At 41.2% G+C, this 72,089-nt stretch overlaps 2 protein-coding genes and 1 pseudogene across 2 annotated transcripts; all 3 read left to right on the forward strand.

Moving 5' to 3' along the window:
• The first annotated feature begins 1,680 nt into the window (after positions 1 to 1,680).
• LOC133927679 (spermidine synthase 2-like) lies at positions 1,681 to 15,031 on the forward strand (annotated as a pseudogene).
• Positions 15,032 to 16,552: 1,521 nt separating this feature from the next.
• Positions 16,553 to 22,989, forward strand: LOC133926837 (uncharacterized). Its single transcript, XM_062372974.1, has 5 exons — positions 16,553 to 16,780; positions 16,870 to 17,028; positions 20,175 to 20,435; positions 21,033 to 21,662; positions 22,469 to 22,989. The coding sequence occupies exons 1-5, from the start codon at positions 16,688 to 16,690 to the stop codon at positions 22,556 to 22,558; spliced, it is 1,233 nt and encodes a 410-aa protein (XP_062228958.1). The 5' UTR covers positions 16,553 to 16,687; the 3' UTR covers positions 22,559 to 22,989.
• A 10,208-nt stretch (positions 22,990 to 33,197) lies between these two features.
• LOC133925900 (uncharacterized) lies at positions 33,198 to 34,069 on the forward strand. The gene has a single exon (XM_062371644.1). The coding sequence runs from the start codon at positions 33,240 to 33,242 to the stop codon at positions 33,618 to 33,620; it is 381 nt and encodes a 126-aa protein (XP_062227628.1). The 5' UTR covers positions 33,198 to 33,239; the 3' UTR covers positions 33,621 to 34,069.
• The last annotated feature ends 38,020 nt before the right edge of the window (positions 34,070 to 72,089 follow it).

Raw genomic sequence — 72,089 nt, forward strand, 5'->3', positions numbered from 1 at the left:
GATTTAGTATGATGGTAAAACATGGGTAAGGAAGGATAAGGAGGGGTCTGCACTTTTCTTTGACGATCGAGGAAGGAGGATTTGCGGAGACGACGACGTAGTGCATCACGGGCGGCGGCGACGACAACACTAGCAAACGGTGGCACACAAACAGGGCAGCTGTGGCGTCTAGGGCATGGAGGGATGTAAAAGGGGTAGGGGAGGACGTTCAACACCTATTTATAGGGCTAGGGACGGCTGGTTGAGGTGGAGTCCAAGCCGGATACGATTCGGATTCGAGTTCAAGTTGGTTAGAATTTTCTATTTCGAGAATGATATCTCCACCGTTAGGACCCCAAATTGAACGTTTATGGATTCTAAATTGTAGTGATCGAAAGGATATACAATGTTGGTATTCATTGGAACTTCTGAAAACACTATTTTGATTTCCAAAAAATGCATCACAAGATAAACTATTTGAACTGAGACTAATCTACGCAGCACTGATTTCAGGGACCATAACTCCTAGCTCTATTATCCAAAAGGGGACTTCTATAGGTTCAAATTGAAGCCCTCGATGAAACCTACAACTTTGCTATTGTCGAGATTTGCATTTGAGGGCATATTGAACTCCGAAACTATATGCGAAGATGAGACTGTCCAGGATTCCGCAAATATCCACAAATTTCGTGCATCCTTTGTGTTGGACCTTTTAGATGACTTGTGTGCAAGCCAAGAGTTTGGGCTTAGATAGGATTGAGTCCAATGACATCTTAGGTATATCTAGAGTTTAAAAAAAAACTTTTGCAGAGAAATTTAAATAGGGTTTGAATTTGAATTGAGCTTGAGGTGAATTTAAGATAAACGAAAAAATGAGGTTGAACAAGAATGGGAGTAGATAAGGAATTTGAATTTGGATTTGGGTAGAATTTGAGACATAATGGTTGCTTCTTTTGTTCCTTCTCATTTATGGGGCGAAGCGGTTTCCACTGTTGTTTATCTCATAAATCAACAATCATCATCCAAATTGTTTGGCAAGTGCCCTGGTGAAGTACTTTTTGGTACTCCTCTTAGTTATGATCATCTTCGGGTGTTTAGGTGTATGTGCTATGTTCTGCTTGCACCTCGTGAGCGAACTATGATCATCTTTGGGTGTTTAGGCATACGTGCTATGTTCCTTCTCATTTCTGGGGTGAAGCTGTTTCCACTGCTGTTTATCTCATAAATCGACAACCATCATCCAAACTGTCTGGCAAGTGCCCTAGTGAAGTACTTTTTGGTACTCCTCTTAGCTATGATCATCTTCGGGTGTTTAGATGTACATGCTATGTTCTGCTTGGACCTCTTGAGCAAACTAAGTTGACTACCTAGTCGTTTGAGTGTGTTTTTCTAGGATATAGTCCTGAGCACAAGGGTTATCATTGTTATGATCATTCCTCTTGTCACATACGCATCTCTCGTGATGTGACCTTTGTTGAGGACTGTCCTTTCTTTTATAACCCATCTACTCAGCCATCATATTCTCCCACAGAGTCCACATCATTTCTATGTCTCCCTTTTATTTCATCCAGTGATGATGTTTCTATACCGTCCCCATCCGTTCCACTAATTCTTGCTAAGCCTCCTCCACCCACTTTTGCTCCACCTCCACCATCTAAACCACCCATCATACATGCATACACTCATCGTCCCACAGATCTCATGGAGCTTCCGCCTAGTCCTATCTCCTCAGCTCGTCCTGATGCTCTTATTTTTGATGAATCTGACAATTTTGATAAGCCACATGCTATTTCTGATGAGTCCCAGGTTGGTCCATGATATAATCTATGAGATCGTATTACTATTGAGCCTCCTGACAGGTTGTGATTTCCACGTGTGAGTGCTATTACTGATGAGCCATCCACTTATCAGGAAGCTTCTAGTATTCTGGAATGGCAGCTTGCTATGTCTGAGGAGCTTGCTGCCCTTGATTGTACTACCACTTGGGATATTGTTCCATTACCGTCACATGTAGTATCTATTACATGTAAATGGGTGTTCAAAATTAAGACCAAGTCAAATGGTTCTATTGAGAGATATAAAGCTCATCTTGTTGCCAAAGGTTTTCATAAGACTTAGGGACGAGATTACGATGATACATTTTCTCATATTGCTCATATGACTACTGTCCATACTCTGATTGCAGTAGCTGCTACTTGTGCTTGGACTATCTCTCAGATGGATGTTAAGATTGCTTTTCTTCATGGTGATTTGCACGAGGAAGTTTATATGCAGCCACCCCCATGTGTTGAAGCTCCTTCTGGACATGTTTGTCATCTTTGTCATGCTTTATATGGTCTTACTCAGTCTCCTCGTGCTTAGTTTGAGCGCTTTGTCTTTGTGATACGAGTTGCTGGTTTTTCGCCTAGTGATCATGATCGTGCTTTATTTATTCATCTCTCTTCATATGGATGTACTTTGTTTCTTTGATTACGGGTGATGATGTGGACCATATTTCTCATGTGAAGAAGCAACTTAGTGAGCAATTTATAATGTCTGACTTGGGTCCTCTCAGTTATTTCTTAGGGATTGAGGTTTAAAATTCTATCTCAGGCTATTATCTTTCTTAGTCCAAATATATACAAGATCTTATTTCTCATTTTGGTATTACTGATAACTGGACAGCTGCAACACCTATGGATCTTCATTTGCAGCTTCGTCATACTGATGGTATACCTCTTGAGGATCCCTCTTGATATAGGCATGTTGTGGGCAGCCTTGTTTATTTCACTGTTACCAGACCTGACATTACCCATGCCGTTCATATTGTGAGTCAGTTAGTGAGTGCTCCTACTTCGGTTCATTTTGGACATTTATTTCGTTTGCAGCGATACTTAAGGGGGACATCATCTCAGTGTTTGTTTTATGCTCGTGATAGTCCACTTTAGCTTCATGCTTACTTGGACTCCACTTGGGTGAGTGATCCGACAGATCGTCGTTCTGTCACTAGTTATTGCATTCTTCTTGGTTTTTCTCCTCATGCATGGAAGTCTAAGATGCACATAGCGGTATCTTCGTCTAGTACGGAGGCAGAACTTCGAGCACTTGCCACTACCACTTTTGAGATTGTATGGCTTTGATGATTGCTGGCTGATTTAGGTATTTCTTGTGGTGATCCCACTCCTCTTCTCTGTGATAATACTGGAGCCATACAGATTGCAACTAATCATGTGAAGTATGAACTTACAAAGCATATTGGTGTTGATTCCTCCTTTACCTAGTCTCATTGTCATCAGAAAATAATTGCTCTTTAGTATGTGCCATCCAAACTGCAAGTTGCAGATATCTTCACTAAAGCACAAACTCGAGAGCAACATCGACTTCATTTTCTCAAACTCAATGCTTCAGATCCGCCTTGAGTTTGAGTGGGGGTGTTAAGGCCCATATATTACCTAGGCCCATATTGGCCCATATCATGGCTATATATCCACATCGACCCTAATGACGTGACCATTTTCTCAAATCCCCAAGGTTAGTACCAGAAACACCTTGCATCTCCATTCTAACATTACTTCCAGCTCTTTTTATTGCCCATTAGATGGCATGACTATAATGCTCTTATTTTTTCCACTGTAACCTTTTCTCAGGCAAGACTATCACTGCTTTTTTTTTTAACATTCTAGGTAGGACTGTCATTGCTTTCTATTTTTCTTAACATTTCAGATTTTAATTTTAGATGTAGCATAATTTATGTGGATATGGTGCTCACAGAAATTTGTGTCCATTTTTAGATGAAGCTTTATTTCGAAATGAAATAGATTTTAATTTTTAGATGAAGCACAAACAAAGTATTTCTTGTTGACCGCTATTTCCATTGCCCACATAGGGATGGAAATACCAGCACCTATTATCTTGCACCACGCATTGAGATGAAGCTTTATTTTGAGATGAAATAGATTTTAATTTTTAGATGAAGCACAAACAAAGTATTTATTGTTGGCCGCTATTTCCATTGCCCACATAGGGATGGAAATACGAGCACCTATTATCTTACACCACAGATTGAGAGGATTTCAAAGACTCTCCAAACTCTAACATACTCGAATATGAGGCAATAAACAGGGACACCTAAAGCAGCACTCAAGCATCCATAGCCATCCTAGCCTCCGCGACCAGTCAAAACTTGGTCCTCAAAGCCACACGCAGCCGACCGCCACCATCAAACTTTTTTAATGTGACTGCAAAGGGCAGGGGCGGCAGGTTATTTGGCTAGCGGTTTGGTCGCCCCTCCTGTCGCCCCGAGAGACCTGTTTGGAGTTCAGACTAAGAGATTAGTCTGTTTCCGCATAGTTTTGCCAAAATTTGTGTCATATAGGTGTTTAATGGAGTATGTCCTAAGCTGGTCTGAGTTTTCACCAAATTTATTTTTTAATACAGGAGAGGCACATTCATTGACAGTGGAGAAGATCTTGTACCAAGGGAAATCACCTTACCAAGAAATTTTAGTCTTTCAGGTTATTCGTCGGCTGGTAAATTTGTACATGAAGGACTGAGATTGAACACTGTAGTGAGCAACGTGTTAATTTCTATATGCAGTCTGCAACCTATGGAAATGTTCTTGTTCTTGATGGTATTGTTCAGTTCACTGACAAGGACGAATGCGCATACCAGAAAATGTTTACTCACCTTCCACTATGCTCAATTCCATCCCCTAAAAATGTATGTTTCCCGATCCTGGCCATTTTTTTCTTCTGAAAACTATGAAAATACGGGGTGAACTTACTGGAATAATCGGTAAATCTAATTGGAAGATGTTCCTTCCGCTTATGATATAAACTTCACTAATTTATGCAGGTTTTGGTTGTTGGAGGTGGTGTACTGCGAGAAATAGCCAGACATGATTCAGTGGAGACTATTGATATATGCGAGATTGATCAGCTTGTTATTGATGTAAGAATGATCATTTAACCTATGCGTGAAGTTGAAAATATAGTCTCGATATTCTTTTCTGATTTATTTCTTCAAACTATGTAGGTTTGTAAAGATTTCTTTCCAAATTTATCCATTGGATTTAAAGATCCTCGCGTCCAAATTCATGTTGGTGATGGTATGTTGAGAAGCTTGTACCCGGTGGCATTTTCTATGATCATGATAGGGTTATAGGATGTACCACTATTTTTATGGCCCCCCAAACCTTGCATCATCTCTGTCGGTCTTGATTTCATAAAGTTCATAGTAGACTTGCTTTTGTTTTGCAGCTGTGGATTTCTTGAGGGATGCTCCTGAAGGGAAATATGATCCTATTATTGTTGATTCATCAGATCCAATTGGTAGGTTCTTGCAATTACTACATCATATTCAATAATACAACCCCCCTGGAATTATGTTGTTTATCATTTCGTCTACTGCCATGCTGGATCGGGTTGCTTCTTGATGCTTTTTTCTTGTGTCCCTTATTGCTACTTGCTAGTTTAGTATGTATTGGGCTCATTTGGAACATAGTAATTTCATAGGTAATAGTTCAGTTTTGGTAGGAATCTAGGAAAATTCATGTGTTCATTCCCAACAGAGCCACCATATACTTATGGATTAATATCTGTTGCCATTTAATTTTTATTGAGAAAACTAAAATGAATTTTTAAGGTTCACCTAGTTAGTGCTTTTATTTGTACACTGCTTTTAATTCCTTTCACATTAATTATTACAATTTACAGGACATGCTCAGGCACTTGTGGAGAAACCATTTATTCAGACAATTGCTAGAGCTTTAAGGCATGGTGTAGTGTTCTTTGTAATCTAGCTGAGAGTAAGTGGTCGCGCACACATCTAATCCAGGATATGCTCTCTATCTGTTGTGCGATGTTCAAGGGTGTTGTGCACTATGCCTGGGCAAGTGTTCCAACATTAGGGCTGAAAATAAAACTCGAGACTCACAAGCTAACTTGGGCTCAAAAAGGTTTGGCTTAGCTCAGCCAGGAGGCCAAACGAGCTGAGCCTGAGCCGCCTCGCTAGCTCGGTGTCAAAATGAGCCAAGCCCGAGCCGGCTCACGAGCGACTCATTGACTCACTCGTTGGCCCAGCCCAACAGCCTAGCCACCATGTCTCCACGCGTGGCCTATGGCCCTTGCATCTCTGCCTGTGGCCGCCTGCCCGATGTGACGCCTCTTCGCCCATGGTCGTCGTCCACTTGCCGTGTCTTCGTCTGGCGCCGCCTACCCATGGCCACTAGCTGCCCCACGTGTCTCCGCCTGCCTGCGTGAGTCTCCGCTCGTGGCTACACGCCCGCCCGCGCACGTCTCCGCCCTTGGCCGTCGCCTACCTAGTGCCGCCGCTCGCCCCTGTGTCTTTGCCTGGCGCCACCCGCTCGTGCATATCTTCGCCCGTGGCCACCCACCTAATGCATATCTACCCTTGGCCATTGCCTGCTCAGTGCCTCTCCACCCTTGGTTGTTGCCTACCCGGCAGCGCCGCTTGCCAGTGGCCTCTCCGCCCGATGCCGCCGCCCACCCATGGCCGCCACCTGTCATGCCACCTCTTCGTTGTGTTGTTTTGATTTGGCTTGCGAGCCAGCTAAGCCAACTCGAGCCAACAATGAGCCCGAGCTATGCCCATGTTTATGTTGGATGAGGCTCGGACTAGTACAATTAGTTCATGTTCATGTTTTAAGACAATTAGGCTCGGATTAATATATATGATGATGTTTTGGAATTTTTTTATGCTTCGGTTTAATGCTTTTCATGATTACATGTTCATGAATTAGTTCAATTTAGGCTCAGATTAGTTGATTTCATGCATAAATGTATGTGTTCGTGTGCTTTTGTGCTCGGGATGGGGAAATTAGAGCTCGGGAAAAGCATTTAAAAGGTGGAGAATTGGGAATCCAAGAAACTCTAATGCAAATCCTAAATAAATTCTCAATTTCCTAATCCAAAACCCTAAATTCCCAATTCAAATCCCTAATCCCCAAATCCAAGGCCCTTTTTCCGAAATTGGGAACCCTAAATTCCATTACCCCAAACCAAAACCCTAAAATACTAAGAAGGGAGAGGCAGATCTTACGTGTTTATGAGCTCCTTATCACTGTCAAGGCCGCCGGAGGCCCCGAACCTTTTCTTCCTTCGGCGGATCCGCTTCCTCCACCTTGGGTGCGTGCAGGATTCCTGAGCCACCGGTGTCTTTAGCACTGGCCACACTTACTCGCCGTGCACGTCTTTAGCCTGGGCACCACCACAGCATCACCGTCGAAGACGCGCGCAGCCTTGGCCACACGCACATCCAGCTAGTAGGCTCGCAATAGCGCCGCTCTTGTTTCCTTCTTCACATCTCTCTCTCTCTCTCTCTCTCTCTCTCTCTCTCTCTCTCTCTCTCTCTCTCTCTCTCCTACCAGCAATGCCGAATTGCCGTTTCGCTCTCTCTCAGCCACCATGGAGGAGATAGAGGGGTATGCAAGAGTAGTTATGGTTAGGATTTCTGGGGATCAACTGGTTTTGATCTGGCGATTTTGACGCGAAGTTGTCGGATTGAATCCGGCGGTTGATAGCGTGCATGAGTGGTGGCTCGGGCTAGCGTTTCCCTAATGGGTTGGAACTATTTTGGGCCGACGCCGCACTGCAGGATGGGGTGATGTCGTGTTGCTTGGTCGCACTATTGGGGCCATTTCAACCCTACTGGGTTAGGGCGTGCACCGCCGCGTGCGTTTTGAAGTTGGGCCACGCACAGTTATTATGCCAGCTGGGCCAATTTTGTTAATGCTTCTGGGTCTTTTCTATTTATGGATTTTTTTTCCAGTGAACTTAATATTTTTGTTTTATGTGCTGGTTTAATTAACTAATGAGGCTCAAATAATTATATTTTATGCACAAAAAGTTACAAACTTTTCACTAAGTAAATTGGAACCAACGGAAAAATTTATTTAGAGAATTTTGATGTTATTTTTGGCTGTGGTTGCATATTGACCAACGTTGTTTGCAATAATGTGCTAAATTTTATGATTAATTTTAGGTAGGTTCATAATTACTTTTTGACCAACGTTGATTGTAATTATATGCCAGTTATGTGTTTATTAAAAATTGTTTTCTATTTTCTGTTCAACGGTGATACCGACTGAAATTAAACTTTTGTGAGATTTGCATGATTTTAATCAGAACAACATAGGGTTAATTTCGTGCAAATATTACCTCGTGATAATGTTCTAATCTGGCCCAATCTTTCCCCTTCAGCTCTTAACGCTTTCTCTATTACCGTCACAATTGACGGCATAGAGCATTTGACGGGAAATAATTTTTTCGCTTGGAAAGATATAGTAATCGTTGTCCTTAGTGTTCTAGACCTTGATTATGCACTAAGGGTTACGCTCACACTACTCCCGCCGTTGGGGTGGAGAATTACGATGAACTTTAAGACAACTTATGATGGTATTGCTGAGAAGTGGGAACGGTCGAACCTTTTGTCTCTGATGGTTATGAATAATTCTATCTCAGTTACAATAAGGGGAGCAATCCCTTACTCAGATATTGCTAAAACATACTTGGCATCTGTGGAGGAGCAATTAAAAGGCACCTCCAAAGTTTATGCCATAACGCTCATTCAGACTTTTAAACACTTAGTATGATGGGTTTGTCAGCTTTAGAAAGCACATTATGATAATAACAAACATGACTGTCAAGCTCAAAGGCATGGATATGGAGATATTTGAGGGTTTCCTTGTCCATTTCATTATGCCCTCTCTCCCTTATAAGTTTTCTCCTTTAAAATCAACTACAACACTTAGAAGGAGAAGTGGACCATGAGCAACTTGATCGCGATGTGTGTCCAAGAGGAGGAGAGGCTAAGGGTTGAAAATAATGATTATGTGCATAACGTTAGCGGCCCCAGCAAGATAAAATTTCAAGGGGACCATACATTTAAAAGAAGCTTCATTAATAATGTTTTCATGTTCCTTCCATCAAGAGGAATCTTACTTTAGTTTCTTCATTGGACGATTATGGTTATTAATGTAATTTTGGAGACAATAGTTGTATCATTAAGTTCAAATTCAGAAATTATTTTTCTTGCTTCCTCTGAATGAATTGTTGATATATCTAAATGTATGTATTGAGATTTATTCGAAACCGTGGCATTGTTTTTTAGGCCATGTTTCGAGAGAGAGAATAGAGCGTCTTATTAAGAAAGTGATTCTTCACCCTTTAGACTTATCTAATTCTATTGCATAAATTGAGGGGGAGCTGTTGAGGTGCCTGAAATTCATAATGAAGCACTTAACGATGAGTCTCAGCAGTTCCAGAAGATCTCAACTCGTATAAAGAGTATTCTTCTGAATGGCTTAACTTCATGAAGGTTTAATTAAAGTCTCTAAGCAATAAAGATGAATAGGATGAACGAGACTTAGTAGAAATTCCCGATAGAGCCAAAATAGTAGGTTGTAAATGGGTCTATAAACAAACGTGACTCTAAGGGAAACATCAAAAAGTTCAAAGCAAGACTCAAAGAGAAGGGATTGACCATAATAAAACTCAACTAATGATTCTTTTCATTTTGGTTCAAATCGTAAGGAAATTGATAACTGCATTTAAGTAATGTTTAGAATGGAAAAATTCACCATCTTAGTCATAAGAAGGATCTCGGTGGAGCTTCTCTACGTGAAAAGGCCTTTAGTGATAGGTGATAACCGTCATTAGTGATGGATTCTGCACCCATCACCTCGAATGCATCACTAATGAGAGATCATTAGTGACAGACTGTAACCGTAACCTATCACTAATGACCGATGAACGCTTTTTGTGTTCTTTGGATACGAAAAAAGTTGAAAAAAATATTTTTTTCACCCGAGCCTTCCCCAAGTAGGCCCATCGCATATGCCCCACAAGCCACATTATTTTTCATAGCGTCTTATCAGTTTGCATTCCGTAGGAATCGAACCCGCAACCTCCCCATCGCGCGTGTAAACCCCTTACCACCTCACCTATAACGTAGTTGTGATGAAAATTGGATATGTTATCATTTTAACCTTCTTCGCCGAAGATCATTAGTGACAGTAATAACCGTGACCCATCATTAATAACTGAACATTAGTGATGGATCATAATATTAACCTGTTACTAATGACTTTTGCATACATGCTCTTATTTTTTTTCTCACCTTCGGTAAAATAGGTATAACTTTTGCATACGGACTCCGATTTTGATATCTTTTAACTCTACGGACACATACAGAAAAAGTTACATCTATTTCTCCCTGACTATGTCTAGTTTGACAAATTTTTCGAGGCCAAATTTGGCCTGAAATATTGAGTTATCGCCCCCATAAAGTTTCTGCACCATTTTCGGAACACATGTTTATGTCCATAGCCGTCACCTCTTACATCAAACTTAAGCAGAAATGTACAATGATTCCTATTCTAGTGCTGCTGAGGTGAGAAAAATAAAATAAAATAAAAAATATTTGTGAATTCTGTCATTAGTGACTGGAGTTGGTCATTAGTGACAGGTGACCCGTTACTAATGACTGGACTAGAATGACCCGTCACTGATGAGTTGGTCATTAGTGACAGGTCATAACTTGACCCGTCACTAATGACTGATTTAAGGATGACCCGTCACTAATGAGTTGATCGTAGTGATGGGTCACAATTTAACCTGTCACTAATGACTGGCCTAAGACGATCCGCCACTGATGAGTTGGTCATTAGTGACATGTCATAACTTGACCCGTCACTAATGACTGACTTAGGATGACCCGTCACTAATGAGTTGATCGTAGTGATGGGTCTATGTCAGGTCCCGATCAGATGATAAATTAGTGACAGGTCATAGTGGGACCCATCACTAATGACCCGCCACTAATTTCGTATCTCATTTGTCTGTTTTCATATAGTGTTACATCCTTTATAATGATATTCACCAAGATAGATCTAAAGACATATATTGACAGAGTACTAAAAAAATATAATATGCATAAGTGCTCTATCTCGCCTACTCCTATTGTAAAGGGCAATAAGTTTGGGACATTTTAATATGCAATGTCCGAGGAACCTTTATGAAACTAATCAGATTAAGCTAATTCCTTATGTTTCAGCTGTTAGAAGCATCATGTGCACTCCCTATTTTTTAGTTTTTGCAACTGGGATGCTTGGTAGAAATTAGTCAAATCTAGAACCGGACCACTGGAAAGCTGTTAAGAGAGTCCTTCGCTGTTTGCAAGGCACTAAGTACTACATGCTCATGTTTAAGAATCCGTTTACAAGGTGTGTGGATATAAAAAAAATCCACGACATGTTATATCCTCACCCTCGCCAAAGGAGCTATCTCATGGAAAAGCTCCAAACAAACACTTACGACATCCTCGTCGATGTAAACTAAGTTTTGTAGCATGTTATGAGGCTACCGGACAGGTTGTATGACTAAATAACTTATATTATCCTGGAATTAAGAATGTAAGACGGCATTACGAAATCACTTATGTTATACTCAGTTTTCTATATGAGTAACAACAAGTCGAGTGATATTGCCAAATACATTGACATTAAATATTTTGTTGTGAAAAGTAGAATTCAGGATCAAATTATCAGTGACAAGCATATAAGTATTAAGACAATGCTTGCGGCGCCGCTCACTAAAGGCTTACCACCCCATAATTTTCGTGATTATGTTGTCGACATGGAGTTATTGGACAGTCTATGATTCTGGATTAAGAGAACTATAAAGCAAAACAACTCCCATTAAGTATAACAAATTTTTATTTCAAGATGGAGTGGTACACTATAGGTATTTGGGTTTCAGTAGCATTTCATTAGCCACTGTAATGCTTTGCCTTGGTATGCTGTTTCATTGAGAGTGTGTTTATGATGTTAGCCTTACGATTAAGGGGGAAAATCTTGGTGTTTGATCTTGGCTCCATCATAGACCATCAGAAGATCGAGTCCTAAGGAGGAGCTCATTCCTCATGTACGTGCCTTGATCGGGGGCACAACCAACACGTTGGTTGCGGTTCCACCCCGTGCAACATCATATAAATAGACAAGAGAAGGGGCCGGCATGATCACGATCAATACACGCAAGTCTAAGCCACCTCTCCTCATTCATAAAACCCTAATCTGATCCTTAAGTGTGCTGCTAACAGGGTGAAGGCCACCACCGCTACCGTCATTATCCTTGATGTCATCTACACCAATACGCCAGCGACAACTCCTACACCTACGCCTCTACTCCGAGCACCTCACCAAGTGGCGATCTCTTCGCCCACAACACTGTATCGACCTTCATCAAGCCCTATGGCCTCATCAAGATCAAGTCAGACCTTCACGCTTCCGCTTTAGGTGTTCATGTGTTTAGGGCTAACGGTTTGATGATTAGATCAAAGTATTATGCCCACAGAGCCTGCCTCAGTTCGTTTCCACCCCTATCCAACATATCCTAGGTATTCTACACTATCTTTTTTCTCTATATATTTTATGTGTTCATTCATTCCTATGCTATGCATGTGCCTTTTTGTCTTTTTTTGCATTTTCCTCTGAAGCCTCAAATCCTAGAAACTAGTTAGTTTTTGGGCATTATATTTCTCAATATGTATTGTAGGGCAAAAAGTGAAGCAGTTAGCTGTGTCTAAAGATGTCTAAATAGGACATGCCTACTAGGCCAGCCCGAAGCACGATACTATAGGCACGGCCTAGGCACGGCACAGCCCGAGCCCAGACGGGCCGGGCCGGCACGTCACGAGAATACGGGCCGTGCCTGGGCTGAGCGCGTGGCGCAGCGTGTCGGCACGGCATGGCCCAGCTGAGTCAGGCCGGCACGGGCACAACCCAGCTAAGCTCGATCCGGCTCGATACGCATGGGCCCGATTATTTTCTATTTTCTATATTTTTTAATTTTATAGCTATTTTTTTATCTATTATCTATATTTTTATCATATTTTTATCTATTTTCTATATATTTTTAATTTTATAGCTATTTTTTTTTATTTTGTCGGGCTGGTTGTGCTGATGGGCCACCCGTGTGCCGTTGGGCCACCCGTGCCTATCGTGCCCGCCGTGCTTGTCATGCCCGTCGAGCTGGCCATGCCGTCGAGCCGTAATCATGCCCAGGCCAGCCTAGCACGACACAGTGACCGACGGGCTATACCGTGGGCCGAGGGGGAGGCACACGGGCCTGCACGGCACGGCCTGTTACAGTAGCCGGGCCGTTCGGGCAGTGCCGTACCGAGCTGGACCCGTGCCGGGCCTGCCCGAGTAGCCTATTTGGCCATCTCTAGCTATGTCTGCTCTATGTTTAGAGTTATTTTTGCATCATGTTTTATATATCTTAACCTAACCATATAATTATATGAATTTGCAGTGGTGTCTGTTATGTTCTGAAAATACTGTTCATGGGCAACATGTATGGCACTGTAGCACGGCGGCACTGTATCATCATGGGGACTATAGCATCATGTTAGAGATAAGATAAGTTATTAGGGGTCGTATTAGATTTGTTAGAGATAGGATCTATTTGTTAGTCTTGGAGATAACATTGATTAGTTTAGATTATTAGGGCCGACTCCTATATAAAAGAGGCTACATCATCCATTGTAATTAAGTAAGAGAAATCAATCAAGCTCTCACTCCTATTCTTCTAAGTCTCCTTAATATTCCATCTCTCCAATCTATAATCTAATCCCTCCCCTAACAGCCGATGCCACCCACCTATCCTCTCGGCGAATATTTACCCTAATAGTGTAATTGGATTTTTGCTTTGTGCGAAAGAAGGTCCACCAGTGAACTTCTTAACTCCTGTGAATCCAATTGATAATTTTTTATTTTTTTAAAAAAGTGGGACCCATTTCCACGGCCTTCATTGGAGGCAGGGTCGAGCGGGCCGCTCCATCCGAGCCCGCCGAAAATCGGGTGCATACCGCGCGAGCGCTGGCGCTCGAACCGCGGCTGGCTCGGGCGAGCACTCCTTACGCCTCCGTCATTGCCAACCCAGCTACGGCTCGGATGCTTCCAATTGAGACTAAAGCTCGAAAGAAACTCAGAATTTACAATTCAGAGGTTTGTGCAATGTATTTCTGTGTGCTAGCTGCATATGTCTAACAACATCTTAGTCCAGGATAATCCTGGGAAAACAGCCCACAATATTTATTTCCCATGCCTCACCTTCATACTTTTGGGTATGTCGTAACTCACATTCAAAATGACCTATTGACCCTCCATTTCTCTGCCACTAGAAACCCTTGGCATAGTGGAGTATTTTTTTATCACACTTTTCCTACATCCGGTTCTTTATCTTCAAAGATGTCTTTGTTACCACCTAATATGATATTTCCAATACGATTGTTCGTGTGAAATAGTCATCAATAAATTTTCTTGTTTAATAGATTTATAGGGCTGATTGTATCACCTTGACGTAATTGACTGAGTTCGATAAAAGCTTCCTTTATTGAAAAACAGATTCATAGGGCTGCTTTTGGTCTGCCATAAGAAGAGAACTGGAATCATATATTACTTATACAGAAACGGTAAGTCTTCTTAATTACACCATTCTTGGTTTTGTGTATTTTGGTGCATCTTAGATCTTGAAAAGCTTTTGAAAATTGAAATGTCCGGTATCATTCTTATGTCGTGTGTTTAACTTATTTAATCTTTCACGAGAAGGGAGAGTCAAAGCTACCACAGTTTGGTTTAGTGTCTGATCGAAGCTTTCATTTACGATCATGACAACTGCTGGATTACAAATTAAATCATAACACTCTGCGCCACCATTTTCTTCAATTTAGTTGTTCAGATGTGATGTTGAGTATTATATTATTGAACTGGTAATTCTGAATGTTTTGTGTTCTCATGCTTTGGTACCTCGTATAGTGTGAATCCATGGCAGCACAGTTCAACAATCTGGTAGCACCGGTTATTCTGACTGCCAACAGCAGACTCACTGGTCCCTCTATTTTCATATTATGACAGGCAAACCCAGAAAAATCAGTCGCCAAACCGCAGAAGATGAAGATACTGCCATTCTTACAGCTTCTTAGGCTTGGGGGCATACGCTGTCTTCCTCGGCCAACCCTGCTGCATCTCTCGAGGTCCTGTATTCAGCAATGACCTGCTTCTGTGGGCTGTACCATAGTGCGTTGTGAAGGATGATTGAATAAAGGGGGAATTAAAATGACGAGATGCGTACCAGAATAATGTGTTTCCTCTCAGCTGTTAGCACTGTTGTTTGTTGCGCATAATATCCATGTTGAGTTAATATAGTCTTGCTTTTGCATTTGTTCTGAGAAATCATCTTTCCTTTTTTTACTTTCTGAAATGCCTCAAGACTTAAGCAGCACATGTGAATTCGAGTTCTGAAGGAAAAAAATGGTAATTGATCTACATTTTTGAAGTGCTTGAAATGGAGGTGCTGCAGCACTTTGTCCCCAACCCCAAAGTTAGTATCACATTTTTTTTTACTTTGTTCAATTTTCTCTTGTGATAGCAGCATGTTTAGGAAATTATTATGCCGTGTGTTTTTTTTTCTCCCTGGGTGATGCCTGGTTATGGCATTCTCATCCTAATTGCTGAATTATGTTGCTTTTAATGTACCTCAGAATTGGTTATAGAAAAAACTCAACCACATGAAAGACGTGCTCTTGTCTATCTTAAGAGATGGGAGTACCAAATTCTTTAGAAAGATACTCTTGGGTTTAAGTTCTGGTGGACGGTGTCTCAACTGGAGCCTATACCACCGAGCTATCGCTCGGTTCTCCTCGGAATTGGATATTACCTCTTAAAAAGGAAAATATGGTTTTATATGGTTATGAACATTCTAACTTATGCTGGGGAATATTGTGATCATGGTCAAGACAAGTGGGCACCATGGTTCAATTTACCAGATTCTATCAACCTCGTGCACCCCTACTACTACGAGAAGATGTAACTTGCAAGTAATTAACTGCCTCGCTCACTGATCCTGATGGATTTTCGACAAGGTGTTTTTTTTGCATTTAATATTTTTTTCTTTGAAATTTACCTTTTTTAGGTTTTGAGGTAGTATGCATTCGTGAATTCTCCCTAAGTAAAAGTTTGATCCAATCTGCTGACGTCTGTAGGGAAATTGCTTCATTTCACCTCTCAATCCGCATGGATTGTGCCTAATCCCTCACCACCCAAACAAGCTCTAAAATAATGCCTAATATCACGAAACAGGCCGGAATTCTCAATAATCGACGGGTTTGATATTTTCTGGAAAAGTAAAAGGATTTGTCACGAAATATAAGAGGTATATTCCTAAAGTTCCCAATGCAAGAGGTTAAGCACGAACAAGACGAGGGTGCAAGAACCATCTCCTTGCATGCGCTGCGTTGCGGCAGTTCTCCGGCGAGGCCACCGTGGCCTGGTCTCCAATCGCATGGCCGTGGCGGGAAACCCAAAGTGGCAACCTCCCGCCCCCCAGTCACCGACCCACCCAAGTAAGGCCCCACATCTCGATCTCCGATCCCAACCCCACGTCTCAGCCACGCCACGCCACGCCACGCTACGCCTAGCTAGCCGTCCCCACCCAAAAAAGTCCCCCCTTTCTCTCCCTCCCTCTCTTTCTCTACCCGCACCACCTTCGCTTCCACTCCGCCCCCCCCCCCCCCCCCAAATAATCTCTTCCTCTCTCTCAGCTCTCAAACATCCCCTCTCTCGCCCCAATCCAATCGCGCGGGCGCGACGCCTCTCCTCCTCACCAAAACCTAACCCTGACCTAGGGTTCCATCGGCGGCTGCGGGAACCATGGCGGGCGACGGCAGCGATGCCTTCGCGGACGAGGCGGAGTCCACGGTCACCATCGGCGAGTACATCGAGGGCATCGAGGCCGAGGAGCTGGTACCTCATCTCGAACACCCCCTCTCCTGTGCCCGCTGCATTCGATTTGAGGTGGATTTGGTCACGCTCAGCTTACTGTTAAACCCTAGGAGGCGGATTTGGTGCTGGGCGGGGACGACGGCAAGGAGTGCACCTACGGCGACGGCTACCTCAAACGCCAGGCCGTCTTCTCATGCCTCACCTGCGTGCCCGATGGTGTCGCTGGGGTCTGCACCGCCTGTAGCCTCGCCTGCCACGACGGACATGAGGTGATCCAGCTCACTCTTCCGGTACATTTTGTTCCTGAATAAAAGAGAGGAAATATTACTTTTTTTTTGTTCTGCTTAGTAGGTTACTTCACGTTGCGGCTGCATTAGTTCTTCGTGGAGGGTGGGAACCGAGAAGGGAGCAGGTCAATGGATTTGTTTTTTTTTTGGGGGGGGGGGGGGCAGCTTTGAATCCAGAGCTGCTTTAGATCCAGATCGACTGAGTAATTTGGATCCAGCAGTGGTTATGTGCACTATAATAGTGTATTACGCTGTGACTGCTGTTCTCTACAATGTTCATGTTCTTTTGTGTTTGCATACCAGCAGCCATCTGTGTTCACATCAACTGAATGTTCAACTCTTGCGGCACAATGTCTCAAATGTTTTGTATATAAGTGCTATTGTCTAATAGACAACTATTATGGATAAGGTAAACTGGGCCTTAGGTGTTGTAGGGTAGAGTGGCATTTTGCTACTACTATTGTGATTGCGTTATAGGGAAAATGCCACAACAACTAGAGGTGGGATTGATTTGGGAGAGCTATTACATCAGGAAAATATAGCCTATTTTGGGAATGGTTTTGTGGTTGCTGGCGTGTTAACGCGAAACACCCCATTGGTGACACATTTCTTCAAACAACAGTTAGGAATAGGGGGGTTTCATAGTATAGGTTGATGTAGTTGTCTGGGACAAATCTGAAGCAATCACATTTCACCATAACTATAGATTGTTTGCTGTCTATAAAATGCATGCATGTGTACCTAAGGATTCGTGAACTGGTGTCATGCATTAGTGGTAGCCAAATTATCTGTGGCCGTCTTCTGGGTTAGGCATTTCAGAGAAAAAAAACTGTGAAATAGCTTGTGACTAATCAATGATCATTCTTTTGTGAGTCGAGTTTACCCATGCTTAGTAAGTCATCAATGTATACACATATACTTACGGAAAACAACAGCTTCAATATTCTGGTATTAGCAATATTGATTATCCTATGGCATGTGGGGCTTTCAAGGTACTACTTTGCTTTTGATATGATGCTTGATTAATATTAAGCTGGCGCTTGTAAACTTCTGGAAAGATGTCTATCAAACTGGCACGGTGGTTGATGATTTAAGATGCTTGTGCCAGCTATTTGTAGGACCATTTTGTTAGACTAGACTGAGTAAGTTGATCCATTCAATAAAAAGTGCAATGTTGGTATGTCGCATGGGATTAGGACGCTACTGGATTCACATGTTTTGGGGTTAACAAATCATTTTGTTTTCATGATGAGTATTGACTTGTATATTGTTGCTCCGTGCTTTCTTCTCAAATTAAAAAAAAACACCATCCCAAGATCACTAAGTAACCTTCTCTATTAATTGATTACTCTAATAAAGGCCTCGTGTTAGGGAGTAAGGTGATTTGCAGACATTACCTTAGTTGTCCTAAACTGACGCCTATTCAGGAACATGACTACTTGCTTACCAGTAATTGTCCACATGCAATGCATTTTTTGTGCATTATATATTGCGTAAAAATTAATTGATCCAAATTAAGAAATTATATTTACTGTAACATATTATGACCTGACACCAATTTAAAACTTCACTGTCATAAACTTATTACTATGTTGGTTTTAGACTATTAATTGCTGGAGGGAAAAATACAATTGATGCTTTTATATTAGTATAGATATTCAAGGAAGATCATACAACAATCAATAATATTGTTGGACGGAACATGGCTGGATGCTGTAGCAAAGTCGCAAAGATAGTGGAACATTTGCTTGTGTGAAGGATTCTATTTGCTAAGGGTCAGCAGTAAGACACATGCATTCATGTGTAAAAGATTCTTTGTATGGGATGTTGTTGATCACTTGTAGTTAAACACAAGGCTTTTCTTGCAAATTCAAACTAATTTGCAAGTAGTTGCACTGTAATTTGGGATAATCATATGATTATTTGGTATGCTAGTTTTTATCTTGTTTATACTTGATTACATATTTGTGGTTTCACGGCAAATGCATGCATGTTCCATGTCTATCTAGGAATTACATGTATGCATCAAACCCTTTATAACTGCAACTTAGAAAGCAGCTAGAAAAAGGTAACGCTTTTAGTCATCTGATTTAATTTTCTATATACATTTTATGTTAGCCTGGAGTAGCTAGTTAGAGCTTTGCTGTCAGAGTCGATCCTTAACAGTGAACTGCTTGTCCATGACTCTTGCCTCCAAAGGGATTATGGGTGCACTGTAGAAAACCTACATGTAGAATCATATTAAAATGGTCAACTATTAGGTCAAGAATTTCAATGCTTGAACAGAAAGCCTTCTTTGATATGATTTGCTTTATTAATTGTTCAAAAGTTCAATAATTTTTTTGCAATGGGAATGATGAGACTAGAGCAATCATATAGAAGGAATACATTGCCTTCTTTTGGATATATATTTAGTTAGATCTGCACAATCAGAACCTGGGAAATAAGTTCTATCGATTAATGTGCATGGGTGGAGTTGATTGTTCTTCTTACATTTCTGTGACTTAACTCTGTTGGAGCTTGTTTGGAGGATTGAAGAATAAACACTACTGCTACACTTCAGCAAAGTTCTGTGTCGATTGCACATTCATAATTCTGCAGTGTACACACAACTCACTCTAGATGGTAGATAATGTAGCGCAATTGATTTGTATCATTATGATGGGATTTAGGCATCTCATGTTAGGATAGTGACTCGCATGTTTACCCATACTTCTCAACTCTAGTAATGGTGCTTTACATAATTGGAATATTGATTTAAGAGTGGTGATATATGTTGGTAGATAATTTGTTCAGTAGCATGATTGCAAAGCCATGACTCCTCTTGGTGATATGGTAGATTGTAGTTAGTGCGGTATATATATAGTTGCTGAATTGTGCTGTACCTGGGAGTCGAAAGTTCCTTAGTATGCTGTCATTTATAGCAAAAAGTGATTCAAATGCATGTTGAAAGTAATGTATGGGATTACTTATCACTATTTTTTTTTCACATTTTCTCCAGGTCAGTTTGGTTACCTCACTTACATCAAAAGAATGAAAATGAATATTATGCTTACTCATCAGCTATATTCTGTAGTTCTTTGTTTTCTTATCACTATTATACTTAGATTCATTTTACTCTTCTAAAGGTTGTTGAACTTTGGACAAAGCGAAAGTTTCGTTGTGACTGTGGCAACTCTAAGTTTGGTGGTCACCTTTGCAAACTTTGCCCTGAGAAAGATTCTGAGAATCCAGCGAATTCTTATAACCATAACTTCAAAGGTTCCTACTGCACATGTGGTAGGCCTTATCCTGATCCAGAAGCCAAGGAGCAAATTGAAATGATGCAATGCTGTCTTTGTGAGGACTGGTTTCATGAGAATCACATTGGTCTAAACTCTGTTGAAGAGGTTTTCTACTTTCCATGATCTTCTTTAACAATATCATATTTGCCAACTGCTTTCCATGATCGGATTCTTGTGTGAAAATGTGCATGTTGTTCACCTGTATCTGCAATAGTGCCATTCTATCCTAGTATTGCTCATGTTTTTTTCCTTGAACTTCATTTCATCTTGATGTATTATTTTGACGTTAGACTTTAAGGAAACAGTCATTAGGATGCAATGTGCTATTTCTCAGGCCCGTATTAACCCATCCATTTGCTGGGTGAAACTAGAAAACTAATGCATTGCTCCATTAATCTTTCAATTGTTGGATTGTTTGGTCTTCTAACTTTACTTTCCCAGCAGAACAATTGCTGATGAGCTATGCTGTTTTGGACTAAGAACCACTCATTGATCAGCCGTACAACTAGCTTACACATTGATTTAACAGTTTTTCTTATACTTTATCAGGTGCTGCAAACTTCATGCATGTTTGTTAACTCATTTCGTTTGATCATTAGAGGTCTTTTCATATATTCATAGGATAAATGTAGCATATTCTATTTAAGTTCTATGGTACTTCGCTAAACATAATGTGTGATCAAGGACTTTCTTGTGTTGCAGATACCACGAGATGAGGAAGGAGAGCCGCTCTACGAGGATTTTATATGCCATAAATGCTCACCTGTTTGCTATTTCTTGAAATTGTATCCAGATACTATTTGGGCTTCAAGTACGCAGAATTCTACATCACAAGCTGATAAAAATGATTCAAATGTGACAGAAGGACCTTTGGGTCATTCTAATGTTGAGAAACATGAAAATGGTGCCATTCTTGATCATATGGGTATTGAAAAGACCACTATAGAGGATAATTGCACAAAGGATGTCACTGTTCCTGAGAAGGCCAATTTGGACAGTTCTGGTAGAGACTGCAAGATAGGAATGGATATAAATACGAAGTCAGTTGACTCTGAGAAAAGTATGCCCTTTTTCATGTCTAAAGGCTGGAGAGATACTCTATGTAGATGCAAAACATGCACCAACTTCTACACAGAACAAGGTATTGCATATCTTATTGACAAGGAGGACTCTATTGATGAATATGAGAAGATTGCCAAACAGAAGAGGGAGAAGAAATTGGAGCAACAGGAAGGAGCTGAAACAAACTTTCTCAATTCACTTAACCATGTTCAGAAAATAGAGATCTTGAGTGGCATTAATGACATGAAGAATGAGTTTCAGTCCTTTCTGGTAAGTCTCTTAAATTTGATTGATAAGTAGGTGAATACATTTTAGCATTGAATTGAAAGAACTAAATAGCCCATAAAAGTTTAATGACGCTTCTAAGAAAATTGTCTTACTGATAGTCCTTGCTAGAACATTTGACCAGTCAAAGTGGACAACTACATGTTTTGAAATAATTCTCAAACAGGCATTCTTAAGAACACCTTGTAAACAAGTAATGATTGTTACTCCTATGCATCTCTCTTAAACATGATGACTAATATATGGATGCATGGGTAGTCTACTGGTCTAGGCTGCATTGGTGCAACAGAGTGGTAAATTTTTTAGTTTCAAGTGGTTACCAAGCTAGCTTGCCCTGCCACATCTATTAGGTATTGTGCCAATGTCCAAATATGTTGGACACTCAGCATTTTCGCAACACCTCTTAACATGTATGGTTAGATCCTAAAACATTGCAGGACATTCCCAGCATGGCTCTAATATGTCCTGATAAACTCGTTTGCTGTCTTCAAATATGACCGCTTGTTTTTTCTAATATGTTAGTTTGCACACAGCTAGATTTTGTTTGCTTCAAATATAAACATTTCAATCTATTTAAATCTTTGTTGCTCACATATATCATTATATCTGTTTTTTTAATCCAGAAAGGAGGAATGCCATTTCATTCTATCCACACCATTTGTCAACACAATCTGTTTCTAAAACAATTTAAATTCTTGTCAGCAAGATCACCTTTGTTTTGGTGTTCTTCAGTTGCTCATGTTAAGTTTGTGTCTGATTAATGTTTTTGCTTTCTTTGATACTTTGAGCAGGAATCTTTTGATTCGTCAAAACCGGTCACATCTGAAGATATACGAGCTGTCTTCGAGAATCTTACTAAGAAGAAACAGAGGTTATCTTAAACTTGTATTGCTTGAGATCCTGCCAGAGGCAAATGCTCCTCCACTGTACATTGGACCTTGAGTTCTTATCTGGGTGCTAGTGGACTTCCTAGTAATGTTATGTGCTAGTGGGAACAGTAATGCTCTGTCACAGTAGTTGCCGATGGCCCAGCACAGAGAACAAATTCCATGAATCTGAATGCTGTTAGATGGTAATTTACATAAACACAAAATTGTGCTATCGCTGTAATTTTTCTTTACAAGTCACTTGTAGCTATAGTGGTGTTGCTAGTTCTACAAGGTTACTATATGTGATCGAGCACGGCGTTCTATATATGACTGAATTGCCATCTGACTCACCGTGGAGGCTAAAGGGGGCCATGAGCCCTCATCCTCTTGAAAAGAAATTCTCAGGCTTGTAATTCTACCATTGCAAAGCACAAAATTGAGCATGTTCCTCTGGCCTGGCCTAGTCTTATGTTTCTCTCGGAGCTCTGAACGCAAGCCTGCAGTCGGAGGCGCCTCTTGCAGCATCTTCAGGAGGAAGAAGGGGAAGACGATGACATCCGATTTGTAACACTAGGAATCTATGCACGACAACTCTGCCTCATCCTGGTTTCCATCAACTGCCGACGCCATGATCTCGAGGCGATGGCGATGCTCCAGCTGCGATTCATGTCGACATTGACAGCAGCTAGCTGATGATCGATGGAATGGACAAGATGATCGACGCCTACGAAACAAAATCTTGCTGGAATAGAAGTGTCTCCGGTGAGATTCTTGCATAATCCTCATGTTCCAAAAAAGAACGGTTAGATTGAGAGTATTACGTGGAATTGACTGAGATCTAGTTCATCTTTTTAATCAAGATTCACCGTACAAGTGCTGGTGTACAAGAAGCCCCTCATCAAGAAAAGTTCAGTAAACTCTCTCTCTATATATACTATATATCTATTATGTGTCTAGTTATACTGTAGTTCACTATTACGCTACCCTTCAGTTTCAAAAATAATATAGTTGCGTTCCACAATATAGGTCAGTTACTATAAATATATATGATCGTAACTTGGTACCATCTATAGTCATATTATGTGATTTTTGTCATATGATCGTAACTTATTCACCTCTGCGTCCACCCTCAGTTACGATTCCAAAAGCAGTATAGTTACGATCCACAATATAGGTTAGTTATTATAAATGTTGCGATCCACAAAATATATCAGTTACTACAAATATATATGATCGTAACTATATTATTTTTAGGATTGCAACTATACTGCTATTGGGATTGTAACTGACCCAGTTACGATTCTAAAAGCAGTATAGTTGCGATCCGCAAGATATGTTAGTTACTATAAAAGCAGTATTATATTGTAACTATATAACGATCATAAAACTTCATCAAAATATAGTTTTCATAGATCTTATTTTGTTAAGCTATTTTTTCAATAATATGCTTCAAATAGATTGAAAAATCAAATATGTGATTCTAGATATATTTTACTTTAAAGATTCAAATCATGATAGCAGGTCATTTCACCTATCTCAATTCTTGTATACCACACTAAAACGACATATTTGGAATCAGAGTAAGTAGTATATTGCTCACGAGAATAAAATCATGATAGCTGGAAAATGATTTTAAATATGAATACAATAATATCAACTTTGTATAACAAAACTTACCGATTGATACTAGACGTACTAGGGGCAGCGAGAAAGATGATACATCTTTGTACGTTTCTCATGTCTTTGCCATCATTACTATACTATTAGTCATAAGTGTTGACCCATCATATCGATTGTATAAAAACCATTATTGAAAATGTACCACTGCATGTTCTTAACCTTCCGTGCCTAAACAATGATTTAGCCATTAAGAATCGACACTAAAACTGACAATCAGTATCGGTTCGTGTTACAAACTAATATTGATACATTAGTGCTTGTTCTAACCACGAATCGTCATTGATACATCAGCATCAGTATTGGTTCTAGCCACTAACCACTACTGATACATCAGTGCCAATTTTAACCACAAAACGCCACTGATAATCAGTATTAGTGTCGGTTCTAACAACGAACCACCACTGATGATTGCTATAGTAACTGAGCTGGAAAAAATTCTTAACATTTTCATAAGAAGCTGAATGAAGACATATTTTATATAAAAATTATAGTTCTCAATGAGATTTACAACTTTGTAGTTGATTTTTTTTAATTTGAGGCCGTTTAAATGCCTAAATAATCATAATAAATTTTTAGCCGACCACCGTATCTTAAGAATTCATAACTTTTTCATAAGTTGGATGGGGGAAAACTTTATATGAAAATTGTAGCCGTCGACGAGATTTGCAACTTTGTAGTTGATCATCTTTTCTATTTGAAGCCATATATATGCAGAAATAAACGTCTAAAGATTGTCAAAGAAACTACACACTTGGACACAAATTATTTGCTAGATCTAGTGTAAAACACTAGTAGGTATTATTGAGAAAGTCATACATAGGATCACAAAGTTAAAAACTATAAATTTAAATATTTTTATCATGAGTTTGGTAACTTGGATTGATAAAACGTCTGCGCAGCACTAACTATCAATGTAGCGTTATGTTTCATAATATTTCTCAAGCTAATCGGAGAAGGTCAATTTTTTATCAAAAATTTTAGAGGTCCTATTGAGGGTCTTCTGAGCCTTTTTGAGGTCAAGAAAGGTATAGATCAGAAGACCTATAATTTTTCGGATGGGTCTCCTTGTAAGCTTCGAAAGTAGAGGTCGAACGTCAAAATCAGACTCTGTATGTAAAAGTTATAGTTATTTTACTTAACACTGTACATATTGGAAACACTTTTTCATACGGAGTCGGATGGAGTTAAACTTTATATAAACATTGTAGAACTCGATGAGATGCATAATTTTTTAGTTGATAACTTTTTCATATAAGATCATTTAGATGTTCAAATAGCCGTTCAAACGTTCAATTAGAAGATATCAAAATGATTGATTTTGCCATTATAATCAAGAATGAATGAGAGATGAGATTGTTAAAGGGATCATGCGCGTGGAGCAGAGCTGCTGTGAGGTCGTGAGTTTGAGTCCTGGGAACCGCATACGAGCTAAAATCGCGGAGTTGCTATGAGCTCGGGTGCGTTCGGTGAGCAGTGATTGGTCGGGTTCTTTTGGTTGTGAAAAAAATATTTTTTGATTTTTCGGCTCAAAAAATATTGAATCGAGTACCGACTATTACTGCTGGTTGGTCACCAACCGATATTGATAGGGATTTCAGTACCGGTTCTATAACTGACATTAATAATTATAAACTATCAGTACTGAATAATTAGTGATGATTCAAAACTCGTTACGGATAGCGAATTTGAATCACTGTGTTCTGCTTAGTGCTTTTACTCTGTAGAGATGTGTCTGGTCCAGTCAGTGTATTGATGTTTCGGACTGACATGACCGAGTTGTCGGGAACTTTTGGACCTAGTCTCGGACGTACGTACTGATGTGCTTAAGAAACGAGAGGTTAACGAAAACATGGAACATGTCGCATGGACTAAGAAGAACCTGCAGACTGATTGATGTGGCGCCAAAACCAGTTCGCTACCTGCCTTTTCCTTCTCTGATTCGTTGACATGTGGTTGACGCTAGCAACTTCATCGATCGAAAAATCGATGTGACAGCGCTTAATTAACAATCGACGACGATCGTGCTTAGTGGTTCAAAAAGACTAACAATGGCCTGATAATTGACAGTTTCAATTGCTGACCGAATTGATGCATGGGTAACCATGATGCGTACAGCCAAATATTATTAGCAAGTCACCGTCTCGTAAAAAATTCTCTTGTTCAGCGACAATTTAGCAACGTGAGAGAACCACAATAATATTTTTGCAATGACTACCGCGATTACAATAGGAACTGGCGATCAAAGCAGAAGTTTGAATGTTCAGTTGGTGCCTGAAACGACCTATGTTTATATCTAGGTATACGGAGGAGGGAGTAGGTAATTTATGCATCATATCGATCCCAGACTTAACTATATAATAACTTTATTAAGGAGTAGCTAGGCGATCGGCAGGTCGTACCCGTCGTTTAATCATGTCGCCCGTGTCTGTTTTGATCGGTGTCTGTCTTGAGAGCCAGTGTACGTTTTGCAAAGACAAAAGAGATGGAGCAGTAGTTAGTATATACCCAATGTCAGTGCAGGACGCAGAGAAAAGTACATGTAAGAGTTTGTTAATTGGGATTAGGTACTTGGAAGACGCCTCTTGATATTCATGGTGAACCTAGCTTTTAGTTTGGGTGTTGCGGGCTGCATCCAAAAGCCTGATCAATCAGTACAATGGCAGTAGGTAGCATTTTTGTGCCCGTGCACACGCGCGAGTCAAGACATTTTTGTTCGTGTGCCTTCACTTGCAGGTGGATCTATCGATGGACCGATCCATCCGGCCATCCCAGCCTACCCAACACGCACCGGTAGTATGTAGCTGCAGGCCAATCAACGATCGACCGGTCTTGTAATGAGCTAATCTGCTCCTTGGATACATATTCTGTGTGTATGCTACTCCTCTTGTAATGGCCGCGCTAAGGTAAAGAGCAATGCACATTCTATTATACTGTTTCCTTCACTATGTAAACAATGTTTCTTTGGAATAATTTAACTTGGATCCCTGCAGTATCATAATGCTTGTGATTTTAATCAAGGAGTGGCCTAAATTAATCGTTTGAACTCTAGAATAGTGAATTTTGAAGTTCACTGACAGTGTGCTTCTATTCTTAAAGTTGAAGTATGAGTATATTGGCTGTGGCCTCTGAGAAATAAGTCATTAGTTTACTTGTGATGAGTGATTGATATTGATATTTATTTGGTGTGATGATCTTTGGTTTTATATGAGCTTTGATGTGATTTGAATTGATTTGGGATTTTATTTGAGCATATTGATTATGGATTAACTGTAATTGGAGTTAAAGATATATGTTTGCATGTCTCATGGTGTGCAAGTGATGGATGCAACTTGACGGTCGATGACAGGATAATTGGGGACAAGCGGAGTGCTTGGTGCTGAACGATCAAGGAGGCTGGGCGGAGTCAAGGGTGATTCTAGCTGAACACGTGGAGTCAAGCAAAGCATGAAAGGTGGATGGAGACGACGTGTTGATAAAGTCAAGCGAAGGGAATACCAGTGCAAGTGATAAGGCGGCCCGGGGGATCGGTAGTATGAGAGACTTTCTAGCGGTCAGGATCGTATGACGGAGTATACACATCAACATCAAAGCGCGTGCTTAAGGTGTAAGCAAGGCGGCGAGTCATGCTTTGCGAAGCGTGTAGGCGGTTTCGTGGTTTGGCCTTAAAACCGTGGGAGGACTAGAGGAGTACGTGACACCATCGTGAAACTTGTGTCGAGACAAAGCTAAGTTGTGAAGGCGCCGTAGCCGTCCGATGAATGAAGAAGAAAATGGACCAAAATACCCTCGGGGTTAGGTAGGAGTGTACTACAAGAGAGGGGTATTTTGGGAAAAATCTAGGAAACTTAGGGGTCAAGTTTTCTAAGCTTATAAATAGAGGGGTAGGGTTATGAGAGAGTTTGAACCAGCCACTTGACCCTCCTTATGTCACCCATTTGAGAGCTTAGAGTTAGGGTTTTAGAGGAGAGAATGATGAGTGCTTAGCCTATGTAATATGTGAGAGTTTGAGAGATAAATATTTGTAATCCGCTTAAAATAGGGCTGACCTCTTTGAGTAATGAAGTTTATATTTTTGAAAGTTTGTAATCCTTCTAGTTTCCCTCTATCGGTTCCCTTGCAAGTTTGCAAGTTTTTCAGTTTCCGGTTTTGATTTTTTGTTTTGGTTTTTAGGCTGAAATTTCAGCACCTTGTGAGATCATTCTTCTTGTTACTAGAGGTATAAAATTCGCATATACATGCTTATGTGATGGGGTCTTGAATTCTCTTGCCTCAAGACAATCAACTTGGAGAGTTTCGTTGCTCGGTGTTCATCTTTTCTTGTTTCTTTTCAAGTTGTGATCTTTCGAGTGCTAAGATACATGGATTGATCTTAAATGGAACCTATGGTTCACATACCATCTGTGGAGTTGTGTTGCTCGATTTTCTCTTGTTAAAATTTCTCTCTATTTTTGCTTTTGCTTGAGTTTTGAGGTGCGTTGGGTGATCCAAATAGGAGAAGACCATCGATTTCGCAAGAAATTTGTTGAGACGCCTATTCATCCCCCTTTAGTCGCCAATCTTGTTCCTACAATTAGTATCGGAGCTAGTTTAATCACTTATTAACCTTAATCGGTTTTGTGATCCGTAGGCGACATGGAGAGAAGTGGGAAGATTCCGCTGTTTGATGGCCGTGATTTCTCGTACTGGAAGGTGCGCATGGAGGCTTATCTCTTAAGCTAAGGAAGTGCAATTTGGGAGGTAGTTGATTCCAACTACGAGATCCCTACTGCTCGCATTACTCAGGTTCAAATGAACAGTATGAGGCCAACAACAAGACCAGAAATATTTTGTTCACAAGTTTGATTCGGAATGAGTTTGACAGGGTTCAACACCTCTGTACTGCCCGGGTGATTTGGACTACTATGAGTGTCTTTCATGAAGGCACTAATCAGATTAAGGCTAGACGCCAAAGCATATACAAACAAGAATATCAAATTTTTGTGCAAGGCCTCGAAGAGTCTTTGGATGCCATGTTTGCTCGCTTTGATGGAATTGTTAGCAATCTTCGATCAACTGGTGTTTTACCCTATTCTGACCACGAGAGAGCGATCAAGCTTCTCTATGCTCTGGATCATAGCATATGGGAAGTGAAGATCTCAAATATTGAAGATTCATCAAGTTACGACATATTAACTTGTCATGAACTCTTCAGCAAGCTCAAGTCCACCGAAATAGCCAAAGCGGCTCGGATTGGTCTCGGAAACCCCCTGTCTCTGAACATGGCGTTGGTTTTCGGACCTAGCAGTGGCAACCAGTCTGGAGTTGGTGTTTCTTGTGTTACACTTTATCTGGTGGATTTACTTTGTCTTCCTTGGTCTCTATCACAGAGGAGCAGGTGGATGTGCTTGATGATGAGTATCTTGCACTGATCGTGAAGACATTCACTCGCTTCTACAACAACTGCCGAGACCGGAGGAGGGGCAGTACCCGTGCCTGCTTTGAGTGTGGTGACACCACCCACTTTAAGATAGACTGCCCCAATCTCAAGAAGAAGGAAGACCGCGACCATGACTACGACAAGCACAAGAAGAAGGACAAGAAACCCTACTTCAAAAAGAATAGTGACAAGACGGCCTCGATATTCAAGTCCATGTGATCATGGAGTGTTATCTGCATTCCTCTTTGATATGTGGCACCAACATTCTTTAATCTGAAGGGCATCTTGACATATCAATAGACTCCAAATGAAGTGATAAAGGAGATCTTCTGCTCATGTCTCGATGTATACTAATTTGGTGATAACCGGAGTAGGCATCGAGAAGGATTAGATAGAAGCAACCCGAGGTGGAGTCAACTATCGTATCTATTCATGGTAGAGAAAAAGCATCCCGAGGGAAGGCTTTGTTGAGATCAGTGAAGTCAACAAACATTAGCATTTACCATTCGATTTTTTGACCATGATAGGATTTGAGATCCACTCGAGGTGATCCATCTCCCAAATAAAACCTACCTTGGTGAGGCTTTTGATTTCCTCTTTGATGGCTTCTTTCCAGTCGTGCATGAACCGCTAGAGCTTCTGCTTGACCGGCTTTACATCAGGCTAGATAGCTAGTTTGTGCTCAATCGTCTCCCTGGGGATTACGAGCATGTATGACGGTTGCCATGCAAACACGTCGGTATTTGTCTAGAGGAAGGTGATGATCATGAGTTCCTATTTGGGGTCTAGTTTGGAGTTGATCCAAACGGTCTTGGATGGATCTACTGGATTCAGAGGAACTGCTTTGACTTTGTTGTTATATTTCACGACTGTCTTAGGCCTCGAGTTTTTCGTCTCCTTCTCCGGTTGATGCTGTGTGGCCATGTCTAGACTCCATTTGTCACAGTGTAGTCCTATTTTCAGGCAGCCCCGAGCGGTGATGACTCCCTCAAGTCCTAGGATATTCATGCACTGATAAGCATAATGCATGTCTAACATGAATTTGGTAAGAGTAGGTCCTCCTAAGATGACATTGTATGTCGTCTCGAAGTCAACCACGTCGAAAATAATATTTTCCTTCCGGAAGTTGTCATGCTTCTCGAAGGCAACGAGGAGTAATATGTAGCCTATGTGGGTGACCAAAGATGCGGATACTATACCGTAGAATGTTTGAGTAACTGGCTTGATAGCAAACTTGGAGATCTCCATCCCTTTGAGCGCGTTAGTGAAGAGGAGGTTTAGGGAACTCCCTCCATTGATAAGAACTCGGGTAACCATGCAGTAATTGATTGTAGGCTCGACCACTATCGACAAGAGTCTCCGCATCCCCGTACAAGTATCTTGTCGCTGATCCACACCAAGTCGGAGGGTTAACAAGCATGATCCACTAAGGCTCACGGTGCCAACGAGTCATAAAGACTCTAAGGTGCCTGAGTACAACTTGGTACAATGTAGAATCACTCCTTTATCCCCTTTCTAGGAAGCAACAACTAGCAACAACTCCCTCTAGGCCTATTAGCACTAATCACTCCCAAATATTATGCTTAATGCCTTAGATGATCACTTTTAGCCCTTTGGTGGCTTGGATGTTTTCTTAAGTGTCTATGAGTTTCCCTGGACTCCACCACACTCAAATAGTTGAGTGGGGAGTATTTATAGCTTCAAACCCACGAACTATTTATTCTTCCAATGGTCACAAAAGACTGTGACCACCGAATGATCCAGCGTTAACAACAGTACAAACACTGGACCATCCGGTGTGTACAACAGTAAAAACTAGCTGTTGAAACTAGCCATTGGACCAGCACTCAAACTCATTATGAACACCGAATATTCCGCCGTTAATTTGAACTCCATCACCTAACTATCCGGTATGTATTCTTCAGCCGACCGAGCCACTTCTTCTACACCGTTCATTGTCTGACGTGTAGATCTTTAGGACACCAGACCATATGGTGTGTACAAATCTTCTGCACCAAAATATTCCTGCTGGGAAATGCTCCGGTGTGAACATCTTGTTGAGTACCAGACCATCTAGTGTAGTTTTTATTTTCTCCTCTAAGCTAAAAAATACTCCGGTGTGTGTGACTTTCAGATCACTGGACCATCCGGTGTTAATAACTTTTTCTGAACTCATTCAATTCAAACTTTCTTGAGTTTAACTTCAGTTGCTTCTTCATGTATAGTATCCATGAGACCTACTAAAGCATATACTTGATAAACATATTAGTCACAGTAACTATATTATCATTAATCACAAAAATCATATATATGTCCTAAAAGGATCATGTTCTCTACACATCTCCTTGCCTCCCTTGCGTACACCCTCTTCACCTTCATGTCCCTTGTTGCCCGATCCCATCTATTGCCCAGTGTTTGCCATCTCATAACATCGATGAACCCTAGGAACACTAATGACGGATCTATATCTGGTCCTAATCAGAAGATACATTAGTGACGTGTCCTTATTGGACCCATCACTAATATGACATTAGTGACGCGCATTAAGCAGCCGTCACTAATGTGATGTCTCCTTTGCTGGTTTCTTACATAGTGCCCCTTGCCTCCCTTGCACCCTCTTCACCTTCATGTCCCTTGCGATCACATCTGTTGCCTGGTGTTTGCCATCTCGTAACATCGATGAACCCTAGGAACACCAACACCGATCATGGCTTTGGGTGGTAGCCTCCACAATGAGGACCCCTTGATCACCCCATCACAATGAGAAGCTAGGCAGAAACCCAAGGAAAACATCAGAGCCAAACGAATCAGGCAAAAGAAACCGAAGTAGATGAACTCACAAAGACCTCTCTCTGCCAGCTATAAATAGTCGCAGAGACGTGTGACTCCCAGATAACACTGCCCCATAATCAAAATGGAAACCAGCTTACGGAGATCCAAATCGAAGGATCCTCATCGGCAACAATCATAAGCCAGATGGATACAAATCCCTTCCTGCGAAGGATACGAAATTCCGCTCGCGTTCGAACCCTAAATCGCCGTGACAGGGCTAGGGTTTAGACGTAGCACTGGAGTATCAAGCTGACATGCTCAAACAGAGCCAACTTAAATTTCCTACTTATTAATTTTTACATGTACGCGTGATGCTGGGAATAATGGTAACTGGCTAGGTAGTTATATAAAGTTCGGCCACCCATAGCAAATAAATCATTGACGACGACCCCATTCTAGGAAAACTAAATACCCGAAGATGATCTTGTGACTGACCCCACAAGCTGATCGATGAAAAAGTAACCTCACCTCGCTTAACGACCGACACGGCCGGGACCAGCCGGAAAGCGTGCGGTGCCGGCTGGGATGCTCGGGGCCAGCCCTGCACGCACCCAACGAACCCCAGCCACCAATCCCCGGCCCCACCATGTGCACGCACCACGCTGCATGCTCCCCCGTGCCCTTTCGACGCGGACCCCACCCATGGACGCACGCACGCTACCAACCTTTGTTTGCGTTATAAAACGGCCCGCGCCACCCTTTCTCCCACCTCTTAGCCAAACAAACACACATACAAAGCTTTGCTCTTCTTCTCGATCGACGGCCATGGGCAACTGCCTCAACAAGGCCTCAAAACAGAGGCAGCGCGTCGACATGATGCCCGAGGAGGAGGCAGAAAGCCTCTCGGAGATGAGGAGGATAAGTCAGGTGCTGCAAGAGGAGGAGGAGGAGAAGGAGGAGGAGGCGGCAGCGGATGAGGAGGCGCCGGCTGCGGAGGGGCTCAAGTTGAAGATCGTGCTGACCCGCGGGGAGCTGGAGTGGCTCATGGCGCATCTCAAGAGCGGCGAGCAGCGCCTCGAGGACGTGCTCCACCACATGCGGGCCATCAAGGGCGCCGGCGCCACACGCTGCGCCGATAAGGACGGCGGCGGGTGGCGGCCACGCCTCGAGAGCATCCTCGAGTGCCTGGAGACCGCCGCTACCTAGCTAGACTGACTGACTGAGATCGGAAGCTGTTAGCTTGAGATATCCTCCGCGCGTGTAGGGCGTTCTTGCTTGCTGCTGATGCTTGAATCGATCGATGGAGAGGCTTCTTGATGGTTTTTGCAAATGGAGTGGGCCTTGTAAGACTGCTACTTCTACCATTCTGTGCTGTATGGACTCTGTAGAGTATAGTAGATCTCTTGTTGCTTATTTAGTATCTTCTTTTGCTTTTCCCCTTTTAGGCTTTTTACCAGCTTCAGTTCTTCGTTTTCGCTCGCTTTTTTTTTAAATAGCGGTGAGATGGCAACTAAAGCCCTCTGTTGTAATTTAACCCGGCCCTGAATCTGGTTCGTCCTCCCCTGTTTCTAGCTAGTGGTGAAGACTTGGGAGAGCTTCGCCATGACAGTGATATTCTCAGCTCAACTTAGTGTGGTGCAATCTTACTATGTTAACTGTTTTGCCTTTTTCAAGTTGTGCGTATTGCTCCTATGTAGTCTTCGTTCCATCTCAAGTGCATGTGCGGCTAATTTGCCGATTGCCAGTTTGCCACTAATATGATTGAACCGAGGCATTCAGCATGCACAATTCATGTATGTACGTGTCCGGAATGCCCCAGTTTTGTAAAAGAAAGATTTGTAAATACATGCCAGACATAACACTGCAAATTTGGCTCAATTCCAGTGAATTTCCCTTTATAAAATGAAGTTGTATTACAGAAGATAAGCAGGTCAAATTTCCAGTGCTATGTCTGGCATGGGTAGCTGGAGTTCCTCTGGCGCTGTCAATCGTTCGTTTACGTCCGGGGAAACCGGAATGGATGGCGGACGTCATGTTTCGGTCTCAGCGGCTTTTTCAACACAGACAGCAACGCTTCTCTGGATTATATACTGATTACGTGGTTGCTCTGACTAATCGACGACGGCGTTCCGTCGTCGGCGAGTATTCCAACCACGCACGTCGTCGTCTTCACGGTCGTAGTTTAGATTCGACCGTCGCGGTAGTACTAAGGTACCGTACGCTTCATGTGCATGCATGTCGAGTACAAATTTGAGTGCTTCAGTTTGTTGCCGGAATTCAAATCTCATGTTCAAGCATGACATCGTATTTTTCTTGCTATGTGCAGTGCAAAATTTATTTATTTATTTTATTTCTGTCCTCTTCTGTAGGCCAATGGATTCATTAAAATAAAATTGTTCATCCGTATCGGCTAGGCTAAAACCGACACTAATGAAGTATCAATGCTGGTTCGTAATATCTCGTGCTTAATCGATGATTGAGTCGGGTTGAACCAACATTGATACTCAGTATCAGTGCCAGCTCTTGAAACAAACAGACACTGATACTTCATTGCCAGCTGGTAATCATAGACTGATATTGATACTGAGTATCAGTATCAGTTCGTGTTACCGTCTGACACTGATAATTTTAACGGACCCAAAATTTTACATATGCAAAGTGCATAAATATCCACATCCGCTCGGCCTTATCTCCTCACAATATATGAAAAAAAATCATATGTGACGGGTGATAACTGTCATGGGTGACCTGACAGGTCTCGCACCCGTCACATATGGTTTATCAGTAACGGGTCATAATCTTGACTTATCATTAGTGACAGGTTCTGATCCATCATCGATGAGGTCATCAGTAACGGGTCGTAATCTTGACCCGTCGCTAAAGACTAATGAATGTTTTCACGTTTTTTGAAAAAAAAACCAAAAAATATTTTTTTCACCCGAACTATCCCAACTCAGGGGCCATCACCACTCGCTATGTGTCACTTGCTATTTATCACATTGTTTGTATAGTCTACGTTACCTCCATGCACTACCTCCATACGCACATGTAGCCCCTTACCACCTTATCCTCATGTGTGTTCTGAAGGAAGTTATATATTTTATCATTTTGACCTTCGTTGTTGAAGGTTATTAGTGATGGGTCAAAATTATGACATGTCGCCTATGATTTAACATAAGTGACGGATCGTAATCTTGATCCGTCACTTGTGTAAAATAAATATTTTTCCATTCTTCTATAAAATATAGTGAAATACAAAATTTTTGTACATCTATATAGACATATTCATGTATGATCATTTCAAGAAAAGATCATACCTAAAGATTCAATTTTTTTATTTTTCTTTTATTTTTCTCACCTCAATAGCACTAGAATAGGAACCATTCTACATTTATTCTGTAATTTGATGTAAAGGATGGCGGCTATGGATATAAACACGTATTTCTAAAATGATGTAGAAACTTCAGGGGGCGAGAACTCAATCTTTTAGGCCGAATTTGGTCTGAAAAAATTGCTGAAATCGATGTAGTCATGAGCAACGGATGTAACTTTTTCTTTAGATGTCCATAAAGTCAAAAACATCAAAATCGAACTCTGTATGCAAAAGTAATGCCCGTTTTACCGATGACACTCCGAGTCAACTATCAAATTGCGATAGTTTGCATGAGAAATTCAGAAATTCATAAAATATTTGTACAAATTAGGATGATCAAGGTTTGGTTTGTATAAAATTAGAGAATATGATCTTTGCCTCATTTGGTTTGAATCTTTAAATGGTCAGTCATAAGCTTTCTGAACAGTATCTAATAATAGAGCTAAGTCATCAGTGATAGATCATAATATGACCCATCACTTATCACTGGTCTAGGGAGACTCGTCACTGATCATATGTGATGGGTCCTGTTACGACCCGTCACTTATGATCAGTGATGAGTCTCCAAGTGACGGGTCGTAACAGGACCCATCACTAAAGGTTCTTAAGTGACGGGTCCTGATGACCCATCACTTATATAGTGTCTTCTTTGTCTATTTTTCATAGTGTCACCTCTCACACACCCTCGATCACCTCTTCTCCCTGTCCTATCTCACTCTATCCTCGATCTAGTCTTTCTCTCTATCCTTTCTCTCTATCTCTCTCTCATCGATCTACTCCCTTGTGGTTGTGGCGGTAGCCTCCTTCGCCCGCACCTCCTCTATGGCCATGGCCTGTGGTGGCAAAGGACCTGTGGTGCAGTGACGATGGATGAAAGGGGCAGGGTGACAGTGGAGGTGAGGTTGATCTCCCCAACGCCGGCGGTTGCATGTGGCACGGCGACAGTGGGGGTGAGCATGCAAGAACGACGATAGTGGACCGTGGCTCATCCACTGCAGGTCCAGGGCACGGGCAAGGTTGCCCATGATGGAGGCCCTCCCCCACGCGAGCTGTAGTTAAGGGGGACGTTGGGCTGTCCCACACACCGCACCTACCATTCGCCACTAGTGTTGTAGTCGATGGAGCTGTAGGCGCCATCGCCGGTGAGGTACCTGGTGGGCGCGGCAATCGTGATGGCTAACGTGGTGCTCCAGCTAGCCTATATGATCTTGCACAGCAAGCGCTCCCCATCTTTTGCTGCCGCCACCGCAGTTGGGGCCTATTCCTTCTCCAAGTAGATGTAAGTGTGCTCTGCCTCTCTTACTCCACTTATTGTGATGATGAATTGCGATCTGATTCTGATTTGTGTGCTTTAATCTGGGATGGATGGTGTCACTTATTCTGAAGAGAAAGAAGATAGGTAGATCGCTTCTTCTTAATTTTGGCCATGTAGTACCTTCTCCATTCGTTCCAAAGCACCTTGAACGGTAAGCTTCATGATGTAGGTCTGTCTCAAGTTGGTGAGAATATGTGTAAATATTATATCATGTAAATATGTGTATCATGTAAATATGTGTATTGAATAATATAAATACTGTGAGCAAGTTGCATACATGCTAAAATTATATTTATTTCTAAAATGCGAGCTTTTTTTGACCTTGTAATATGTATCAGTGCCGCATGGTATTAGAAATCGACACTGATAGTGATTATCAGTGTCGGTTATATAAACCAGTACTTATCAGTGCCGAGTAATTAGTGTTTGTTCAAAAACCGTCACTGATGACATTTTTAAATCGGTACTGATGACTATTTCTATAGTACTGATGGTTTACTCATATATGCTTCAATTTATAGAAACATGGTAGTCGGCTTGAGGAATGAATAATTCAAGTATTTGTGACATCGTGCAGTACTGCAGTCCCCACAGGAGCGCAAAATTGAAAGCTGAAAAACTTGGAAGGGGGGCGGGAGGAGAGCGTGTTAGTATCTGATGGCCCGATGGTGGTAATCCGTCGATATCTTTCTCTGGACATACGTGACTACAGGCCTGATCACTTCTCTGATGATTACTTTTTTACCGGTGGCAGTAGTACTACGGTTTCATAGTACTTTTAGATGCACAAAGAAGTATCTATATGAATAAATTCTATGTATGCTACGAAGGTGATTTGCTCATGAAGTAATTATAGAGATGATTGTATTATATCTATGTTTATGTATTTTTAATAATGTGTTATTTTAAGAATGACTATCACTTATATTAATTGTCAAGTATATGACTTGTTCGTAAAACTTTTTGTTTGCATCATGATATTATTCTAAATTAATCTCTGGTTACATATCATTGCGATGATTCATAAGATCAGTACATGTATTGATTGATGATCATATTTCATGAATTATAGGTATAGAAATACTAGGTTAATAATGTGGATATTTATATTGAAGAATGAGATGTTGGATAGACCCACCTTGAGATATTGCTGGGATTGTTATTTATAATGTGCCATCAGTTGTTATCTCGAATGATGTACCTACAAGATCCTTATATATGAGATCGTTATTGATTCCCAGAAAATGTAGTGACATACTTTGTGGTTTTCAAACGTCATTCTATAACTGGATAGTCATAAAGGTAGTTTTCGGGTTTTTCGTAAAACATGTCATGGGGTGTAAGCAATCAAGATGAAATTTGACCATCTCTAATAACATGAGAGATATCTCTGGCCCCCTCGAGTTAGTTGGATTGAGAAAGTGCATAGCCATATCAATATGATTAAAGAGTTAATTATGATGAATCCTCTACTTGATTGAGTGAATGGTCGAGGTATTACAAGAGTAACACGTATCTCGCATTGAGCTTGACTAGTATTGTGAGATGAAGGGATCGATGCATGTGTATATCAAGGTTCAACCGATATGGTCTTTATATATACTCGAAAGTCAACATGTCTTGCTAAGGATTGCTATTGATTTCAGTTTGAAAAGGGTTTCCGAGTCGTAGCTGTTTGTATATGAACCAAAAGGGTCACACACTTAATGGGTCGGAACAAAACATATGAATTGTATTCGTATATGGGTTTGTTTGGATTGTGATCCAAGAGGTGTTAGTGTTCTAAAGGGCTTCTAACGTGAGAGTCCATTAGCAAGCTCTATATAAGGAGAGGCATGGGGTGGGGCATGGAGATGTGAGCCACTCCGAAATATTAGCCGCAAACCTCCACACGATCTCCCAAAACCTCCACACAATCTTCCTGAGCATTAAACTTCTGTTCTACCATCATCTCCCAATCTAAATTCCTTTCAGCATCATAAGCACCCTCAAAAGATGCTATAGTAAACTTAACCTTAGCAAATGGATCATCATTAATACGTGGGTTATGTTACTGAAAATTATTACCTCTCATGCCTTGACGGATGAAGTTCAATCGATTCCTTTGTCGTTCATCAAAAGCATCACGTTCTTGTCGCAAAATTTCATCATCCGCGATTGTTCATAGGCTACACTATGAGGATCCACTCGACCATTGTTTGGTGGCGGATTAACAAATCGATTAAAGTATGTATTGAGCATTGCAATGCTTTCATTAAGTCGTTGCAATGCGGTATTGGTTCCTGCAAGCTTCTTGACGATGTTATCATTAATAGTTTATCGATGATCATCCAACAACATTGTGAGTTCTTCCCTCAAAACACACTCTTTCGCATCTGATGCTTCTCCTACCATGGTTAGTCGAAGATAGAAAAAACGAAAGATAAATTATCCCTATTGACTATTAGGTGGTGGAGGTAGAGTCACACACTCTTAAGCGTCTTACCACGCTCTTGCAAGCGTTCTTACCAATCATCGCAGTTGGCACAATCGGTGGCTGGTTCGTGATACCTTATTGGGTGCGAGTGAGGTAGTTGCAAGGAGAGAAATAGTTCTCATCGAGAGAAGGTGTAGCTTGGATAGGCAATATTTAGTAGCAAAGAATGACAATAATTGAAATCAGATTAGCAAAGTTGAATAAATATCCACAATACTCGTCACAGTTGCTGGCCCAAACACGTTCCTAGAACTAGCTCAAGCAAACCGGGGTCCTTGAATATTCTCCAAGGATTCTGGTGCATTTAACTATAACAGATACAAGCACAATAGAACAAAATTCGCAATGCAAACTGATTCTTTTTTAAAAAAATTCTCTCTCTCTCTTCTTGTTTTTGCACTCTTTGCTTCTTCTTTTTTTTTTGCACTCGTTGCTTCTTCTTTTTTGGCACTCTTTTCTTCTTGCATGCGTTTCTTTTCCTTTTTTTTGCGAATGTGACACAAACTCAAAAACTCTTCTACTGCTTTTTCTAAGACCAGTGAGGTATGTGGGTCACAAACTCTCTCTCTCTCTCTCTCTCTCTCTCCCTCCCTCCCTCTCTCTCTCTGAACTTTGGCTACCTCTATTTGGGCTATCGAGTGATACTCAAACTTTGTCACACAATGCTTGATATGATGAGTTCGTAGGATGTTTGAGAGCAGCTAGAAACAGATAGACTCTGGCTAGGTTGTGGAGGAGAAAACTAGTGGGTATTGAATCTGACTAGGTGGTCGAACCCGAAAGGATGGTCGGATTCGAGAAGGTAGGCGATTTCGACTAGGTAGTCGGAGTGACTGGTCGGGACCCCGAATTGGTGGTCGAAATAACCGGTCAGACCCCAAGTGGGTGGTTGGAGCGACTAGTGGTCAAACACGAGTAGATGGTCGACTCGACTAGTGGTCGAACTCGAGTAGATGGTTTAAGCGACTAGTGGTCAAACACGACTTGATGGTTGACTCGACTAGTGGTCGAACTTGAGTAGATGGTTAATGCAACTAGTGATCAAACACGACTTGATGCTCGACTCGACTAGAAGGCCAGATCGAGATACACGATGACTAAACAGCAAGACTCGACACTAGAAACTAGAACACGATGACTCGACTAGCAATAAAGACACCGACGATGGACTCAAACTCAACGACGCGAATACTGAAAACAAAATTGTAAAGACTCAAAGTGGTTTGGATAGCGGAAAAACTAAGATCTAAATATTTTTGTGGGGCAAATTTCTGGACTCTAGGTAATGGAAAACGATGAAACAAATGGGATAACTGAGATTACCTAACAAGCAACCGAGGTTCTGATACCACTTGATGTGCATTTCCCTGATCTTCTGAAAGGTAATCTGATAAGTCGATTGGTGGAGCTTCGACGTTGATGATTCAAAGGCTCTGAACAGAGTAGATCGAGAACACTCACAACCACTACACCACTACTTTGTGGTTATCAACCGTGCCAAGACGCGGTTGACCTCGCCAAGAAGGCTTTTCCTGCAAACGAATCGAGAACACAAGCAACAACAGGTAGATGCAATCTGAATATTGCTAATTACCAATGAAGTACTCGAATTGGGTTTCAACAAACTGAGAAATGGTGAAACTATCTAAAACAGAATAATCTAAGCTAAACCTGAGCCTAAATTATGACGGCTACTGTGTATATATAGGGGGAATATGAGGAGGCCGACCTAGGATTGTGCAGCCATGGAAAGAGGCGTACACAACCTGGACTCTGACTCCGACACGATTACAAGACCCAACTAGGTCCAAAACGGTGGCACAACACCTTATTCCTTCAACTATAACTACACCATAAGGAATATTTGGTCGAGCTTATATCCATTGGAAAGGGCTCATCGTAAGCTTTCCAGAATGTTCAAGATTGCCTAAAACGGACTTCATATGAAAGAGTTATGCATGTTTTACTGACGTGTTGTCCTGGGACTCGACCACGACCATGACCTCGACCACGACCATGACCAGAGCTCAGCCTTGAGTCTGGGTAGAGTTGGCCTTCGAGGGGTGATATCTGGGTAAGGTTGTACTGCTTCTCCCATGTTCCTAAACAATAAAACATCATAGGAATTTAGTAGTAATCCATCCAAGGAAGCATGAACAGCAAGGGACGAGTTCACCTGGTGGCCTAATTGTCATGCATGTGCTCTTGTAATTGGACCTTGTATGATTTAAGGATTATTTGCGATATTGATCATATCCGAAGGAGCCATGGGCTCATCACAGCATCTAACAATGAAGCAAGGGATTTTTATCGTTCCATTGGACTTGGATATGATTCAATCCATGCGTGCAAGAATATTGTGTCTTGTTTCAGAAGGAGTGTGCAAAAAATGATGAGTGCCCAGTATGTGGTGCATCAAGATGGAAAGATGCAGATGGAAGCAAGCACATTTTTGAGAAGGTATTGAGATATTTTTCCGTTGATTCCAAGGCTAAAGAGGACGTTTGCTTATATGAAAACAATAGAGGAGGCACAATGGCACAAGTTGAAGTGACAACCGGTGGAGAATGAACTTAGCCATCCAGGTGATCGTGAGGCACGCAAAGACTTCTATAGAAAATTTGGGTGGTTTGTAGAAGATTCTAGGAACTTGAGACTTGGCCTTGCGACTGATGATTTCAATCCATTTGGCAACATGACCTCCTCAAACAGCATGTAGCAAATATTTGTTGTACCTTACAACCTGCCACCATGGGAATGCATGGAACAATCCAACTTAATGATGGCCTTACTCACCCCTGGTCCGAGTTCTCCAGGAAAGGATTTTGATGTGTTCTTGGAGATTCTCATTGAAGAGTTGCTTGAGCTTTGGAAGGGTGTCCATACTTATGGTGCATTTAGTGGTAGAATGTTTGATCTACATGCTACAATTATATGGTGTATTCATGATTATCTAGCATTGAGCACATTGTCGGGGCGAGTCACAAAAGGTTATTATTCTTGTGTGCATTGTGACAAAGATCCTTGCTCAAAGAAAATAAGGAGCAAGGTATGTTATATTGGGTATCGTCATTTCCTTCCATGGAGAAGAAGGAAAGTTTTTAATAGTCAGACTGAAACATGTGAGAAGTCTGAGGAATTTGGTACAAAGGAGCTAATGGAGCAACTAGAGAAGGTCAAAAACATTAGACTAGAAAAGCATCCTAGAGGGAAGAAAACGAAGCGGGGAGTTGATTACCAATGTTGGAGCCGAAGGGTTTGTTTGTTTGACTTGTCGTATTGGACAAGTTTGAAGCTACGGCATAATCTTCATGTCATGCACATTGAAAAAAATATATGTGAAAATCTTCTTGGAACATTTCTCAACATTGTTGGTAAGATAAAGGACATGCTTAATGCTAGGCTTGATTTGGAAGACATGGGCATAAGATCAGAGTATCATTTGAAGCCTAATGTAGATTAATATAGTGTGCCAAAAGCCTGGTATAGAATGAGTAAAAACCAACATAAGGTATTTTATGAATTTATAAGAGATGTCAAATTTCTAGATGGATATGCTTCTAACTTAGCAAGATGTATTGTTGCTGATGGATGCAAACTCCAAAGACTAAAAACTCGTGATTGGCATATTCTTCTGCAAAGGACTTTGCCTGCTGTCATCCGAGGAATCATGGATAAGGAGATATATGAAGCAATTGCTATATTGGGAAACTTCTTTTGGCAAATATGTTGTAAAACTCTGAAGTTAGATGTTTTCAATAAATTGAAAGTTGAGATCCCAATCATTTTATGCAACATTGAGAAAATTTTCCTTCTTGCCTTCTTTGATGTTATGGTGCACTTGGCTATTCATTTACCTAATGATGCAATCCTTAGAGGCCCAGAACAATATGGATGGATGGATCCAGTCGAAAGAAGGCTATGTACATTGAAGCGTTTGTGAGAAATAGGACAAGACCTAAAGGACCCATTGCAGAAGCACATGTTGCAAATGAGTGATTGACATATTGCTCAAGGTACTTTGATGATGTTGAGACATTATTCAATCAGGAGGGCGGGATTAGAGAGCGTGTTGATTTAAGAAAAGGTGATCTATCTGTTTTTCAGCATGGTGTTGATTTACTTGGAGCCTCGAGGGTTACATATCTTGAAGTTGATTATGACAAGATGGTTTGTTATGTGCTAAACAATTGTCCTGAGGTTGAGCCATATATGGAGTATGTAATCCCTTGTACACTTCTGAATTTTTTATACAACCTATGATTTAGGTCTAATTTTGAATTAACTATGGTATTGCAGGCTATGCAGGTAAGTGTTAGTGAAAGATGGTACTCAATATCTTGAAATAAGGCATGAAAATGCATTTGCCACATGGTTTAAGAAGAATGTGAGTTTTCTGCAAAATTTTTGATGAAACTATGATCGATTGTATATAGGTGTTCACCATGCTGTATATTTTTGTTGTACATATTGCAACAGTATGTTACATGAAGGAAGAAGAGGTTAGTGATGACCTATATGCATTGGCATGCGAACCAGATCTGCGAGTTCGATTATATCATTATGTATTCCTGATGGTGTTAGATACCACACACTTGACCGTGAGAAAAATAGAAAGATATAGAACAGTGGACTTATGGTTGAGGGTACACATAATGGAGAAAATATTGATTTTTATGGTTGTCTCAAAGAAATTATTCAGTTGCAGTATAATTCAAGTTTGGACATCAATTGTTAGTTGTTTTATTTCGGTTTGACTTGTATGATCTGAAAGGAAAGAAGACAAGGATTAAAGATGATGTATACTTCAAAAGCATTAACAATGAAAGTTACTGGCACAAAAATGATCCTTTCATTCTAGCACAAAGAGCAATAAAAAGAATTTTACTTGCCAGACACCAAGTATGGTGGAAATTGGAGAGTTGAGAAAAATTTGATCATAGGCATGTGTGGAGTGTCACTCAATGGCAGTGGACTTGCATACGAAGATGACGACTCTAATATATGTCAAGTGCAAGATAATGTAGATAGTTTGAAGAATCCAAGTCGGGCTGATGAGGAGTGCAGTATCGTTCCTGCACGTGTAGGTGATGACCTTCACAAACAAAGCGAGCCTGCATTGGATGAAAGCGACTCTGATGATGAGGATGAAACTGACTGGCAGTATGCTAGTGAGAATGAAATTCCCATTATTCCTGATCGACATTCATAGTGATGACGAGTAGCTTGTGATGTGGTATTTTGTTCAGGGTATGTATCCGTATTGTTGGTGTCCTGAATTTTTTATTTATGAATTTTAACTTGGTTCTGAATTTTAACTCTGTGTTAACTAAGATGCGAACTCTGTAGTGCCATTTGTAACTGAGATGTGAATTCAGTTTATGTTTTAGTGGATGAGATATGAACTTATTTGTGCTAATACTAGCAATTTGTTTCTAAGATGTAAACTTGGTTGAGTATATTTTTGTAGATGCCATAATACTATAATGCGGTGTTAATATTGCATGCAGTGCCATTTGGTGATTTGTCCGGTGATTTGTCGGTTGAACACATCGTATCATTCGGTGTTAATATCACATATAGTGCCATTTGGCTCTACTGTGTCTTTATATAGTGCTTTATCCGGTGTTACTCAGTAAACAATCCAGTATTGTCATTTGTGTGCACTGTATTTGGATTATGTGCATTTATCTGGAGTTTGTTTTTCAAAATTAGCTAATGTTAGTTTAGAACCTTGTTTCTAGTACCTTTATCCGATGATTTGTCCGATGATTACATCCTATCATTTGGTGTTTATTGTCTCATTTGTTCCAGTCATCCAGGACACATTTCCACCTGTACATGCCATCTACACCAGGAGACAGACGCCATGGTCAGAGGGCCATGAGGCGGACCCAAGAGCAACTCACTAAGGTGGAGGCACCTGCTTAGGAGGACCAGGCACTTATCAAGGCCGAGGCACAGTTACCTACTTACTTTGATGTGAACCTGGATAGTGACAGTGATAGTGACAACGTTGAGTATCTAGCTTTACCACCACCTCCAGTCACTGCTACCACAACCAATCAGCCGTTAGATCTTACCTCTATTCTTCAGAGATAGGTTGAGGGTCAGTAGCAGCAGGTTGAGCACACCCAATGTTTGGAGGAGCAATAGGCACGTCAAGAGGAGTGACAGATAGCTTTGCTAGAGCAGTTGATGCAGCGGCATGAAGCATCACTTGCAGCAGTTCAACATTCCATGATCAACATGTTCTCGATCTTCTCTAGCTGCATGAGTCACGTGCACTAGCAGATCGGATTACCACCACCTCAGTTTGTAGTTCCAACACATGGTCCAGCTCAAGCTTTGACTCGACCATCGACCAGTGTTGGTGGGTCAGTCCCGATGCCCCTGTCTTTGATCCCACTATCTCCGTTTCTTCATACAGAGCTGTCACCTCAACCAGGTGGACCCTTATCGCCGCCAGTTACCTCTCAAGTGTCCTCTCAACTGTCTATAGCTCCACTCACTTTTGAGGAGACACCTTAGCTGACTTTGCCTAGTCTGAGTGCCATAGTTGGTCCCACACCTCCAGTTCAGTAGCTTGAATTTGGACTTAGCTCGATAGAATCAGCACTTAGGTCGATGAACGCTCAGATAGCCGAGGAGATGGTCGCGCATGGTGTTGTGGTTTCTAGCTTTGAGTCACCTGCTACTCCAGTACTTAAAGTCTCTGTCTCAGTGGCTCCTGATGTTAGCACTTTTACTTCTGTCTCAGCGATCGCACCTACTCCTAAACCTGCTCCAGAGGATCCTATTGTGTCGACCGCACCTACTCCTGCTCCTAGTGTCAGTGCACCTTCTCTGGAGGATCCTGTTGTGGTGACAACACCTACTCTTGCTCCTACTGTTAGTGCGCCTGCTCTGGAGGATCCTATTGTGGCAACCGCACCTACTTCCTCTACGAGGCCTTCGTCTCCTATCTTTGATGCCCTTTCTGCTTCTAACGAGCCTGAGCATGACTCTAGCTTTGGCTTTGGTTCCAGGTCCATCCTTCTACCACCACAGCGATGCCTCCTTCTCCTCTGGCCTTGGATGCCAAAGAGGTAGATATTTAGGGCGAGTAGAGGGAGCAGAGTGGTAGATATGTGATATCTTATGTGGTTTTCATGTATAGACAAGCTATTTTTATGTGTGGATAAGTAATGTTATGTGTCTTGTACTGATTTGGCTTGGCCTTTGTGCTCAAGTGCTATCTTTGGGCCTCTCGACCTCGGAGGCAGGGCAGAAGGTGGGACCTCGAAGCATCGGCCTCGACCTAATTTTGGAGTTGGAATTATCGAGCAACTCTTCGACAAAATGGCCCTCCAGCGATGATTCGAAGGAGGAGAATGAAGCAACGACCTGTAAGCGTGCCTAGGAGGAGGAGGATCTGGCCCATCAGCTATGCGCTATGGAGGAGTAAGAAGTAGCATCCCGTAAGCATACCCAGGAGCAGGAGTATAAGAGGGTGGCCCGTTAGTGTGTTGTGGATGAGCATAAGAGGGTGGCCCATCTGTGCACTACAGGGGAGGCCGAAGGATCAAACCGCAATGACATTCAAGCGTTGGACTTTGATGTCTTTGATACGCTGGCGAGCCTAGAGCATAGGTGACACTGCGGTCAATCAGGCGTGCCCAGGTCCTCCACTCCACCACCATTGAACTCCTGGCGTCCCCGAACATAGACAAGTCATCAGCCATCTGTGTGGAGATGTCATTCTCATCGTGGGAGAGGTAGAGGGATACTAGACTAGCTCAACTCGATCGACTTTTCCGGGGGTGAACTATGAGAACTATTATGTATATATGTGTGTTTGTCAATGCCAATGACTTGTAATATGTGTTCACTCGAATATGGCCAAGAATGTGGGGACTGTACGCAGGTTCAAAAAACTAGGGCAAAAAGTAGAATGAAAAGAAAAATTGTATTGATAAGAGATCGACTGTGTATTGTTTCAATCGGCCTGCACCCCTTTAGCTATTTATTAGGGGCGGCATGGACTTCTCCATCAAGGATTGGACTCTATCTCGTCCTTAAACTAAGTTTCTAGCTATTTCCTACAATAACTCGGCCAAACCATCCTAATTATGCGGGATTGTCCAACCCAACAAGCCTCCCATGCAGGGGATGCATTTATATGCCATAAACAAGTCATATGCAGCCAAGAATATGAAAGAGTCTGAATAGAACACAAAAGCCAAACCAATCTGAATCAAAATGTGCACACTAGATAAATCTATGTGAACAAAATGCTATCACTAGACTATCTGGTAAATGCAATCTTTAGAAACCCTAGACTTCAACCTTTGTTCTCACCGGATAAATAGGTGTAAACAAAATACTAGTGCCGAAGTTTTATGTTTATGCCGTACAATTACTCAGAAGTGTTTGGGGAAATCCTTCTTAACACCGGATGTTCCTATGACCTATCAAAGTTTTGATCTTTGTCCGGTGTTCACAATCTTCTGCTACAACTCCTCTCCTCCATCTTCTATACACCGGATGATTTCGTGATGACACCGGAATATTCATCGAACTAAAAGTCAAAGAGTAAATTCTAATTTGAACTCACGATCCTTCGTTTAAAACAAACTATCACCAGACTATCCGATATTCACATTAATTTTGACCCGAGCCAAATTTGAGTGTCAACATTAGTTTATAAGCCCTATCCCCTAATTTCATAGTTCATACGATTTACAATTAGGGATGCAAACGGACAGGAACGGTCAGGAAAACCCCCTAACCTTTTCACTTTCACATTTTCTCAGCTGGACGAAAACAGAAATGGGTTAGGCGGGAACGGGAATGGTCGAGACATAATCGAAGAGTCAAAATTAATGCAAACTAGTGACGATAGCTTGTTTTAAACATAGGATCATCTGGTGTTTTTAATTTAGAGTTTACTCTCTGACTTTTAGTCTAGTGAATACTTTGGTGTCATCACCAGATCATCCGGTGTATATAAGATGGAGGAGAGGAGTTGCAGCGGAAGATTGTGAACATCAGACAAACAGTAAAACTCTGGTCGATCATAGGAACAACTAGTGTTAAGAAGGATTCCTTGAAATTATTCTGAGTAACTATATGACGTAATCCCTGGCCTCAGTCTCCCCCCTTCAGTCGACCGAAGTCAATTCCCAAAAATGGCATGACTTAGCTTGTTATGAAACAAAGGACACAAAAAAATGTTGTATATGTATTTAGATAAAGGTCATAGCCCTCCGTCATCATGTTGTAACAAGAAACAAAATGAATTAATCGCCTGATTGTGTCAACCTTTCTAGTATTTGCTAATGCACATCAAAATATAGTTTCTGCGTGACCTATAAAATATATCTATGCATGGCGCGAAGGTTGATGCCTCTTCTCCTCTGGTGTGGCAGCCTATTCGAACCAAGTGCCCAGTGCCCATTGATGTGCTGCGGGGACAGCCTGGCCAATGGTTGGGGCATTTGCCACGACGTCCCACTACCATACGTAGTATTGGGCTCTGGCTTGGCCATTGAGCTATTTGAGGAAGTGAATACAGCCTCTGCGAAGGCTTGAGAAGTCCCTTTCTCTGGCTAGGGCGTACCACGTGTCATCCCATCTCTATAACATGATGTTGTTATGGAGCTCCGGGGCCGCCATCTAGTTTTCGTGATCGGGGAGTTTCCATTGCCCATTGTTCCCTTGGAAGCTATATGGTGCCTCCGTGGGTGACATCCACTGGACACTATCTAGTGAAGAAGCCCCAGGCATGGTGCTTCGGAGGAGGATTACATGACCTCTTGCTTGAATTATCCACAAAGCTTCTTCCCCTTTGGGCCATATCCGTGACCATAGCTCCTCCCCTAGCTCTAATGTCCAGCCACCCGTGCTACCGACTGGCCACCATGACACTTGCTCAACTCGCTCTCCATATGTGATGTGGCGGTTGCACTATGTGTAGATGATGATGACTCTTTCTGCGTCATCTCCCGGCTTCAGGTGTATGAAGAGACCCTCCAGGTTGTGGTAGTAGGCCCACTCTGGTAACGAAGGTAGCCTAAGCACATGTCCTATCAGTGGTTTAACGATGCTAGCAGAATCACCATTGCAGTTGATTCCTATCAGATAGCATCCCTCGAAGGTCTTGACTCGCATTCTATGAAATGCAAAGGAGGGAACCTGTACGATGAAAGTTCACTCCTCGATCAGTGAGTAAAATGATACTTCACCCGACTCGAGGACTTCGTTAGTTCGAAGGATCCATAGGGTGAATTACTTGTGCTCTTCGTGCCGTATGTTGTTGCGCCACCCAGAGCAAGTTGCCCTGAAGGACACGAAGTCCCTCGACTTGTTGAAGAAATCAGTGATTGCATGAAGCGCCGGCCATGGGATGTCTACCCCCTCCATGACTACCACATTGTGGTTTCTCTAAGTTATTGGCATTGCTGGCTGGGTGGCAAGTGGCAATAATGGCTGAGTTTTGAGTTGTGTTGAGCATGACAGCGGTAAGTTCCTTATTTATATGCGATAGACTGGGCCAGTTTTAGGGTGTGAATGGTCGCATGTCGCTTGGGGTTTTGTAGCGACTGTTGTGGTTTGACATGGAAGGATAAGCGTCCCAACGCACGTGCCGTACACCATTATGGCGTCGTACAGTGGCGTCGATGCTCTCGATGGCACGGGAAGCCTATATTTTCAGTGCCACTCCCGCCTCCTCCAATCTACGTATTGCTGCTCCATGCCGCCTCCTCCGCCCCTCCATGCCCTCCACTCCACACACCTCCACGTCGTCGCCTCCTCATCCCCTATGCACTGTCGCTCCATGCCGCCTCGTCCACCCCTCCACGCCCTCCACTCCACGCCCCTACCTCCTCCGCCCCTCCGCGCCCTCCTCTCCATGCCGTCCTATCTCAATCCCTCAATCACTCCACTCCACTCCACTCCACACCTTCGTCCCCATCCCCGTCATTGTTGTTGTCGTCCCCGTGACCGTCGCCATCACCGTAGAGGAGGACCCCTCGCCGGCCTGTGCTGCCGTTGAGCTCGGTCCACCCCCATATTTGTCGAGGTATGCCACCCGCTCCTCCATTCCTTCCTTTGATACAAATGTTCTAGGGCCACGTACATTTTCATTACTGATTCTTGAATTGGAGGTGATGAGTAATTAGCAAGTGTTAGGTTTTATGGTGGTGACAAGTAATTAGCAATTAGACATTCTTTGGGCCTAAAATGAATACCTGTACCTCTACCTGATTCCAGTGAGTTCAAACCTGATCATTTTATTAATCAGTTTTTTATAAAGGCAATTTGGAGTGGACTAGCTTTTGTATGAATGTTTCTATGTTTGATTTTTCACAGTCATATTGTTCTTGAATTGCAAAAATTTATGTGACTCACATGTTCTCATTCTATTATTTTCCATGTTGAGCAATGGTCAATATGATTCTAATGGCACAATGAAGAAATAACTAAATGAACCCTAGTCAACCCCCACAGTTATTGAAGAATGTAGAAAAGGTCCATTTGTACTTTAAAGATGAGAAATAGTTTTCTCCTTGTATTATACGTTGTGGCATTACCTGATCTTATACCAAAAGACATGTTAAATGCTAATGTTGCATATTTAGGTGCTTCATTCCTTTGACACACGACGGAATTATAGATATGTGCATTGATTGTGGTTGTTAACTTTAACAGGGAACTTTGTTGATGTTTCTTGTTGTTAAAATAACCTTTAAGTGATAAACCTTTTGAATGTGTAGTACCTATTTCTTAACCACATCATCAATTGTGCGTTGAATTGATATTTGTGTGGAATACTTTGTGCTTCTGGTACCTATTTATGATGTCTCACATTCTTACTCATTTCCATGATTGGGTTCATGCTACTAAGTTCATCACAATCCATTTGTTTGTGGAATGATCAAACACACTATCTTTCATCTCAGTCCCATAGTCTATGGGGTGATCTAATCCCAATACAGATTTCTATCACAGATGATAGGTTAGGTTTCCATTTGTACCTAAGTTGAATGTTAAAATTGTTCAGGGATTTGACGTGAATGTTACATGTCAATATGTGTGCAGTATGTATCCTAAGTAGAATGATTCTTTTATGTTATGGTGGAGCTTCATCAGTTTTTTTTACATCACAGTACATCTGTTGGCTATCTCTAATCTAGCAAATATGAAGCTAAAACAACAACTCATCTTTCTCTTTGATTGCCATGTAACAGCTATGGGTTTGTTCAGTGACCTTAGGCACTTGGGAGATGGTGTTGTTCCTATGCCTGAGTTGACAGTCCGTCAGCTTGGTGTCGATTTTGGTAAGGTTGAGTATGTATTTTTTGCTACTGTGAGGGCCACCACTGTTGACCTTTACTATCTAGTGAACCATGTTCTTCGATCTTTCATCCCTGAAGGAAGCTTCTCTATTGCTATCCATGAAAATGGAGATATATTTGTGAATTGCAAGAGTGGGTTTAATCGTCATCGTCTATTCAACAAGGGCAAATGTTTTGGGTCCAAGAATATTGTCTGGTTCATGATGATAAATGAGATAGTCAGAATGGAACCAGACCTAGACAATAGTGAGGTGTTTCTTGAAGATAGCTCTTTTGCAACGGTACTGCTAAAACATAGGAAGGATGGTGATGATGGACCATCCTCAAAGGCGGTGAAGAAGCCTAAGAAGTAGGGTTACAATCCTTTGTTCAATTAGTGTAATCGGAGAACTACTTTTATCTTTCTATACAACTTATGCGTGTTAACTTGTGCACTACTTTGTGTTTGTATATAGATGATGTATGCGTGTGAATTGCTTTTATGTTTGTAAATAAACTGTATGAATGTATTATCATTATCTTGTAATTGTTTTGGTTATCTTCTAATTGTATACATGTATTGAGAGGGATTGAGATAACTGTAATACCAGAAATTGTTCACTTGAGGGGGGGGGGGTGTTATCGGACACGGTTCATAGGTACATCCATTTTCGATATTGAACTTATCAGAAATGGCTCCGTACTGGAACCGTGTCCAATAACACCCTTATCTAAAACGGCTCAATATTGGAACCGTGTCTGATAATTTCGTATCCACAACGGCTGTATCTAGGAACCATGTCTGATAATGTCCTATCCGAAATGGTTCCACACTCGTTTCAATTAATTTTGTTTATCATAAATGCTATAGTGGAAATGGTTGCAAAACCGTGGTGGATGAGGTGTTATGAACCATTTCGGATGACTCTTTCTGTAATAGTGGCCGGAGGTGAGAGAGGGTGGCGATGCGATGTCCCCCCTCCCGGTGGCCGCAATTAGCGCAGGACAGCAAGAGGCGGTGGGGCGGCGCGGATGAGTGGCGGCTTACGGGTGCTCGAGTGAAATGTGGAATGGCTGGTTAAGATGAGTCAAACAATATGACATGTGGGGTGTGAAAAATGCTAACAACAGAAGGTCCACTGATAGCACTGGAGAAAATGCTGGACAAAGAGTCAGAGAGCTTGGGGAATAGTGCTCAAATGAGACAATGAACACCGGATGATAGTATGTAAGCAATGAACAAATCACTGGATAAAGGCACTGCAAACAGGGTTCTACGCAATGGACATTCCACTAATTTTGAAAAACAATGACAACACCAGATTCTCCGCTTGGGATGAAAATGGACGGATACGGTCAGGAAAACCCCTAACCATTTTCACTTTCACATTTTCTCAATTGAATGGAAATGAAAATAGGATAGATGGGAACGGAAAAAAACAAAAACGGATTGGAAAAAGCGGGAAACGACACCGGGACGGGACGGGATTTTCCCGTCCTTTTTTCATCCCTATTTACAATTGCATAGCTTCACATTCGGCAAATTGACCCCCCATGTTTTGCTTCACGCACCGCCCATGAATATCCACCCCGTAAAAATTCCATTTTACATATGTTTTGCTTTACAAAATTTTGTGTGCCAAAAGCCACCCAAAACGATACGCAAAATGTCTATTTTGTGCCTACCTTTCCAAAATCTTCCGTGGACGTGCCAAACCACAACAAGGGTGTTTTGCTAAACAACTGAGGGCAACCGGCAAAATATAAATCTTCCCCTCACCACCGTCCCCAATCTTCCCCTCACCATTCCTTGCCCTGTCCCAAATCTTCTCCTCATTACCATCCCCAATCTTCCCCTCGCCGTTCCCTGCCCCATCCCCTATTCATTCCCAACAACCACCGATTCCTGATCCTTCTCCCTCCTAAGACCCCAATGGCACCAGGGTAGAAGGTGCCACAAATTCAACAAAAGTTGGCAGGTTGTAGGTTGATGAAAGACTAGGACTGCTGGTTTTTTTTCTTGCTTTTTAATATTTTTTGCTTGCTTGATTTGGCCGTTCACATGTTGAAGAATGCTGAATTTATATGTTTGTAGCTTATTTGTTTGACCCATCGTAGAGGCCACCAGCCAGGCAACCCATCATGCCAGAACCATCTCCAATTAGCATGTTCTATCTTAAATAATGTATATCAGTATTGTTGCTTATCTGTGTAAATCATTATTAACTGCAGTTATACCTTTCTCTTCTGAATACTGAAACAGTGATGATTATGCATCTAAAATTCTTCATACTACTGAAATGCAAATAGAGCTTGGATGCACACACACAATAGTGCTATATTAACTTGAAATTATATTTAAAGCTTACTGCACACACACAATACTGCTATATACATAGATGCTTATATTGAGTTGACTTGCTTCTACATGCATTTCAAACAAACAATCTTACACTTATTTGTTTTTTACGAATGTATAGAAGCTCCACGTACTGAATATAACAAAACGAGGGCTTAAACTATGATGAGGAACAATCAAGTGTTGCAAAGACTTGGTGTCACTACATTAGTATCAATAGTTAACAATACATTTCAAAAGAGCAAGGGGCCTCAAAGATTCAGGTTCTGAACAAGAGGAAGTTGATAAGGTATTAATTCTTCTTTGCATGTGCAAGTTTGTGCTATCACTGTTGAAGTGTTATTTGTCATTAGCTTTAATTAACCATTTTTTCAGAACACTTAAATTTAGCACGAACAAAAACATATGGATTAATGGTTAAGCAAGATGTTTGCTGCTAAACTGTACACTTTCTGTTTAATGAAGTTTGGACATTCTTGGGATGTCACATGCATATATGGCACTGTTGCTTCTAAATGTTGTACTGTATTTTCATGAAAGTGGAATCCTTTGAGTATTTTTTAGTATTTAGTAGTCTATCTTACACAAATGTATCATCTGTAGGACAAGTGTATAAAAAACCAACTAAATCATGGGAATGTCTGGTTTCAACAGCAGACAGGCTCTCAGTTCTACATTGCACAAGCCCATGTCATGGTAAGAAACTAAAAAAAATGATGTTTGTGAGCACTACTCATGAAATCCTGATCATGTTCCAAGCTAAAAATTTGAAATTATTTGCACATCATTTTAGAAGCAAGATAAGTGTAAAGATGTAGAGCCGACCGCGATTGATCTTTTCAAGGACTACCATTGCAGCAAGAATATTGGTTTTAGTGAGCTAGTAAAGAAAGCTATTGTAAGTCCTTGTTTCCTTTTCTACATGAAGTACACTTGAAAAAATCTGAGTACAAGATGGAAGTCTGAGTTGTAATCCTTCTATTGCTAGGCTGATATGGAAACAATCATTGCTAAACCAGTACAAGATGGACAGGAACCAAAGTCTGCTACTAAAGCTGTTTCTCAAGTTCTGCAATCAAGTACATTTCTTCAAAATGTGAGCCTTCAGTCAGCCTCCGAGAAAAGCTCTAGAGGTCGTGTTTCTTCACAGGTAGAAGAGCTTCAGGCTGAACTTGAGACTGAGAAAAAAGGAGTAGCAGAACTTCGACAACAAAATAATGCTCAATAGCATGAGTTGGATACCTTGAAGAAGCAGGCACAAGAATCAAAAACAACAATGAAAAACCAGTCAAAAGAGATTGATAGTTTGAAGAAGATAACACAAGAAACTAATGCCCTCCTTCGTCAACTGCTAAGCTTCAGTCAAGGTTAGGTCGATTTACTCCCTAAAATTTCTGGGGTTTATGCTTATCAGCTTGATGTAGCTCTAACTTTTGGTGCACTGCTATGGTTTCTATTTCTATGATTTTGAGAACTGGGAGACAGTATATTCTGTGAACTTGTGATTGTTTCATTCTATCTAGGGTCTATGAACATTATTATAGTATTTTGGTCTGTGGGAGCTATGCAGTTGTAAATCATATAAACTATGGGCTTTTAAACTAGTGTTAAAACTCAAATTTGGCTCGGGTTTAAATTAATTCAAACACCGGATAGTCCGGTGATAGCTTGTTTTAAACACATGATCATCTAATGAGTTCAAATTAGAGTTTACTCTTTGACTTTTAGTCTAGTGAATACTCCGGTATCATCACCAGGTCATCAGGTGTACAGAAGATGGAGGAGAGGAGTTGCAATGAAAGATTGTGAACACCAGACAAAGAGCAAAACTCCAGTAGGTCATAGGAACATCCGGTGTTAAGAAGGATTTCTAGAAACGCTTCTGAGTAATTGTACGGCATAAACCTAAAACACTAATGCTAGAGTTTTGTTCACACCGATTTATCCGGTGAGAACAAAGCTTGAAGTGTAGGGTTTCTGAAGGTTGCATTCATCGGATAGTCCGGTGATAGCATTTTTTGCCTCAAAATGGGTTTAACAAAAAACCGAATTGGGTCTCAAAATAGGTTTGGTCAAAATCGAATTGGGCCTCAACATGGACTAAGCCCTAATTACTTGGGCTCCACGATCAACATAGACTAGCAATCACATGGGCCTTTCGCTAAATCATGATGACAAAATTTGTCACAGTATTTTGCCATGTCAGATCCATAATTCGTCACAACAATTTGCAATGTTAGATCCATGTCACTAGGTTGCAAAATTTATGATGATCGCTATACACGTGGTAGCACCGTAGCCACCAACTTGTGATGTTTTTTTCTTTCAACAGTGATGATGCATAACGTCATAAAAGTAATGATGATACAATATCGTCGTGATTTCTGTGACGAAAAAGCTTTAATTCGTCGCTAAATTTGATTAGAGGCGCAAGAAAGGTGACAAACAAATTTTTTTCATACAACAGTCACAATTTCTTGCCAGGACAAATTTTCAATAATCAGTGATGAAAGCGCACAGAATAACAGATTTGTTGTAGTGACAATTCAAGAAAAACTCATCAGGTTAATTAATAATGAAGTCATAAGTGCAAAAGATGAGTTTTGTGAGCCAGTGTATAGAGCAAACCCTTCAATAGGCACTCGGGACTTGCCGAGTTTGACAACTATGGGTAGCAAGAGAGCTTGAACTACTTATTATTCTTGTAGATTTTGATTTCGAACTTGATGTAAAACTGTTGTGAATGAGTTGTGAATTGTGTATGTATATGTGATTTATGAATGAAATGTTTCGAGATAGAAATATTTGTGATGAATTGTGTATGTATATATGCTTGTGTATATGTGCTGTTTTCTAAATATGTGATGGATGTTGTTGACGACAATAACCAGATTTGAGGCGGGTAGGAATCATCACTACTGGTCCAAGGCATGAGCTGGCACTACTACAGAAATAATTTTTAGAGGCGGGTGGTAACCTATTTCTACAGGCGTTTAGCCACCCGCTTATGGTCAAAGGCCTGAGGAAATAGACGATTTCCATAGGTGCAAAAGAGACTACCGATAGAAACCTATTACTAGAGGCGGTTCACTTAAGAAACCTTATGTGGTAATTGGTTTTCACAGGGCCTTCCTTAAAAGCATATCGCATCTGGTAATCATCCCTCAAATCGATGTTCTTTGGCCCTAAAAAACCAAATTTTTTGGCCCGATCAGGCACCCCTGCCCTCCGTGACCGCACTGTCGCAAGTCACATGTCACGTGATTTTTCACGTGAAATACGCACGCATGCAGTTCATGGCACTCGAACTCAGGACCTCTCAGCTCGCAGGATACGTCCTTACCATCCCACCACAGAAGTACTAGTGATACTAATAGCATATGTAATCATTTTGATCTTCTGTCTGAAACTTAAAATAATTATTTGGATATTTATATGACTTCAAATGAAAAGGTTTTCAACTATAAAGTTATAGATCTCATCGAGGGCTAGAATTTTCATATAAAGTTTGTTTTCATCCGAGTTCGTATGAAAAAGTTATGAATCTTTTAAGATATAAACTATCATCTATTTTTAGAGACGGTTCATATAAGGAACCGTCTCTAAAAATTACCCTATTTTCAGAGACAGTTCACATAAATAACTATCTCTGGAATGACATTTTACATAGGCGGTTCACTTAAGCAACCTCTTGTGGTAATCATCCTATTTTCAGAGGCGGTTGTCGTAAGCAACCGTCTATAAAAATTTGTTATATGAACCAGCACTGATAGTTGTGTTATCAGTGCCGATTTGTATAATGAACCGACAATAAAGTTACTATCATTATCGGTTATCAAGCTAGAAATGATAATCCATCATTATTACTACTACTTAATCATTGTTAGTTAAAAGCCGACTGTAAAACTGTTTTTAAACTGACAGTAAAGAAAGGTTCCCTAGTAGTAACCAATTTATATACGTAAGTAGCTAGTTCTCTCATTATATGATACAACAAGACAAGAGACGGAATAAAGAAGAGTGATCCACCCTATATCCATGTATTCTTGAATGGATATGTGCTCGTGCTGTATTCATCGGGAGACACGGAGAGAATGAGGTTCTAACCGCTGGCACTGTAAATTGCAACACTAACTAAGGCCCTCCAGAACAAAGAAGCTCACCAAAACGGAACCAAAAGCTAGAAGCACGTCCACCGGGAAGTGATTAGTTTTGGGGCTTTTGCAGGTTAGACTTTCCCAATTTTCTCAGTAAGAGTTGGTGAAAACTACCACCTTTTCCATTGGGTAAAAGAGAATGGCCTGAGCCCCACCTCGATCTCCTCCCCAACTACCACTCGAACTGTTATTGTTGATTCCTTTTTGTCTCAAACAGCTCGATAATTTTTTTTAAACGGTTCTTTGGTCCAAGGGAAGGGCATTAAGTTCATGCTAAAATAGAAACCCTTGATCTATAAACAAAGCTCAATTTCCTAAAACAACACTATGCTTTGGACTGTCTTTGTTGCGTCCTCTGTACAGATATGTATGACCACTTTTTCAATACCTTTCCTAAGCTTTTTCTTTGTATGTTCCGGATAGGAGCATACCTTTATGAGCCGCCTATACCTTGTTAATTGGAGTAGGAGTGGTGGTGGACAATTCGTTTTGAGCAGCATCGAGGTTAGGTATGCAAGTGTAGTTGCGTCGGGCTACTGGTCAACTGGCACGCGTTCCGCTGCGTGTGCTCCTAGAAAACCACCTCGATCTAATTAAACGTGTTTTTCTATTGATTAGTCAAAACTAATATAGTTTTGTTTCTTAAATACTCACTACTACATAAATGAATTTTCCAAGAACATGTTACAGTTGGATTTTTTTGACCCGACAATGCTAAAGGTATTGTAGCTCAGACCTACTGAAATGGGCCATTTGGCAAAGAACCGATTGTACTATTATAGTTAGCTTATAATAAAAACCTAATGCAATACATTACAGTCGATTAATGCCATATGCTGACTGAAATAATTGCACTAATACAATCGGGTTATAGTTAGAACCTACTGAAATATGTTACAGTCAGTTCATGTCATAAACTAATTGTAGTAATTGAATGGATATAGTGGGTTCCGAACTAGCACCTGTTGTTGTTGATCTTGGCTCCTAAAGAAAATAACCAAAACCGAGATAGACGGGGGAGCATGGACTCACCCATGTGCCATGATCGGGGGGTGGCAACCGACAATTGGTTACGGTCCTGAGTCAATCAACACTAGAAATAAAGGGGATGCTGAGGCCTCACGGCTAGATTCTACCTCGTCAGGCCAACGTCATCCCGACACACCTAAACTCTAGAACGATCCTAAGGGCGTTGAATTGATGCAAAGGCCGCTACCACCATATCATCGACACCTCCATCATTGATGACAACACCATGCTATCTTCATCACCGGTCTGCATTGAGCATCGACAACCTGAACCAATCACTATCATGGCTATACATCAACAGTACTACAAGCCTCTGTGGCATCATCTGGTTGGGTATGTACTCATGCTTTGGCAACTAAGGGTGTTCAATGCTTAGGTCTAGTTGTAATGCAATCTAGATGTAGTTTAGTGCCTACATTTGGCATCTGAGCCATGCTGGCCCCAAATTGAACCCAATTGAGCTAAATTAGGCTTGGGTCAGATCAATTAGTATGCCTAAGCTCATGTGTTTATGCAAAGTATCCTCTGTTAGTCATGCTTAAGCCCAATTAAGTTACAATTGATGTTGAATAGGTGTAATTAGTCATGTCTGGTTTTAATTGACCTTAGTTCGGATCGGGGACTTTTGGGCTCGGGTAGCAAGTAGGAGGGGATTGGGGAAATTCCTAAACTCTAAAGATAAATCCCCAATCCTCAAACCTTAATCCCAATTTTTCCCCAATCTAAAACCCTAGAAATTAAATTCCCACATTCCCAAACCCTAAACCCCGTGTTTCCCCAAATTGGGAACCCTAAAGCTAAAGAGGAAAATGTACTCACGGGTTTATGTCACCGTTCAAGCCGCAGGAGTTATTGTACTCCTCTTCTCCAGTGGATATGTCTCCTCGATGTAGACCTTGCACAGATCTCTCAGCTAAATGCATGTCATTATGATGTTGCCACCATTTTTGTCCTTTTGTGCATCGGAGATCTGCAGGTGTGCTCCTCCCTTTTCGTCGGGTGCATTGACTTCATGGGCACCACCACAGATCGACTCGACGAAGCCGTGTGCAATCTTAGTCGCACGCCCACGTGCTGTGCCACTTTTTCTTTGCTCCGCCAATGGCACTGCACCATCGGAGCTCTCTCGCTTTTTATGGCGTCTCTCTCTCTCTCTCTCTCTCTCTCTCTCTCTCTCTCTCTCTCTCTCTCTCTCGCAGCTGGCTGCAGGTGTTTTGGAAGGCGAGGGGGAGAATGAGGGTTATGGTTAGGAGGCGTCGGCGTCGGCGTCACCATTTTGTTCTAGTCGATTTCATCGGAGGATCATCATATCACAATCCGATAGCCGACAGCGCATTCTTATGGTGGATAGGGCTTGGGCGTCAAGGAGGAAGGCAGCTAGGCCACGCTCACGTCACTGGGCCACTCGTGCGCGAGCAAACGTGCATGGACCAAGTGGCCATTAAGGCTGATTGGGTCATTTTGGCCAGGCTGATTTTAAGTATTATGGGCATTAATATTTTTTATAATATTTTTCTAATAATTAAGCTTTATCCGTATTATGTACTATGCAATTAATGTTTCGTTGGACAATAATGAGGCATTTTCTATCTGATTTTTTTATTAAATCTCTAATTAAATTAGAACCAATTTTAAAGTTATTTTTGGGAAATTATGTAAGCGCATGGTTGCATTTCTAACCAACGTTGTTTGTAAATATGCATCATCTTGTTAAATAATTAAGTTCTTTTTGTTTTCTACCCAACGATGATACAAATTAGAGCTGTAATTTTGCATGTTATGAATCAGACCAGCATAGGGTTAATTTTGTGTAAATATTATTTTATGATGTTTTCTAGTCAGGCCGTATTTTATATTCAATTATGAATGCTTCGAATGTTGCCACCACAATCGACATCATTGAGCAGCTTACGGGGAGCAATTTCCCTTGTAAAAAAAGATTCAGGATGTCCTTGGAGTTCGGGACCCAGAATTTGCATTCGGGGTAGATGCTCCCACTCCTCCCACTGTCGGTGAGTGTAATTTTGATGAGAAAAATAAAACTTTTGAGGCAAAAGTCAAAAAGTGAGAGCGGTCCAACCGCATGTACTTAATGATAATGAAGAGCTCAATCCTAATTGGGATAAGGGAAGCAATACCTGAGTCCTATAATTCTAAGTAGTACTTGGCTTCTATTGAGGAGCAATTCAAAGGCTCCTCTAAAGTTTATGCCAATACTTTGATTCAGAAGCTCTTGACTACTAAGTATGATGGGTTCGGCAGCATCAGAGAGGATATTATGATGATAACTGATATGGATGGCAAACTCAAGGGCATGGACATGAAAATATCTAAAGATTTCTTAGTCCATTTCATTATGACCTCTCTATCTCCTGAGTTTACTCCTTTTAAGATCAAGTATGTAACTCAGAAGGAGAAGTGGACCATGAGGGTTTTGATTTCCATGTGTGTCCGAGCGGAGGAGAGGCTGAGAGCTAAAAATAAAGATTATGTGAATCATGTTAGTGGCCCTAACAAAAGAAAATTCCTAGAAAATCCAAAAAAAGCAGCATTTCTCCCCTATGTCTCACAAATCAGGATACAAGACACCTATTCCTTCTGCTCCTGGTTCTCATGGATCATCTAGAGGGGATGAATGCCATTTCTGCTACAAGCTAGGGCACCATCAGAAGGACTATGTTGGTTTTCTAAAGTGGCTTTCAAGAAATGTTATTGTTGTTATAACGTTTATTGATGAATCTCTTTATGCTAATTTTTTCTTTAATTCTTAATGGATTGACTCAGGTGTCACTGTGCATATTACCAATTCATTACAGGGATTCCTTAATGTGAGAAACCTAAGAAGCGGGGAGCGAAGTCTTAGAATCACAAGTGGAAAAGAAGCCAAAGCCACAAAAAGTTGCAACAGATAATGTCTTTACTCTTCATCTCAATAATGTAGTTTATGTTCTTACCATAAGGAGGAAGCTTATTTTAGTTTCTTGTTGGACGATGATGAATTTGAATGTAATTTTGGAAACAGTAAGTGTACTATTAAGTTTAATTTAGATATGTTTGGTCTTGCTATTAGACACAATAAAATTTATACGATTCCTTTGAATGAATCCTCTATATCTATGAATGTGTGTGATGTGAATAGAAAACGCAAGAGAAGTACAAATGATGAGACTTCTTAAAAATTGTGACACTATAATTTGGGCCACATTTCGAGGGATAGAATGGAGCGTCTCATTAAGGAAGAGATTCTCCACGCATTAGAATTCTCTGACTTAGATCACTGCATTAAAGGAAAACATGTAAAACAAATTAAGAAGTGAGCCACTCAAAGCACAAGACTCTTAGAATTAATTCATACGGGCATTTGTGGTCTTTTTCCTGTGACATCAGTGAATAGTTTTGATTCTTTCATTACGTTCACTAAAGATTTCTCCCGTTATGGTTATATCTTTCCCATTAAGGATTGATCTGAAATTCTTGACAAATTTAAGATATTCAAGGCTGAAAATATGCACAATTTAGAGATTAAAGTAGTGAGGTCAGATTGAGGGGGAGAATATTATGGGAGACATGCCCCTTATGAGAAAATTATGGCTCCTTTGCTAAATTCCTTCAGGAAAATGGCATTGTAACACAATATTCCGCACCTGGTAAATCTCAACAAAATGGGGTAGCTGAGAGATGCAACTGTACACTTATGGATATGGTATGGAGCATGCTTAGATATTCTAGTTTACCAGTTCGACTGTGGATGGAAAGACAGCCACACATATATTAAACCTGGTTTCCAGTAAATTAGTACCTAAGATAACATTTGAATTATGGACTGGGAGAAAATTGAGCTTAAAGTACTTATGTTTATGGCGATGCCCTACTAAAGCTATAGTATTTAATCCATATATTGGGAAATTAGATGCTAAGATAGTGAGGTGTCATTTTATTGGGTGTCCTAAAAGATCTAAGGGGTATCTCTTTTACTATCTTGATCAGATCACTAAGTTTGTAAAAACAAAACACGATGTGTTCTTACAAAATGATGGAATGAGTGGGGAGCTGGAGCATAGGGAAATAAATCTCAAGGAGAAGCATGTTTATGTCCCATCACTGCTTTTCCAAGAGACTTTTGTTCTTGTGCTTCAGGTGGTTGCACCACCAGTAGAGAATATTATTGTTGTGCTGCCTATTAAGGACAATGAAATTACTAATGTTGCACCTAATGATGAGCCTCAACAGTTCGCTGCAGTACCCAATCAATGAACCCATCAAGAGATCATAGCGGGATAAGAGATCTTCCATCTTGAATGATTATGTGATTTACATGAATGAAGATATTAATGATATAGGAAATACAAATGATCGCACCTCATACAGAGAGGCCATGATGAGTGAACATTCACATAAGTGGCTTGATGCCATGAAGGATGAAATAAAGTCCATGAGCATTAATGATGTATGGGACCTAGTAGAAATTCCTAATGGAGTGAAAACAATAGGTTGTAAATGGGTTTACAAAACCAAGCATGACTCCATGGGAAACATCGAAAGGTTCAAAGCAAGGCTTGTAGTAAAAGGCTTCTGACAAAGAGAAGGGATTGACTATAAAGATACTTTTTCGTCCGTCTCAACTAAAGATATATTTAGAATTGTTATGGTGTTCGTGGCTCCTTATGATTTAGAGCTGCATGAGATGGATGTTGAAATGGCATTCCACAATGGTGACTTGGAAGAAAATGTTTACATGGCTCAACCAAAAGGTTTTATCGTGGAAGGTAAGGAACATATGGGATGATGACTTAAGAAATCAATTTATGGACTAAGGCAAGTGTCTAGGCAATGGTACCTTAAGTTTGATAAAGTCATAAGAACTTTTGGTTTCAAGGGAACTGCATGGATAACTACATTTATGTTAAGTTTGAAGTGGTTAAATTCACCATCTTAATACTTTATGCGGATGATATCTTATTGGCCAACAGCGATAAGGATATGATATATGAGACCAAGAGATATTTTTCCTCTAATTTTGATATGAAGGATCTTGGTGATGCTTCTTACGTTATTGGCATTGTGATTCACCAAATAGACTCAAAGGAGTATAAAGATTGTCACAAAAGGGATACATTGACGGGGTATTAAAGAATTATAATATGCATAAGTGCTCTGGCTCACCTGCTCCTATTGTTACAGGCGATAAGTTTGGGACACTCCAATGTCCAAGGAACAATTTTGATACTGATCAGATGAAGCCGGTTCCTTATGGTTGAGCTACCGAAAGCATTATGTATGCTCAAGTCTGTACACGCCATGATTTAGCTTTTGTAACCAGGATGCTTGGCAGATAATAGTCAAATCCAGGACTGCACCCCTGGAAAGCCGTTAAGGAAGTCTTGCGTTAATTGCAAGGCACTAAGCATTACATGCCCACTTATAGGAGATCCAACTTGAAGTTGAAGGTTATTCATATGCAGATTATGCAAGGTTTATGGATACTAATAAATCCATGTTAGGTTATATCTCCTTTGCTGGAGTAGCTATCTCATGGAAAAGCTCCAAGAAAATTCTTAATGTATCATCAATGATGCAAGCTAAGTTAGTGGCATGTTATGAGGCTATCGGGTAGAATGTATGGCTTAAGAAATTTATCTTGGGACTTAAAGTGGTGGACTACATTTCTAAACTAGTTACCTTATACTACGATAATCAACCAGCAATTTTCTATGTGAGTAACAACAAGTCAAGTGGTGCTACCATACATATTGACATTTAGTATCATGTTGTGAAAGATAGAATCCATGAGTAAACAATTAGCGTCAAGCATATAAATACTAAGTCAATACTTGTGGATCCACATACTAAAGACTTACCACTCATTATTTTTTTTGATCAAGTTGCCAACATGGTATCAAGAACGGTCCAACAAAAGTGACCAATTGTCACACCATGATTTTCAATTTTCACAAATTTCTAAAATTTTCCAAGATTTATTTTGACCTTTGCGTTTTATTTGGATTTATTTGGACTTTCTTGGATTTTATTTGAGCTCATGTGGAATTTATTTGAATTTATATGAGTTAAATTTTATTTCCAAAATATCAACATGTTTTCATGAGTTCAAAATATTTTGTTGGCTTTTTAATGTTTTCAAAAAGCTTGCTAGAATTTTCCTGGAATTATTGAAGGTTAGTTGCTATTTTAATTGGATTTTATTTCCTTTCTTGTTTTTCTGAATTTCTCCAAATAAAGAAAAACCATAAACCCTTATGGACCTTTGTCACATCCTGTAAGGAACCATCTAGATAGTATTCTAATTAATCACTAAGTCGATCATTTGCATAATCACGACTACAATGATTAACTAAAATACCACCCCGGTAGTCCCGGCACGTGTTTTGTGTCCAAGATCGGAACACATGCCTCTCCAACATATAGCATCACAACATAGTTTAAGAAAGAGCAAGTAATTAAAGTTATATTACAAGTTCTTAAGCATTTACCAAGTTATTACAATTTATAGCAAAAGAGAGCTAGGAGAAGATAAAAACCGACTCAACTCCTAACCAACAAAAGAAACTACGCAGCGGAAAACTAAAGACTATACAACAAAAGAAGGATGTAGCCATATGTCCATAGACTCCATCACAAAAACACGACCTCCGAGTAGTTGCCTACTCATACCCGCCGCCACCCTTGGAGAGCGTGAAGTAGCCAAAGACCAACTCCTCCATGCCGGTAGCACCTAAAATAGCGGGGTGAGTATGAAGGTACTCGCAAGACTTAATCCATAATGAGCACTTATAAATAGCCCGACCCCAAGGATTATGCATTGAGATGTTAGCAAGAATACGGCCACATGGTTAAGTAAATTCATATGTGAAAGCAAATTTGGCATAAATGTGTGTGAGCATCGATACTTGACCAACGTAACAAACTAGCCCGTAAACATCAACTGAACATAATGTAAAAGGACCATAGGAATAATATCTGTATATCACCATCTCAAACCATCAACCACCTCAATCCACATTCATAACTCTACGACTGCTGTAAATAGACAGAAGTATGCTCATTACTGAGAGCGCGGCATTTCGAAATATTTTTACACCCTGTAGGGGGGTATAACTTTACCCACAAGACTTAAGGACCATACGGCTTGCACGACCACATAGATCCATACAAGGGGGTATTCATGTCAACCTTTCCCAATAAGCCCCAATCATTTGAATCGTGCATCGCTCGATGTGGAGCCCAATTTGGTTAACTCCCGAAGCAATCACAAGTGTCTCTACAAGCCCACTCACTCACACCGTCGATGTTCAAGCCCAAATGATCACAGCTGCAAAGGTATTTGACTTGTCTTACCATTAGATCGACATGTGGCAAGTACGGTAAGTGCTAGAGCCAACTGCAACAACGATCAGTGCTTAAGCGACGCAAGCGGTCTACGGTGTCCGGGTTCCTCTCCCGACCTACCCAGGGGAACTCCACATCCGGGCAAAAGAAACACCCCTAACACCGCCCACATCTCGTCTCATCCTCACCACTCATCCAACCAACACCATCAACCCATCATTGTGATCATTGTACAAGTAATTAAAGCCTATTCTCGCGAATGATGAAATATTTCACCGCTCGACTTCTATCGAGGACCCGATCACTTGCTATGCATCACAAATAATATTTTAAGTTAGACAACATCATATTAAATCTAGGCTACAAGGATACGGATCAATAATTATTCATAATAGAAGAATTAGTGTATCAACATAGGTTCTACCCATCATAAACCTGACATCGACTCGAACACATACATAACGTAAATAAAGCATATTTATCACATTAGACACATATGATCCAAATTAATGGGAGAAGTATGCTTAGATTCTTTCCTTGCTGCTCTAGGGTTTGCCTTATGCTACCCGCGCAACACTCGCAAAACTCGGGTAGATTAGCGTCGCCATCAACCACGGTCGTGACACGCTCCATTCTTTGTTCACTAAAGAAGAACCTGTGCAATGATGAGCAAGAATGAAGTGCACAATATATGCTACAATATGCATAACAACAAACTAAAGGTGCAAGACCTACGAAGGAATAATGAAACTTGCGATCTAAACAATGCCGAAAAAGTAACAGGAAGCCAGAGACTCCAGGTTGAACTCGGAGTATCCAGGTTCCGGAACCTCCAGGTGAACTTCCGAGTGAGGGCTCTTGGTTAGCCATTTTTGAAATAACTTAGAACCTCCAGGTTAAGTCTGAATACTACGGATTGGGTTGGACACTCTAGGTTGAACTCGAAGTATCCAGGTTTTGGCCAAGTTGTGTTCTAAAGTGTTTTCCCCAACCAATTCAACTCGCATGCTAAATCTATGCTACAACAACATGTTTATGCCCTATTCAAAGGGTTCTAGACTTAAATTGCACCCTAAACCCTAACAGTTTCTAAAGACAATTCAATGGGGTTTCTCCAGGCCAATCCGGATTATCTGGGTCAATCTGGATTATCCGTGTTCTCTAGAGAGGTTGCTTCGAAGGGGAACCTTGGCCGATTTGATCTGCAAACCTCTCCAAACCAAAGGGGAACATGTTTGAGAGAGTTTATAGAGTCTAGAACTCACTCATCAACGTAGCAACTCGATTCCTAACTCAAATCTCACCCAAATCAAAATCGGCCAACCAAATCACACATTCACATCTAGGGAAGCCTAAGGGATTTATCCACGGTGCTTATGGAGGTTGGTGACCATCGGGAGATGGAGGAAACGCTTAGGAAGAGGAAGAACACCGGTGCTCCTCGTTCTTTAACTAAGAACACCAAAAGACATCAAAACCGATTCTAATACTTTGGAAAAACGAAAATGAATTGGATGGATGGATAACTTATGAGCTAGTGAACGCGTGATTAGAACATGCATACCTCGATTCCTTCTCTTGAGGTGGGATTTTAGGGGAGAAGGAGAGAGGGAGGGAGAGCTCTTGCTCTCCTTGGCTTGGCCGGTTAAGGAGAGAGGGAGCACGGGAGTGGAGTGAAGGAGGAAGAGAGGGAGCAGGTGTTTGCTGCCCAAGTGAAGGGAGAGGTGGTGGGGCCGGCCAGGTGGGCCCACGTGTCAGAGAAAAGGGTCCATTTTAACTACGAATTTTATTCTTTTCCCTCCCAAAATTCTTTCTCTAGTCCGATTGACTTTAAACGAACTGCACTAGTGTTCCAAAATAAAATTACACAAAATTAAACATAATGCTTAAGAAGCATGATTATGATTAATTATGTGATTACGGATTTGGGATGTGACACATCCCAAGATGCTAATCATGTGATTAAGCATGCATAATCATCGTAACACGATGTTTATACATATTTGTTTGATAATTTGAGTTTTAAATGTGTTAAAAATACTTGAAGTTGTCCTAGAGCTCTTTAGGAAGACCCTAAATACTTTGGAGAGAAGGAGAAAAGAAAGAAGAATGAAAATAGGGGAAAGTTAGAAATTTTCAGTATAAGAACCCTTCTCGCGGTTTGACCAGGTCTCACCATGGTCTGATCGCCAGAGAGCAGCCACGTGGGTATTCCATAGTTTGATCGATGCCCCTCGTGGTCTGACCACCATAGCGCAACAGAGGCGCCCCTTAAGAGGTCGACCGGTCTCTCTCTCCCTGCCTCTCTCATTTCACTCTCACTCTCTCCCTCCCCAAACCCTAGAGAGAAGGTGAGATCTGCTCGACACGTTCGACGATCGGAGATCAACGGTGGGAACTCTCATTAGCTCCCCGAAGGACATCCCCAAGCTTCTTCCCCCTTTTTTCCCTGCTGGAGGGGTTTGCTCGCCATTTCTTCCACCGCAAGTTCATTCACCCTCCGGGAGTCCAATCGGTGGATCGAAGCTTCCTCAGAGAATTCCGATCCAATACAATGCTCCTCTACGCCAAGGTAAACATCTCCCTACTATTTTCCTGTCATTTCCTAGCCCTAGGAGATTGTCGTTTTGATTTTCGCCGCAAAACCATAGTGAATACTAGGTCTAGATCTCATTTTGGGGGTCTTACGTGTTCCGACCATGCATGTCATTCAAACAATCATAGAATACATTCACTTAGTCCTATGGAGTATTTTGGTGCCCAAAGGTTTCATCGGAGTCCTCACTGGTGACCCCGCGAAGGTGCTGCTGTAGGGTCTAGCGATCTGACCGCCACTAGGGCCGATCTGACCACCAGTAGGTCGGTTCAAATATCTTAATTTAGGAGTCAGACCGTCATTAGGGCCGGTCTGACTGTTGGTCAGCGGTCTGACCACCATCATGTTTTCAGTCTGACCGCCAGGGCGCTAAACTCTTTGCACGCTTGCGGTCTGACCGTCACTTGCACGTTGGTCTAATCGCCAGCCATTCAAGGCTATGTGTACTTAGGTTACCTTATCCGGTATTTCAAACTTCAAAACCCTAATCATTTGGTGGTCTTTTGCAAATATTTGCGAAACACGATGCTCTAGTATTATTCAAGCATGCATCATTTACACATTTTTCCATCATTCACTTGTTTATGCAATGCATTCTTGATTAAGTTTAGAGAGCGTTGCGATGATGGTCCAAGCGATTGAAGACAACACCAATCTACCTGAGTTTTATGAGTGTTCCGCTGGAAGTATTAGTCAAATACTAGAGCAGCAAGGTAAGCATCTAAGCATATTGCACCTTGTTTGAATTGAATGGAGTCTAAATTGATAAGTTGTTGCTTGTGTACATTTGCATGTTTAGCAAGTCAATGTTGGGTTTATATGGGTAAAACCTATATTGATTTTCATTACCTCTGTCTTGCGTCGTTGATTATCCATATCCTTGTAGCCTTGATCACATGGTTGATGTCTAACTAACAAATTATTCAAATACTTAGCAATGTGTAGGCCCTGGGTAGAAGATGAGCACTGGTTCAACCATTATTCGCGAGCTTAGGGCTTACTTATTGTTCACAATTACAATGATAATGATGTGGGATCTATGAGATGTGAGATGAGGCAAGATGTGGGTGGTGCTAGGGGTAGGTTGGGAGTAGAACCCGGATGCCATAGACTGCATGCATCGTTTAAGCACTGTTCTTTGGTGCCGTTGGCTTTAGCACTTTTCGTACAACCACATATTCAGATAATGGATGAATGAGCCGAGTATCATATGTCGTGCTGACGCTTGCCGTGCGTCCCTATGACGCGTAAGAAAAATAAAAGAGAAGCAAGGTGGTGGGGAGCCGGAGGTGTCTGGGACATGCTTGTGGTAACCTGGTGCCATAGGGGCATGTACAAGTGGGTAGTTTCAGGTATGATAAAGGTTTTCTCGGTAGCCAAGAGGATGGACCCGAGTCGTGTGGGTAAAGATGTACCCCTCTGCAGATTGTACGAACAATTTGAATTGCTGCGCTCTCGGTCATGAGCATGCTTCTGTCCATCCATATCTGTCGTAGAGTTTTCGAATTTGGGGATATGACATATTATGTTGGATTTGGTTGTTGAGGATTATTGATTATATGAGATGGTATATTTTACATTTATGGGCATGTTGATGTTGTAGGATAGATGTGCTTTGATTTAAGTATAGATGCTCATACATAGGTGTTAGGTTGCTTATGCTTATAAATTTACTTAACCTTGTGGCCTACTTCTTGCTAATGATTCATTGCCTAATCTTTGGATTCGGGTTATCTATATGTACCCATTATGGATTAAGTATTACGAGTATCTTCGTACTTATACTGCTCTTTTAGGTTCAGTCGGTGAGGAGGAGCTCGTGTTTGGCTACTTCACGCATGCCAATGCAGGTGGTGGGCATGAGTAGTGCTTGGGATTAACGATGGTGTTTGTTAGTAGATAGAACTTCGATTTTTTTAGGTGAAGAACAGTTAGGAAATGGAGTGTTTCTGGAAGACAAGATTGCAGAGAATTGCCTTAGTTTCTATAAGATAGTGTGCCTTAGTTTTGCTTGCCTTAGTTTCCTACGGGATCCGTAGCGGAGTAGCGTGGTGGGATCCAGAGCATGTGCTGTGGTGGTGGCCTTCGAGTTGCCGCGTTATATTGCTGTGTAGGAGCACAGGCATAGTGCCGGTTTCCTCTCTGGCGACGGCGGTGCCTGGTGGGAGCGGGATCTAAGCTGGCTCAATTCCAAACCGGCTCGATCCACTTTCTGGGCTCATAGAACACCTATCACTGCTGGTTCTAGAACCGGCAGTGATAGGTATTCACTTTCAGTGCTGAGTAAACACTGCCGGTTCCAAAACCGGTACTAATGTGGTTTTGGAGCCGACAGTGATCACCCTTTTTTCAGTTGTGTTAGGTATCAATTCTCGTAGCTGTACAATAGTTATCTTTTATTAACATCTAGACCCTTACACTTTGAAGATATTATTTTGATTATTAAATTTATGGTTCTCACAATGACATATAAGTCTTGGCCAGATCTATATGTCATTGTACCACAAATATGAGTTTATGATATTAAAATAATATATGAATTTATAGGTCACACGTGTTAATACTTTAATCAGTCTTTTCTATCATTTCATGTGAGACCCTAGATCCTATTGCTTTATCTTTCCTTGAAAGAAGTCCGGTCAATTCTGTTCTCCTTGCCTAGCTCAACAAGATCCCAATCCCTCATTCTATTTTTTTATGTTTGCA

Source organism: Phragmites australis, chromosome 8 (genome assembly GCF_958298935.1).
Source record: "Phragmites australis chromosome 8, lpPhrAust1.1, whole genome shotgun sequence".
NCBI classification, from domain to species: domain Eukaryota; kingdom Viridiplantae; phylum Streptophyta; class Magnoliopsida; order Poales; family Poaceae; genus Phragmites; species Phragmites australis.

Excerpts from the sequence above, each read along its gene's own strand:
- LOC133926837 (XM_062372974.1), top strand. The coding sequence starts at position 16,688 with ATGGCGGGCGACGGCAGCGATGCCTTCGCGGACGAGGCGGAGTCCACG. Across the intron at positions 16,781-16,869 it reads GCATCGAGGCCGAGGAGCTG|GAGGCGGATTTGGTGCTGGG; the intron begins GTACCTCATCTC and ends GTTAAACCCTAG. Across the intron at positions 21,663-22,468 it reads ATGAGTTTCAGTCCTTTCTG|GAATCTTTTGATTCGTCAAA; the intron begins GTAAGTCTCTTA and ends TACTTTGAGCAG.
- LOC133925900 (XM_062371644.1), top strand. The coding sequence starts at position 33,240 with ATGGGCAACTGCCTCAACAAGGCCTCAAAACAGAGGCAGCGCGTCGAC.